At 33.9% G+C, this 62,407-nt stretch overlaps 4 protein-coding genes across 4 annotated transcripts; all 4 read right to left on the bottom strand.

The window, feature by feature from the left end:
• Nucleotides 1–4,079: 4,079 nt before the first annotated feature.
• On the bottom strand, nt 4,080–6,477 carry LOC18018092 (nucleotide-sugar uncharacterized transporter 1). Its single transcript, XM_006401182.2, has 7 exons — nt 6,061–6,477; nt 5,652–5,815; nt 5,345–5,553; nt 5,169–5,262; nt 4,898–5,064; nt 4,638–4,808; nt 4,080–4,508 (listed from the first exon to the last, which is right to left on the bottom strand). The coding sequence occupies exons 1-7, from the start codon at nt 6,149–6,151 to the stop codon at nt 4,241–4,243; spliced, it is 1,164 nt and encodes a 387-aa protein (XP_006401245.1). The 5' UTR covers nt 6,152–6,477; the 3' UTR covers nt 4,080–4,240.
• Nucleotides 6,478–8,608: 2,131 nt separating this feature from the next.
• LOC18018091 (calcium-transporting ATPase 8, plasma membrane-type) lies at nt 8,609–16,768 on the bottom strand. Its single transcript, XM_006401181.2, has 35 exons — nt 16,655–16,768; nt 15,837–16,044; nt 15,443–15,559; nt 15,319–15,355; nt 15,093–15,208; nt 14,842–14,973; nt 14,642–14,731; nt 14,466–14,535; nt 14,315–14,385; nt 14,141–14,224; nt 13,983–14,060; nt 13,818–13,892; nt 13,620–13,703; nt 13,461–13,543; nt 13,260–13,368; nt 13,108–13,163; nt 12,948–12,990; nt 12,758–12,841; nt 12,521–12,646; nt 12,369–12,434; nt 12,176–12,274; nt 11,826–11,936; nt 11,559–11,726; nt 11,292–11,351; nt 11,003–11,167; nt 10,673–10,789; nt 10,462–10,560; nt 10,196–10,333; nt 9,994–10,094; nt 9,848–9,893; nt 9,627–9,761; nt 9,421–9,528; nt 9,241–9,332; nt 9,021–9,127; nt 8,609–8,882 (listed from the first exon to the last, which is right to left on the bottom strand). The coding sequence occupies exons 2-35, from the start codon at nt 15,978–15,980 to the stop codon at nt 8,872–8,874; spliced, it is 3,222 nt and encodes a 1,073-aa protein (XP_006401244.1). The 5' UTR covers nt 15,981–16,044; nt 16,655–16,768; the 3' UTR covers nt 8,609–8,871.
• Nucleotides 16,769–25,793: 9,025 nt separating this feature from the next.
• LOC18018090 (nucleolar and coiled-body phosphoprotein 1) lies at nt 25,794–28,133 on the bottom strand. The gene is made up of 6 exons (XM_024156929.1): nt 27,883–28,133; nt 27,684–27,748; nt 26,939–27,506; nt 26,771–26,854; nt 26,623–26,684; nt 25,794–26,107 (listed from the first exon to the last, which is right to left on the bottom strand). The coding sequence occupies exons 1-6, from the start codon at nt 28,105–28,107 to the stop codon at nt 26,002–26,004; spliced, it is 1,110 nt and encodes a 369-aa protein (XP_024012697.1). The 5' UTR covers nt 28,108–28,133; the 3' UTR covers nt 25,794–26,001.
• Nucleotides 28,134–33,257: 5,124 nt separating this feature from the next.
• LOC18018089 lies at nt 33,258–33,995 on the bottom strand. The gene has a single exon (XM_006401178.2). The coding sequence runs from the start codon at nt 33,769–33,771 to the stop codon at nt 33,568–33,570; it is 204 nt and encodes a 67-aa protein (XP_006401241.1). The 5' UTR covers nt 33,772–33,995; the 3' UTR covers nt 33,258–33,567.
• Between the last annotated feature and the right edge of the window lie 28,412 nt (nt 33,996–62,407).

The raw sequence follows: 62,407 nt of genomic DNA, 5'->3' as shown, positions 1-62,407 counted from the left end.
GGGTTATTGGGAGTTAGATTTATGAAGATTTTAGTTGATTTTAAAAATCATGAGATTTGTCAAATTTTTAAGAGTTTTGTTGGATTTATAAAATTTAGAGAGAGTTCTATGGATTTAAACAATCTATTAAGAATTTTTTAATATGACAGATTTTGAGAATCCAAGGGATATATGTAGTATTTTGAGAATCATGATTTATGAATTAAATTATAAAGAATCATTATGCCAATAACACTAGATTATAACAGAATCATAGAATCATTAAAATGCAGACTTTTTGAATAACAATGGATTTTGATTAAGATTATAAAAATCATCATATCAATAACAACTGATTTTTATAATCTCTAAATGAATAACAGAGGAATCTATTAAGAATGTAAAAATCCACAAACCAATAACTATAGAATCTTAAACTCTAAATATCTTTATAAATCAACTCTCCAATAACACCCCCTAAAATCTTCATAAATCCAACTCCCAATAACCCTCCCTAAAATTAAAGATAAAATACTTTTTAAGAGGAGAGACGGTTCTCATGTAAGAGATTTAAGAGACTATAAGAGACGCTGATGTGTCACAATATGATTGGGTGAAACATAATTTTATTTTTTGTAATTATTTTTTGGATTTAGAATTCTTTCTCTCTTTGCATTCGAGAAACACTGTGAAAAAAAAAAACGATGTTTGGGTTCTGAAAAAAAGACGATGTTTACGAAGAAGACGATGTGAGGGAGCTCTGCAAATCGAATGGAGAAAAGGTTGTCTCCTGCATGCATGTTGAATCGAACTTCATCATCAGCGAGGAAGCTCTGCATATTTCTGGGTTTAGAAAATAGTTGGAGAGAAGGAAAGCTGGGTAATTTTCTTTGTATCTCTGCAATTTTTGTTTGGGTTCATCCGAATTAGATGATTTGGTTAGTTAGGAATCATCTTACACTAATCTAATAAGGGTTTTGATGCTGCAATTGTGACTTCCAACCAAACCACCGACCATCCTGAGGCTGACAAGTTCTGTTGTCTCCAACCACAAGCTCATGTTCGGTTTATAAATGTGGTGAATGAAGACGGCGGTGAAGAGGTCGTGACAGCCGCCACAGCAATCGAAGATGGAGGAGATAAGGCGGTTTACAGAAGTAATCGATGCTCAGGATAAATTGTGTGGAGAGGTATTTATTTTCTGCTTTGAAGTTTATGGTTTATCTTCTGCTATGATGTTTGCGATTGATGGTGTGTAGTTAGAGTTATGCAATGCTTTCAGTTAGAGTTAGTGTTAATGCTTGGTGGATGGTTTGAGTAAGAGTTATAGTTAATGCGTAGGTTTTAGTTAGACAATGAATCAATGCTTGGTGGATGCTTTGAGTTAGAGTTAGAGTGATGGTGTTTAATGCTTAGTAGTTAGGTGTAGTCACTTTGATCTGACTGGTAACAACACAAAGAAAAACTTGCAGCTCTAACTTAAAGCTAACAATATCTGCGTAAACACTAGCATCGATTGTTCATTAAGACACAATCTTTCTCTCTTTTATTAAGACACAAGCTTCTAGTTTCTTTATTCATCTCTTGCCTTCTCTTTTATTTATTTCTTTTCTTCTTCTTTTTTTCATCTCTTTCCTTCTCCTTTAAACAGTCATTTTCTTCTCCTTTAAACACTGTTTCCTTCTCCTTTAAACAGCCATCGCAGGAACATATGGATTTACTAATCCATATAGCGACCCTGGCTTCATGAACTTCCTAAATAGTCAACTAAACCCACAACCCCTTCAACCCACTCGGTATGAAAATGTTTCACCAAGTCTTGATCTTGTAAATTTTCTTTTTAAGAACCTCTGAGTTTAGAGACTTCCATTGAAAGCTTAAAAACTTAAAAACTCTTACAAATGTATATATAGCTGTAAGTAACACAAATAATATTAAAAATTTTGGTGAGAACCCCTATGGGTCTCTCACCATTGGAGATGGTCTAATCCTTCCAAATTCAGCCTTTTTATTTCATTTCTTTTATATTATTTCGTACGTACAAAAGTATGTGGAGTGGACTTATAAACGGAATATTCGGTCGAAGATAGTCGCATTTAATTCGTTGAGTAAAGAACAAGGAAAATTTAAATAATTGATTTCTGCTATATAATTAACATATATAAAGCTGTAAAAAACATATTTATATAAATTAGATATGAGGTGAAAGTTTTGTTTTGTTGGTTTTAGATATGAAGTGAAAGTTAATCTAATGTATCAATCATGTACGTATGTATGCAGGAGGTGAGAAATAAAATCATATACAACAACATAACCTTATTTGTCACCTGTAAGTCTGTAACTATTTATAAGATGTCACACTGAGTGTTCTTTGAATCCTCCAGGATTCAAATGGATATAAAGAGGGAAGGGATAAGTTTGAACGTAAAAGAGAAGCAAATTGTTCTTGGGCTTTTGGAATACACAACAACGCTTGCCTTTGGAGACGTTGACTGTATAACATGAAAATGATCACGTGGGATATCAAACCGAAGCGATAAACATTGAAACTCGCTCTCTCGCCGGAACGTACATTGAACGAACAACTACACATGTGATGAAATTCAATAACCATTCTTCTCTATATATAGTTGTCCTGACTTCTGACTTTATCTGACAGTAGATCTTTTATTTTTTACGCGTAAAAATATTAAATGCGAAAGGAATAACATACTTATACTAGGAGCAAAATAATATTCACCAAAAAAAAAGGAGCAAAATAATATATATATATATATATATAATGTTTTGAAGTTTACAGAAGTTTTTTTGTGCATTGAGTAGGAGACAACATCTGCTCAGTGACAGCTCTTGTCTCTCTAGGCACCTTATTATTATACTATAATGTTTCAATTTTTTTTTTTTTTGGATTTCTTGAATCTTATCTTGTATATTCATGCTGTTTCAATCTGATCGATATTATCAAGAACGAGCATTTATAATCACCAAATCTTTTTTTTTCTAAGAAAGCCGGCAGTAATTAATCTTTTTTTTTTTGAAGTAGAACATACTGTAAGAAGATTAATTACTGCCAAAAAGAAAAAAAAGATTAATTACTGCCGGAATAACTGTAGGACACTCGTTATCGTTCAACTGATGTGAGGTAAAGCTCGGCTGCTAAGTGATATTAGAAAAGCCCATACTGGCCCAATATCTATTATGGTCTTAATCATTTGTTCCCTAGTGCATGTACAGTTTAGTAGTACACTATCAAATGATTCAAATTGTCTTATAGCAAAAAAAAAAAAAAAACTAAACTTTTAAAGCCAAGTTAAACTCGTCCATACAACTTATTCTTCCTCATTATATCAAAATTTCCTGTCACAAAACTTGCTGCTCACATAGCAGATCGAAGAAAAAGAAAAAAGAAAAATTTGAGTTCGCAATTATTGTTGCTCTGATTGAACCTGAAAGATTTGGGTAAACACACTGCCTGAAAATTCAGGGTAACACCAAGATGATGAGTTTGAAACAAACATAATCAGTTCCACTATTTGGTAATTTGAAGATTAGGAGAGTCTTTTAAGAGGAGATAAATGTGAAGAGAGTACCTGAACTTAATAGAGAGGGAGAGGATAGTGAGTGAAACTAATTTCAGTTACTTTCTCCATTTTGCTAAAGTGTAAGCTTATCTCCAAGACTAAGAGCAATCCCTTGTGTCTTGCTTCGGATCCTTATGTAACCGCTAGGCTTTTCAGCGATCTGTTTCTCGATACTCACATTCACCAAAGCGCCTTCTCCAAACACACTCTTGACATATATATATATATATATATATATATATATATATGCAGAGTTAATGTTTCGTTTCCTAATTTATCTATACTCCCCTAATTATGGTCAATAGAATATACCTTTTCATTAAATTCATAAATTATGTTAATAAAAAGATGTTAGATTTGGTATGCAACTATTTTTATAAATTTGATTTAAAAAAAGTTTCATCAAATTTAAAAATATTTTAGCACAAATACATCTAAAAATTTGACAAAAACGTAACAATTCGAGGACAAAAGAAAAAGAGAAAATTTCAACTGAATCACTTAATAACAAAAGAAAACAATTGTTTATTTTCAGGGATATAAAAATTAGAAATTAGAATCGACACAGAAAAGGAAAACAAAAAGTTGAAACTAGAAATTCTAATAAGTAGTAGCGAACGTGGAATAAATTAACTAAAAACTATACTAAAAAATATTAGAAAATATGTTCAAGACTAAGACTAAACCGCTTCGGAGCCGTAAGGTTCAAGATCCTTGTCATCTTTAAGATCACTGAGTCTTGACTTCTTGTCTGAAGGAGAAGACGAAGCAATAAGAGATTGGCCTCTCGTGTTAAGGTAAGTATATAACGAAGTCCCCATAATCGCCACAATCGCACCGCAAACGCTAATCACACCACTATTCGATCCAAAAATGTAAAAGTTTCCAAGGAGGAGGACACAAGTCTTGAATTGTCCTAGAACCACGTGCGTAATTGCAGAAGTTGCTCTGAAACAAAAAAAAAAAAATGTACAAAACGGACTTAGAGCTCCAACATAAGTCTTCGGTACCGACTACAAACCAAACAACAACAAAAGAATCTGCTAATATGAAAGCTTCAAACAAAGGTTTACTTACCCGAGAGCTAAGGCTCCAGACCATTGAAGAAAAAATCCGAGAAAAGCGGAAAAAAAGATGGCTGATGTATTTGCAAGACTCCAATCAAACGATAAAGCGCCTGGTGGATCCAAGAACGGAATCATCGATACTAGAAACAACAGAGTAATTGGCGTCGTCTTCCACATCAACCTGTTTATCAAGAGAGACGGTGTTGAGAGATGTAGATACTGCGAGCAGAAATTGAAAAAAACAAAAGGTCAAGAATCTGATTCACATACGCTAAAGCGGTCCAGTTCTCTCGTTGTTGCATATTAGACCACAAGATTTTGTTGGTTGCGCTCGGTATGATCCAAGCTAATGCCACACAAGCACCAAACAGACTAAACTGTAGATCTGTTACAGTCGCAACCGCAACTCCCACAGATACAACTGTAAGTGCAACCACCTGAAAAAAAAACACCAAATTTTTAGTTTCTATAAACTCTAGTCTTGATGAATCCAATCTTGGATTTAATCATTACGAGACAGAGAAGGAAAATTTTCAGTTACCTTCATGAAAGAAACTCTCTTTCTATACCACAAGAACTCTGCAAACACGATAGAAGGCGTAACTGCGATTTTCGCCATCTGGTAGAATCCAACACTGAGAACAAAACCACGGGTGAGAAACGCAGCAAATATATGATAAGCCAGAGGAGATATAGAGAATTTTTTCACAAACCTACCTGTTATACTTGAGGCTAACATTAGCGAGTCCTGTAGAGAGTGACATTACAATGCCAAGAGTGTAGAGCGAGATAGACGATGATTTGGAGGAAGGTGGTGCAGCAGGAAGAAGGGAAAACGATTTGAGAAGAGCCATTAGTATAAAAGCTACAATGTAGTGGATGAATGTGAGGAACACTGGAAACTCAAAGCCTATGTTTTTAAGCACCTGAACAAAAAAGTAAAAGATGATTACTTTTGATGAAAATTTCACTAAGGAAGAAGATTATGAGCTTAATAAGAAAGAGTTAAAAGTTAAAAATTTACCCATTTGTTCATGAAGATAATGCTGATTGCAACGAAGAAATTGAAAGTGAGAGCAACGGTTGGACCACATATACGGTGTGTCTGTTGTTGCTGCTGTCTCTTTGGAGTTTCCGGTGAACGGAATTTGTTGAATAAGGATGCTCGCAAGTCCTCGAGAGCTTTTCCTGAATCCAAAATCATTGTTTACAAAATTAAGGTTATGCAATTTAAGTCTCAGATTCTTCTATCTCTTACAATGAAACCCTAATCTAAAAATTTGAGGGGAGGGTTGGGTTTTATAAGACAGGACTTGATAATCCTGAAAGGATTAGGAGATCTTTCGAAGAAAAAATTCTAATCCAACTTGAATAAGGAATTCGAAATTGAAATTGAAAGTAAAAATAGCTACTTTTTTTAATTATTCAGTTACCTTTTTCACCAGCATCACTGTCTTTGCGTTTGAGAATCTTCTTCACATCTCTTCCAAGCCAAGAACTAAACATCGTGGGTGTAAATAACATTGCTCCTTCTGGCCAAGCTTAGTTTTCAGATTCGAAAAGCAGCACTGACCCACATAGCGATGGGGGAAAATCGAAAGAATGGGTCTCTGTTTCGATTGTTGGGAGTTTATTGTTCGTTCGACTCTCAGATATTCAGATTTTTAGAGAGAAGACGAGAAGAGACAAAAGAAAAGGGAGACAGAAAGGGAGAAACACGTGGCGGTAATAACGGGAAGATTGAGATTGAAAATTGAGAGATTGAGGAGTGCTTCTTTTTGTTTGTCCTGATATGAGCAAATCACGGTTCTTCACCGACCATTAAAAATAAACAGAGAGACGACGATGTCTGGGACTAAAGAAGAAGAGGAGAGTAGTAATGAGTAAACACGCTCTAGTGTTTCTCTACAGTCTTTTGTTCTTCTTTCACGCGTCCATTTTTTAACCCTTTTTTTTTTCCTTCCTTTTCTCCGCGTTCCCTTTCTTTTCGAACAATTTTTTAATATGTCGACCGAATAAAAAAATTAAAGAAATGTAGTCGATCTAATAAAAACAAAAACAAAAAGAAACCAGTCGACAGAAAAACAAAGATCGAGTGGCTTCTCTGGTTAATCACTGAGTGATTTCCGTAGCCGAATATAACTGATAAATCTTCTTATTACGTGGCGAGAACTGATTACGATGTAAGACCTATTTTACGGTTTCTGTTGACGGTTCTTGATCGTCCGTTTTTGTGGAATAGCCAGCTCAGCTGATACTCATGTATTGTATGTAGTGTGGAATTAATTCGCTCCGTTAGGTTCAAATTAATATTTTTCAGTCTAATTCGTTCTACAACTACATACATACTATTAAATATCCAGTGAAAATCTGGATATTTAACTACATATCCACTTTGCGCTGTAGAAATTTTTTTTTTTTTTTTGCCGTCAAATTCGTTTTATAACGAAGCCCAAAAGGGCAAAGCATTGGTACAATCTGTTAAGCCCATAAAAACCCAAATTAAGACGATGATAGAAAAGTATAGACATGTATTAAACACGCAGAAGTACAAAATCAAAAAAATAACACATGTCGAGATTAAAACGCAGATCGTCATGCATGAGCTTGAAAGTTCTGGTCACCGGAAAATACCGCCAGCGACCATCACAAACGCTAGCCTTCATAACGTTGCTTTAGATTATGCACCGTTGCTTGATCTTCTACAAAGCTGTACCAAAGGTGATGATCAGAGCTTCAAGTTACATCAGAGTTAATCCCGAGAATTGCCGATCGTCGCTTAAACACACCAGACAAAATTCCTGTCGACTTGAAATCTCTCTCAATCAAAGGAGACTTCTTTCATATAACCCAAGATTTACATCGGAGAAGAGAAGATTGATTCCTAAGAAGATTGAGAAATCAAGGATGTTGGTGAACTGAAACCCGACCACTAACCTATGGAATTGAAATTAAAACATGTAGAAGATCTAGATCCGCATCATCCGATCTTAGTCGGAAAAGAAAATCCGATCATAGTCGGAAAAGGAAAACCGAACTTAGTCAGAGAACAAAAAACAAACAAAATATAGACATAAGAAATCTGGATTCACCAGAATTTATTATCCGAAGAATATTAACAGCACAGTGCCAGCATTGGAAAACACCGGACACCGCCCAAAGAAAAATGAAGAGTTTTGAAAAAGTTTTCTCTTACTAGATTTTTAGAGAGAGAAAAGTTGCGCGAAGTTTAAAAGTAATTATAACGACAAAAACAAAAAGTTTAAAAGTAATAATTATAAAAAAATCTAAAAGTTATAGATATGCGTATAACTTTTTTACATAGAGCAGAAGGAATGCATATCTCTTAAAAGTTCAATATTTGTGATTTATTTTAATTTTTAAATATTCGCTTAGATTACGAATATCTGAACTTTTAGATCAAATCAAAACAGATAAATGTATCGAACAAATTGATATTTTACCCAATGTTGACTATCCAGACTGAGAGAATATTGAAGCTTATCGGCCGCGTAGAGTCTCTATCCTAAATATAGGGCCTACCTAGAGGCCTCAATATCATTAATTCCGTTTCTTTTCTACGTAAAATGTGAAAATGATTAAGCAAATTTCAATCTCGAATTTTTAATTATGAGGACACAATACTAATAACTGTCGAGCTGAAAGTACGACGTTAACATCACACGCATTGCGCCTAGAGGCGGCCCCTCTTGGCTTCACCATCTCATCGAGTCTGAAGCTGCTAACTGTTAGTCTATATGAAGAGCAGCTTTAGCCATTCATCATATCTTATGTCGGCCTTTTCGGGTTTCCTTTGCTCAGTGTGTCCTCTGTTTTCTCCCTTTTTTCTTGGAAAATACCTTCTGGTTTCGTTCTTGTTTATGCATTTTGCTTTGAAACTCTTTTCATTTCGGTTATTAATGAATCAAATACAAGAGTTAAAATAAAAAGATCACGCATTTTGCATGTAACAGAAGTAACACAAACGCCTAAACAATTTTGATATTTCTTGATTAAAAAAAAAAAAATCATCACCAGTAAATATTCCAAAGGTAATGAATCATCCTTACAAAAAAAAAAGGAAAAAAGAAAAACCAGATATCCAAACTTGCCCGCCATCGACAAACCCCGAAAAACTGTACTTTCGGAAAATATCAAACTAATCCCATAAACAAACCAAACATTGTTTTCTGTTAGTCCTAAAGTAGCACTCACGGGTGTCTTGCGATTAACCGGCCTTCAAATCAGAGTGAACCTGCGGACAAAGAAAGAAAAAATTGTTAATACTTTAAAAAATACGAAAAATTGGCCCAAAGATAAGGGAACAAACAACCAAACCCAACTTTGCCTTTGTACAATGATTAAATCGCAAAAGGCTAGTGTAAGTTGTTACCTTCTCCAGATGATTTGTTCTTGCCCCAGCATTTTAGTGCTGAGAGTTTGTTGCTGAGAGGAGTTTTTGGCACCGGAATGAATTTCCCGACGAGAGCAAGAGGCCAACTGGTCAAATTATAAAGGTTCGACTACAACGTTAGCTATGATTCAACATGCATATACTATATAAATACGTATCAACATGTATAACTGTAAAACAGTATAATAATAAGACTAACCCGATCACACCGATGGCAGCGCATATGAGCCACTGTTTCCAGTTAAGTTTCGTTGTGGACGCAAATTTGCCGAGGAACTCAACAATGATAACCTGACAAACAAAAATAATACATTTTGATTTAGTAAGGTTAATATGATGCAAATTATTATTTGTTTTTGTGATGGACCAATTTCTTTACCTGGAGGACGAGAGTTATGACTATTATTCCCATGAAGAGACGATTCTTGATAACGCCTTTGAAGATGTTCTTCTCGTCTGGTTTTCGAGCATTGAACTCGTTGAAAGCCTGTTAACCCAAGAAAAGAAGAAAAAAATGATAAACATATGCGATTTACACACTCGTTTTATACGGTAAAAGAAGAAACTCGATTTAAATTAACTCACTTGGCAGAGAACAAAGGCGTTGAAGATAATTGTGTTCTTCACTCTGGTGGCGTGTTCAGGAACTTCATGCTCAAGGCCAAGTATGCTTACGCCTCGGAAATTGAGAACTAACAAAACACTCACTTGATAGGTAGCCTACAAAATTTATACAGTTTCAACTTTTTATTACTAAGGGTTAAATTCCATACATGCAGAGAGTTTATTCATCGATTTTTTTTTACCTGAATCAGCAAGTTTCTCCACATGATGTTCGTAATAAGAGGTTCTCTGCAAAAGGTAAGTCAGAGCAAATTAACACATCGAACAATAACCAAATGTCTTATTTAATTTGATTGTGAGAAACCAAACAAAAGCTGAAGAACAATACTTTCTGCCAACGGGAGGCCTCCCCATGAGGTGATCAGTGGGTGGTTCAGTAGCCAAAGCCAAAGCTCCAAGAGTGTCCATAATCAGATTAACCCAGAGAAGCTGTATGTTAAAGAAAACACCAAATGTATGAGCAAAACATTATACATATAGTTTGAGAGATGAACTCTTAGAAAAGAGCCAAATGCAACAGAAACTCAAACCTGCACAGCGGTAAGTGGAACGTCGCCACTTGATATAGCAGCTACAACATTAATGACGAGAGCGGCGACATTGACTGTGAGCTGAAACTGGATGAATTTCTGAATGTTGGCGTAGACTGACCGTCCCCAGCGAACAACCTGTATATATCAGAAGCCACCCCAAGTTTAAAGGTTGGAACAGCGAATAATCAGACTATGTGTTTTGCAGAACTTGAGACAACTAAGTGAGTCTATGATGAAGAAAAAATGAGTGAATTTGAACAAACCTTGACAACGGAAGCAAAGTTGTCATCCAAGATGATGATGTCCGAACTTTCTTTAGCCACTTCTGTTCCTGCTATTCCCATAGCAAGACCAATATCTGCCTGTAAATCCACTCAAAAAGTCCAACACCAAATCAGAAAAAAAGGCTTTCTGAATAAGCATAGACTTCAACATAATCAGTTAAATTTTAGTAAACTTCTTCCAATTGTTTACCTCATGCAATGCAGGAGCATCATTTGTACCATCTCCGGTGACAGCAACAACATGCCCACGTCTTCTTAGAGATTGTACCAGCAGAAGCTTGTCATTAGGCGACGATCGGCCCATAACCTTCACAAGTGAAACAACCAAGTAAATTTCAGTTTAGGCTGTTACTACTATATCATATTACAATAAGCAATGCATCCGCTGTTCAAAGAGAATATCTGTATTGGGTCAGGCCTAAAGACAGGCCAAACCTCTACATAGAACGAGATTAAGAGATTCAAAAACCTACCAACACATTCAAACTTAAGAATTAGAAAAAAGTGTTGTGAACAGTACCGATATTTTGTCGCTAATTTTGTCTCTTTCTGCATCGGTCATGGCGCGGAATGATTTTCCTTCAATGAGATTAGGCTCGGAGTCTTCTGCATCTGAAGTTAATATTCCACACTCCAAGGCAATAGCCCTGGCAGTTTGGACGTTGTCACCAGTAACCATACGGACCTGAACATCGACAAATATTAAGAAGTTATCATGCAGCGTTATTAGTAGGCTAGCAAGGAAAAAATATATCGGAATGGGCTTTTCTGGCTTTTTTTGTTATATTCAAATCGAACAGAAGAAGCACCTTGACACCAGCATTCTGACACAACTGAACTGAATCTTTGACTCCTGGTCTACATGGATCCTGTGCAGATTTCAAACATTTCCATCAGAAACACTACCAAAAATTATTTGAGGAAATGACATGCGAGTTGATGTCTGAAGTGCAAAAATATATATGGAATACTACGTAATGTGAAGTGCCAGTAAAAGCGATCTCTAAGTAAGAGAGCCACCACAATACCACAAGTTAAAAGTAAAATGTACATAAATAAACCAAATTAATACTCACCTTTATGCCTACTATAGCCAGTAAAATAAGGTCATCCTCTGGAAGTACCCACTTTTCTACTTCTTCGCCAGTTGGGACCTTTTCAGCCTCAAAGGTTCTAAAGGCCAGTGCGACACATCGTAAGGTTCTTTTAGCCATCTCTTCAATACCTTTCTTGAAATACAATTCCTGGAAACATTGGGCAAGTGTCATGACAACCCAAAGGGTAATCGCAGAATCATACAGATAACGCCCAATATTAGAGGGTTGGTAAAACTTTTCACAAACCTTGTCTTCAGTCATTGGTGCCACATTACCATCCTCATCGATGTAGCTTCTGCATGATGCCAGGACGATTTCAGAAGCTCCTTTCCAGTGAACATGAACTTCGCCATCAGCCTGAAAAGTAATCAGAAGAAGAAAAAGTCAAATAAAAAAACTGAATTGTGCTTATAGAGAACTGAGAGAGCCTAATCACTTTTAACTGCATCGATATTATTTTGACTATCTAGTAATAGTAGATTCGCAGGTTATTATTAGCACGGAACCTTACGTAAATAGAGTACAAAAATCCCAAGACAAGAGAGGTGGTATTATTCCCCATAATAGTATATATATTATAGCAGCAGAGATGTTACCGTTTTTACTGCGACACCACCACGTTTCTTCTCCGAGTTAAACGGAAAAGCATGAAGAATAGAAGACTGCGACCTGGCTGTGTCGAAATTCATTCCCAGCTGAAAGAGAGAGAGCACACAAATCAATCGTCATCATATATTCATATAGGTATGATAAAACTGTGTTCGAAACTAGAAAACAATAAAAACAAACCTTAATTCCCCAGCCAAGAATGGCTTTTTCGGTTGGTGAACCAGAGAACTCTAAATCACCACCGCCCTGCATGAGCCTTGTCTTCTTTAACAAAAAGAATGCTAAGGAAATTATCTAGAAAGTCTGATTCTTAACGTATTAAAACTACTTACCTCTGGGACGAAAATACTACCAGTCGTGTTTTGAGCTATTCCTTCAACGCATAACGAAGTGATAGTGGCTGGCAATTGTTCAGTATCTGTTTTCTTGCCCCCGGCATAAGACTCAACCACTGTCATCTAGTTTTTAGGTAAAGAAAAACATTTAGAAACATCACGTGGTGAACTGTTCACTCGAGTCTATTACTCTAACATAGAACAAGAACAAAGATTTGTAAACACGAAACACACCTGATTCAAAGTTAGTGTTCCAGTTTTATCGCTGCAAATAGTGGTGGCAGAACCCATTGTCTCACAAGCAGATAGCCTCCGCACCTGCACATGACCTTTTTGTCAGGCTATATAATCGAATGGCTAAAAGAATTATGTATCGTTCCCTGCCATCACACAGGAGAGATAGAAGACGGTAAAATAATCATACCAAAGCCTTGTCTGCCATCATTTTCCTCATTGAGTAGGCAAGGCTGAAACGAAACAAAATAGGAGAAAAGCAGATATAATCAGCAGAGAGAAATGAACTCTCTAAACTATGAAACTAGACAAAAAAAAGTAGTTGAAAATAGAAAATAGAAAATATATACGTTAAAGTAACAGCCAATGGAAGACCCTCAGGCACTGCCACTACGACAATTGTAACCTGCACGAATAGCAGAGTATTAGGAGTTTTAAAGACTATTAAAGACTTTTAGTGCAAGCTCCCTATTAGACTAAAATGGATAACTAGGAAACATACCGCTACAGTAATAACTTTGATCACATCATCAACTACATGGCCGATTTTTGTCTTTCCTTTAACAAATTGAGGACCCCCACGAATGTCTCTGGTGTGACCGGTAAAATATCTGTAAAACAAAGAGGCAACATTTAGAATTGTTCGCATGCAGTGATGATGATATGGATTTCCAAAATAATAACAAGCAAAGACTATCCATACCGAACCAGAAGAATCACTAGCACAGCAGCAGCAACCGCTAAGCCAATGGAACCAATAAAAGTAGCCACCCCATTTAAGCGCACCTGGTTCAAGCCCGTCAAAGATTAGCTCGATTTGTAAAACTGAAAAGATCGATTAACAGTGATTTAAGAAATCTACCTGCAAGGGAGTTTCTTCACCATTGTCTTCAGAAATACTGGCCATCAGCAATCCCCATTCAGTGTTGACTCCAACACCAGTAACCTTGCAAAAAGAAAAGAGCACACTTATCATAAGAAATGGAGGAGTGTTTTAACTTTATATTTTTTCTATTAGCATTTTCTGCTATAGAACAAGAAAATTAGGGAGGAATCCTACCAGCATAACACCATTTCCATCTGCCACTTTACAGCCAGACATTAGAAACGGGTCCTTGTTAGCGTCTTTGTTAACCTAAAGAAAAGAGGGGAATATACTGTTAAGAGTTATACCAAAAAGAAACGAGAAAATCAAAACTTAGAATCATAGGAAACAAAGACATACGATTTTACTCTCTCCAGTCATGCTAGACTCATCAAGGGCAAGAGAGTGGCCAGCTATCAGCACTCCATCTGCAGGAACCTAAAGATGATTTCAAAATTTAGTTAGATACATGGTAATATAGAAGAAAACAAAATTGAAAGGAGGACTAGATCACTTACCTGATTGCCAATGTTTAAGGGTATGACATCACCAACCACAAGGTCGTAGATTGAAACGTCCACACGTCTTCCACCTCTTATCACCTGTGCAGCAATTAACAGAACTTGTAGAGTAAGAAAGGAAACAAGAAAGGGAAAGTATGAGACAAAATTTACACTAGTGCAAATTCATACCTCCAGATGTATGTTTCTCTTTTCATCATTCAAGTTCTGAAACTGGAGCGACTGTTTGTAGTCACTGACAGCTGCGAAGGAGGAGAAAGCATCAGAAAAAAAACTACGAAAGTCATTCCCTAAGTAATTCAGAGGTACAGGTTAGAATTACCTGTCACGACAACCACAAGTATCACTGCAAATGCAATGCTTCCTCCATCATACCATCCTTCTTTGATACCCTGTAGATGATTGTTATCCAAAATAAACAAGATTATGTAAGACAGTTGACATTACACTTTTAAAAGAAGGAAGAGCCGATTTAGTTGATTAATTTTATCAACAAACCTCTGTTTTTATCCCAAGCGCTAAAGACGCTACTGCAGCCACCATCAAAATGATCAAAGTGAGATCATGGCAAGCATCCCAGAGAAACCTCTGTGATGAAAAACAAGAAACCAGCAGGCTTTATGAGAAAGTGAACAGGGAAAAACTAACTTGAAGCAACACAAAACTAAATAACTAATAATACATATGTAACTTCGTACCAGAAACCCTTTCCCTTTCTTGCGAGGATAGGTGTTTGAACCGAAAGTGGTCTTGCGCTTTAGCAAGTCATCATCATCCCCACTGATACCTTTCTCAGTATTTGTCTTGAGCAAATCTGACAATCCTTGAGCCTGATGCAATTTCCCACCAGCATTTCGAGCATAACAATAAGATAAAGTACAAACCAGCAAGAAAGAGAGTAGAGATAAGCACCGTAGTTATAAGAACCGGTTCAAGACTGAGATCTTACCCCTCCATATTGCTGCAGGGAAGCAACGTTATGATCCTTCGACATCAACACAAGCTGTTCAGGTCCAATTCCAAATTCACCAGCTGGAGTTGCAGCAGCTGTTGGTTTTTCAGCACCTGAAGAGAAAGAAAACCACACCAATTAAGGTTAAGTATAAAGACGTTATTTTCCACAATTCAGAACCAGATTATGCACAGCACAAAAGCATACAGTTTGCCCAAATTACCTTGCTCACGCCCCATATCCAAGAAACGATTCGCAGCCTAACAATGAAACAAAAGAGACTAATGAGTTAAAAAAGCTCAAAATCACACTAAAACCATGATTCAACAGCCGCAAAGTAAATTTACCAAGAGAGCATGAGCGTGACTTCTGATCTTGTGTCTCATTTCTCTCGTTTCTTGCTCCTTCTTCAAGTCCAAGGTGTAACGGAATCTCCGTGAGGCATTGAGCACAAGCGCAGCTTTCTGCGATTAACATCATTCATTGTTGGCGCAAACATAAACAACAATCAAATTAAGAAACATATCACAACATCAACGACAATACTGATTGCAGATAAACAAGCATTATCATCGCACTTAATCCAAAAGCCCTATCACAACTGAGCCAAAAAAGCCAAAAAAAATAAAAATGGCATCTATAGATTCAGTGTAAATTCTGCAGTACAAAGTAGACGCAGAGCCACAAAGAAGAAACAAGCAATAGTTTACAAGAGGAATGGAAATAAGGACTAGCTCTTACTCTCCACTGTTGAAGTCGCTCGATGGAAGCATTCTTGGAAGGGATGTAGAAAGTGTCGGAGTCGGAGTCGGCGTTGTCACTCTTGCCGGACTCCAAATCGCTTCCCCGGCGCCTTCCCGGCGATGACTTGAAGAGACTCGTCATCGTAGTCGCAGGAGAGAAAACGCCACAAAGTGAAGAAACCACTCAATCCCTAAAACGAAACCCACTGAGAAAAAAAAAAAAAAAAAAAAAAGATAAGCAAGTTTGCTGTTTAAAGGTTGCTTCTGCTTTCGACAACCACGTGAAATAGCAAGCAGGAAAAAGGCAATTTCTCCCGGAAAAAAAAAAGTAAAATATCTCTTCGAAACAAAGTATCTTCAGGAAAATACTGAGAAATAGAAATCCAAACAAAAAGGGGAATAGAAATTTGTGCGACGAAACCAAACCTTCTTCGCTGAGAGAACAAAATTAACCAAAGAAATTTTCTCAGATTTCTTCCAAACTCGTAGACATTAGCTTTGATTCACAACAATATCATGAAAAATCGAACATATATAAAAATCAAAAACCGATGAAAGCGAGGTCTCTCTCACCCACCACGAGAAAAAAACGCTCAAAGCGGTTACTCGATTAGTCAACAAAAATTCAAAACAAGTAAGACTAAAGAAGACGAAGAAGAAGAACAAAGGAGACAAAGCGACCAACACTGCAAATCTTAATTTTAAACAAAATAATAATTAAAATAATTTACTTAATATAGCTTTTTAGTCGAAATACGAAACTCGGTTCCCAAGTCGGTTAAACGAATACCGAGAACGAGAACAACTCGTTTATACCTAGAGAGAAAATGCCTGTTAGTTCGCCGGAAAACGCTACTTGTTCTCGCCGTATTCAACTTTCTCGGTGGAGAGAAGAAGAAGTTGGGGAAAATAAAGTTGGGGAAAATAAAGAATAAAAATTGGATTAATAGAACAGTAGCAAATATATATATATATATCTATACACATATATGTATAGATAGATCTAGGTTTAATGGGTAAAATCCTAATATTACACTAAATAGAAGAATAGCCCTTGGGCCGTTATCTGGGTATTTCCTTTTTCTTTTTCTTGACAACTACGCAACGTGGCACGCGCAAAATAAATGCTCGTAGTGGTATAAATTTATTACCGTACTCATTATTTTTATTAATATAAAAATATCTCCGTATTAATCCTTTAATTAATTAAATCTATTCTATCTGATAATAGATAAAGTTAACCAAGAATATAATTCCTCTGAAATCTTTACCGATTGTTGACCACTTGCCGGTTTAAACCATGTGTTTGTCTAAATTTGATTAATAGATTTTAAAAACTAAAAAATCTAGAATGTCTGTCACCCAATAATCAATTAAGTGTAAAATAAATCTTTTTTAATCTTACATAAGAAAATTTTAAATCAATTTGAATAAACAAAATTATTCAATATTTCAAAATGCTACAAAATATATTTTCTGTATAACAAAAACACTAATGAAAAGAAAGGATGTTGAACAAAACAATTCTTTTGACAAAAAAAAGTAAAAGTTTCTCCAAAATCATTAAACAATTAGATTTAAAATTTTTGGTTAGATTTCAATTAGTCAATATATTTGATTGATCATACTGTATTATGTTACTCTGAATAAATTAAAAAAAGGTTAAAATATAATCAACCACCACTGATCTATATAAATTATAATATACATAATTTCTATATTTTAAATCAATTTTATTTTCAAAATTTTCTTATAATAAGTATAATTTTTAGAGGATAAAAAGTATGATTTCTAAATCAATCAACAGAATAAATGTGACGAAAAATAAAAACGTTTGTCAACAAAGAAACTTTATAGATGTTACCATTACAAAGATTTAACATATTTGTACTCTTCAATATGCATATATATAAACTAAATTTACATAGAAATTATTCAAAGACAATGAAATAACCATTTACATTATCAGTGTGTACGAGAACCAATAAGAAATGTCGAAAAGAAAATAATTCAAATGAAATTTACATAGAAATTATTCAAAGACAATGAAATAATCACTTACATTATCAGTGTGTACAAGAACCGATAAGAAATGTCGAAGAGAAAATAATTTAGGTGAAACTATCTTCTTAACATGAAACATATATATATATTTATACTACTGACAAGCTTATCTCGATATGAATATAAATGAATTTTAACCACTTAAAAATTATCTTCAATCTTTCTCCGTAAATCTAAACCACAGATGATAAGATTATCTCGATGCGAATATAAATTAATTCCAACCACTTAAAAATTATCTTTAATCTTTTTCGTAAATTTGATTCACAAAAATCTTATCATCAATAAAATTCTATAATAATATTTTTAGTTCAGTTTTTACAAATTTATTTTAAGATTGGACTTTGACGGCCCATAATATTGAATCCGTAAAACACACATTTCGTTTTCAAAATTACTGGACTTTACGAAAATTATATTTTAGTTAAATTAATAGCCCATAATACTGAATCTGTAAATAATATTTTATTTCTAAAATATATTTAATAAGGAATGTTATTTTGTATAGAACCTTCATTCTCTAATGGTTAATTCTCCAATGGTTAATGTAATCTGACCTTTTATTTTTGGTTAATCTACTTTAATGCTTTTTTCGATCAAACCTTTGAAAAATCACGTCGAAATTGTTTCTTTATTTCTTTTAACTTGACCTCAGATATAACTTTAGTCCCTTTCGCAGTGTTTGATCCTTATTGTTGACCCAAAAAGAATAGTGTCTTTTAACAAATATATAAATTACGTGGTCGGACAATTATCAAATTCTGCCATGACTCCAATCGAAATCCGAAGTATCTGTAATGGAAATGACTCTCTGGTCAAAACATTATTTATATATACATGATACATCTTAGAATGTAGTCGTTTTTGTATGGAGTCTTGGTATCAAGTGACAACAAACTCTTTGTCGCCATGCACCGACTTACTTGAGTATAGAGCAAATCATTTTTAAAAAAATTCACGTTCTATTCTCAAGATTCATGACACGATCGGAAAATAGATTAATCACTATATTAGTCACCCATTGATATTAATTAATTTATTTATCTCATAAATTGTCCAGATATTAGCAGGCGACAAAAGATAAATTTTATTTCCAAAAAAAACGCGGTAACACGGCCAATAAACGAAACTTACAAGAAATTTCGTCTGAGTGTCGATTAGAATAACTGTTGTATATTGAGCGATTCGTACTCAACATTGTCTCCAATGCCACGTATGCGGAACAATTTTTGTAAAAGCATAATTGTTAATTTAGCTGTTCTTCTATTCAAAATAATCATAACGAAAATATCTTACGGGGTCCCTTTTTTTAATACGCGTAGAGAGTTCTGTAAAGCTCTGAGACCCACTAGGAGCACCTGTAAAGTATAGATTAGATTTGTGATGGAATTTCTCATATTTTTAATTCGAATAGTAGTCGATATTATTCGTTAACCAACCATAATAATTAAGTGTGTGATAGTATATTAATAATACCTATGTACAGTACAGTACAGACTACAGACAGGCAAGCTTTGTTTCATTGTTTGTAAGTTTGTAACCACTATACAGTATATTTTTTTTTTTTAAAACTGACGTGTCATGCTCTTTGTCCTTATTGATGATGTGTCGATTTATAGGAAAACGATTATCTTACGTGTCAGTTGAATAGCTGACTGAGAATTACGACCTTTATTAAAACCTTTACTTTTCTTTTGTGGTCCCAAGAGAGGACTAATTTTGTTGTATCAGTTTATTTATTAAACTTTTCCTATCTACTGAACACACACAAAAAAAATTAATATCTGTTTCTAGATTGTATCTTAGCTGTGAGACGACAAAAAAAATGAAAATTTGTATTCTAATTTTATTAAAAGACTATCGATTGTGTCAGTAATGAAGAGTATTTACTATAAGGACATATACCATGCAGTCTAAATAAACCTACCAAGGTAAATCGTAATTCTCTTAAAAATGAGATAACCCCATCGAGATACATACTTTACTTTCAGTAGTTAAGTCCATTTTTTTTAACTTCATTAGTTAAATACATGTCTTAAGAGTTTATTGCCCCATTAGTAATCTCTAAAAGGTCATCACGGGCTAAACCTGGTTCAAATTTGAAATTCCAATACGAAGGTGAAAAGTGGTCAATGTACAAGGCAATATTAAAAAGTCTAAAATGACAAAATAAAATAAAAGTTGAGTACATTTGTAGATTAATTTCTAGTTTAATTTTTCGCATTATTTTTATTTATTTACGGAGAAGTCATATTTAAATACTGTCTATAATCCAGATGAATGTATTTAAATCTATGCAAACTTTTTTTTGGAACATTATTAAATATATGCATATTTACAAGAGAAAATAACTTCGAAAGAATTTAACACGATGAAATTACACTTCACTGCCTAGAAGGCTTTCTACATTTTCAGTTTATCATAATTGTTCTCTCAATTGGTTAAAGCTAATTGTTGGAATGGATAAATGCAACTGTTGTATTCGATAATTAATTTATAAACGGTATGTTTGAGTAAAGGTAAAAAAAGTTGGGCTTGTATATGTTTGGGAGCGGATACTTTATGTATACTTTTTGATAGTTAACTGAATTTGCATTTCTGTTTCTTACGAGCTCAAGAAGAAGAATTAAACTGTAGTTAGTGTAAGAGTTTGGGTCATCCACAACGAACTTGTACCACTAAAAGTCATTTGAAATTAAAAAATAATAATAATGATAACCTCAGTATAATGTTTTCGATGAACCTCCAATGTTCAAGTAAAAAGTTATTTGATTTGAGCATAAGGGAAAAGTAATCAAGTTATCTTTGTTTTGTGTAATTTAGTGAGTTCTTATAATTTGGGTATTAATTTATTCATGTAAGTTTACTGAATTCTGTGTTTTTTGTATGAAGTGTAAAAATTAATTTGTAGTGCCTTAACTTTACTGGATCTGAATAGGGGGTTTTAAGGATCAGATATATTTCTTTCTTCCTAAATATTGTATTTTCACTTCTTGATGCCCCCTTTTTTTGGTCGTCACTTCTTGATGCCCCTCTAGTGGGACATCCTTATGACTTTTGAGAAAACAGTAATATTTTAATCACTGGAGAGATAAGAAATTAAAACAAGAACACAAATATTTGTTTACAAACTGTAAATCTGTAAGCCAAACGCTACGTTTCGTAATACTTATTCGTAACATACTAACATAATAGATCACGATTGTATTAATAATCTGTGTTTGGTGATAAACTGGGAACGTTTATTCTCTACATATGTAAATATTATCTAAAAAACAAATAGAAGGAATCCCAAAATTTGTTTTTTTTTTTAATTTCAAACTCCAAAAAATGTGTTCACAAGAGGATGCTGCTAAGGGAAAATTGAGACAGAGTTTAAGTTAAATGATTATTTTTTTGGACAAAAAGTTAAATGTGTATTGGTTATGTGTTTTCTTTAAATGTCTTTATCATGTTACTATTGTAGTATTGTTGTTCACTTCTTAATTCTCGGCGTTCTTTCTTCTTGTTAACGACAATGTTCTTTTCTAACTGGTCATCATAAAAGAAAAAAAAAAGTAATTAAAGGTTTATCTTTTTTTTTAAAAAAAAAAGGGCGCCATTAGTGTCAGCATAATTCTACGAGAGAGAGAGAATCAATATTAGTTGCCATACGAAGTAAACCTCAGACGTTAAACACTTAAACCATATGTAGGAGACATTTTTTTTGTTGAACATTATATGTAGCTGTAGGAAACATTAATGAACCAAAATATGATAATAAGAAAATTTCTTACGCATAAAAATGATAAAGTTTGATTCAGGGCGCATTAGTCTAAGACATTTCGCGTGATTTGTTCAAATCAAAGGGGAAATATTCATATATTATTATCCGTCGTTAGTAGTATTTAATTCTCTTGTTTTGTTTTCATCTGTGTCTCACGATATTCCGTACTGGTTGTGTTCCACATCACCACCTATTGGCATAATTTTTTTGTTTATTATTTATTTTCGACAAAAATAGATATATGAATATTTAGATATTAAAATCACGATACATACACCTGATTTCTCTAGTCCTAACAACCTTTTCTTTTTCGAGATGTTTCTTCATCGAGCATCTAATCTCTAATATGAATCACGCGTCGTTGTCATTTATAATAATACTACTTTGATCGAAAGAGAAAAAGTGGGGGTTCATTTCGTAATCTGGAAAAAAATTATAGGTGGGATGTGATATTATTACTAAACACATCCACCCAAAAATATAGATTTTTTTGGGGACCATATACTCAAAAATTACTTTGAAAACAAAAATTTGCATGTCGACCATATTTTTCTTAACATTTTAAATCTGTGTATGTTACCAAAATTTTGTTTAGTCTGAGTTTTATAAAATATCTGATTTTTCACCTACTTAGTTGATCGTGACTATGAAAAAAAACTGGAAAATCTCAACCTCCATCGTTCATGTAAGCCACACTTCTCTTCGGAGTTCGGACCCACTTTCATCTAAACGATTCGTGCGCTTCTTTCGGAAAAACGTCAAAAAAAATTGTTTAGTAACTCTGGATAGCACCACGAAACATTTCTTCGTGCTTTATTCATATCTACAAGACACAATGATAGGTCAACAGTTTTAATTTGCTCTCATTCAAATTTATGAATTCTTGAATTTTACTGGTATAAGTTACGAAATATAAATATATTTTAATAATATAGGTAACCAAATCAATTAGATTTAAAAATCTTTTCATGCAATAGTACATTACCAATAGGAGTATTGCGATTTGCAATTATCCCAATCACATAGCACAAGTGCACAACGTCTTCATTGCATACCAAAACCATAATCTCCGACGGAGTAAGTCTATATAACTTTACATTCGAATCATCAATTCAGTTTTGATATAACTTGTAATATCTCGACCGCCATACTTCCACGTCTTCTCTGCGTGTAGATACTAACCCTGCACTCTGCAGATCACAACGATCTTTTTTTAAATCTTTCCGCTACCCATCTTTGGATTGATCGTGTTAAAGGACGTTTATTTGAATTTCGTTGAGATAAATTACAAAAAAAAAATATAAATGCACCACCATATTCCATAAATAGAACCATTACAATTGTGATATGATGGTACTAGAGCCGAATTTAGACAAGTGTGGCCAGAACATGAAAGAATATATAACTGTGATTTTTATATGGTTAATAAACAATTTTTTTGAAACTTTCCAAAATAATACACCGGCAATGGAACAAAAGTGAACCTATACTGACCGAAAGAAAACGTGTGGTTTATCGATAATGGCAGTTGGAACGTCACAAAACTAAGTATCCCTTTTAATAGGATAAAAACAACATTAAAATTCATCACACAAATGGTTTAAAAAAAGAAGCTATTTTATAATTCTTAAATTATTGTAAATCTTATGTTCAAGACTTAAAGTGCATTGATCTAATGCATATATTTCGGTTAGACAATATATAACATGATCCAAAATTCAGTTGTCCTTTTCCAAAGAAATAAAAGTCAATTGTCGTCTGTCTAATTTATAATTCTGATCTGAAAGACACTATTTTCTACAATTACTTCTACTTTTTAAATTCCAACGATATCAGCTTCCTTTTGTTTTCAGACCGTACGTTATAAGATTGTAATGATTTGTCCGAGGTGCTAATCGGATTATGGCCAACGTCACTTTATACTTAGATGTAAACATTGTCACAATTTTGGAATTAAGTTTGAGATACAGAAAAAGATAGCCTTGCCTGAGGCTCAACAAGGACAGGCAAAAAAAAACTAATTTTCGACCTTCATAAATGGCATTTACCAAATAATGCAAGAGAAAATACAGTTTATGATATAGTGGGAGTTTGAGGAACATATTAACTAATCACAACTAATAAATATTAAAAAATAACACAACTTCACGCAATGGTTGCTTATTTTCTGTAAATCAAAACATCACTAGTTAACTTTCTCATACCTTGCGCGGACTAATATAATTTCTATTTGATTGTTTGAAAATCTGATAATAGGTTGCATTCATTTGTTTTTTTATTCTTAAGTATGTTTGTTTATTAGATTCCTTACATTTTAATGTTATAAAACATGATCGTGAAAACAATATAAAATAGAAAAGAGTAAATAAAAACATAATAGTATCCAAATAATTTAGTTTAAATAGTTTTGAGATCTTTTGATCACTGTTTTATGTATTTTAGACATAATTTTTTAAGTACGGTATGAATTTATTCTATTTTGATCATTTTTATATGTTTTAAACATCACAAATATCGTCATTCCATTAGTTATATATATATATATATATATTTTTCAACTTTTTTGTTAAAGTTTTTTTTTCTAAATTTCAGTTTTATTTTATTTTTGTTTTGAAACAACATTTTACTTTTTAAATAGATTTCACTTTTTTTATATATTTTTGTTAATTTTTCTAAATTTTGGAAACATAAGAAATGGTAAACACTAAGAGATATAGTAGATTTTTTTTTCTTAAAAAAAACATTTTTGTTTATTTTTTTAATTTTGGTTTTATAAAATTTTAGAATCGGTTTAATTTGACAGCGAAATTAAACATTAAACCATAATAATTTAGACCGGTTTGTTTTAAGTTATTTTTTACACATCATCAGTTAAGAACCAATTAAAAAATGACATGTAATTGCAAAATGAGGCTAATCGGTCTTTTTACGATTAAAACTCATTCTAGAGCTGACACGTAAGCGAAAAGTTGTGAAACTCGCTGTGAGCACGACACGTAAGAAAATCACTACACAATTAAGTATATAGATTTTATTTTTTATTTATTTTTTACATTTTTGTTAATTTTTCTAAATTTTGGAAACATAAGAAATGGTAAACACTAAAAGATATAATATTTTTTTTTCTTAAAAAAAAGTGTTTGTTTATTTTTTTGAAATTTTTGTTTTATAAAATTTTAGATTCGGTTTAATTTGACAGCGAAATTAAACATTAAATCATAATAATTTAGACCGGTTTGTTTTAAGTTATTTTTTATACATCATCAGTTAAGAACCAATTAAAAAATGACATGTAATTGCAAAATGAGACTAATCGATTTTTTTACGATTGAAACTCATTCTAGAGTTGACACGTAAGCAAAAAGTTGTGAAACTCGCTGTGAACACGACAAATCACTACACAAATAAATATATAGATATTAAAAATATTACAAATACTTGCTAAGAAAAAGAACCAGCCGACACATAAATAATAATTTCTAAAGTAGTATTTTTTTAATGACTCGAATAACAACTTTGAGTGATTAATTTAATGAGATCAAGATAAAGAAGAAACTCACACTTTGCCTAACCAAAACGCAAGACACCATAAACAAAGATACTCTTCTTTACTTTATTTTCCCCCATTACTTTCTACTAAATTTGATTAGAAAGTATAGAATCAAGCACCATTGACAAATCAAATCATTATCAATAAGATATTAAATGTGTCACAGAAAAACAGATGCTTTTAATATGAGGAAACTATTTGAATGAAATATCAAAGTAAATTGATTAGAAAGCAAAGAGGAACAAATATCTCAATACATTTGCGAAGTACAACAAACATACAGTACATATATATATATATATATGTCGGCTAAATAGATTCCTTTGGTGACTAAATTCTTTGTGAGAAAAAAGAAAAATTCTCCGAACAGGGAAATAATTGCCTCGAGGATTTGTCTGAAACTCTTATAAGAAACTACTATTATTTTCGAGTCGCAACTCATGGACTTTATTAAAGTTGAAAACCGGGCCAAAATGCGCCCCAGTCCAAAAACATATAGGCCCAAAGCCAAGCACCTGCAGCAAGTTATGTGCTCACTCAGAGACTCATAGTGTTAATTAAGTGAACAAAGAAACTGAAACTGAATCTGAATCATGTTCTCACTAAGTTTCAAATGAAACCATTAACAAAGACAAAACTTGAACCCTTCTTCGGGTATTTAGATTCGATGGTTTTACATATTGAAATAAGCAAAGCAAAGCAAAGCAAAAGAAAAAGATGATAATTGAAGAAGATAGGTCAAAAGGGGAAAGGTAGTGTAGTGTTTATCAATCAAGAGTATCATCATTCTTCGTCTGAATAATCAAACTTAACCGAATGTGACTGAAGATCGATCTCTCCTCCTCTGTAGCTTCCTCGTTTCTTCTTCGTCTTCTCATGTCGGAAACCCCTACAACATAATTACATAAAGACCAACACAAAGAAGCAAAATTTCAGAGATCAAGACATGAACCTAAATCCATTTCTTCATTTTCGTACCAAACCTAAACCAATTCTAGTGCAATCAAACCAAATAAACCAAAATAAAATAAATATTCATTGTTGTTGAAAATCATCTATTCTTTATACATGAAGTTACTTATTACGCTAAACCTAACCAACGAAACCGAAAATTTGCCAAAACCATATCAGAACGAACCAGAAATATTTTGATTATACTTAGGTTATGTATTTTCAAACCCCAAATAAGCAATCCGAACCAAACATAGTAACCAAATCAACACCCCTAATTGCTAATTGCCTAACTCAGATTTAGAAAGTCCAAAGTGACTCTGGTTATAAATCTTCAAACCCGAAATAACCGAACCAAACCAAATATAACAACCGAATCAACACCCCCAAAGTCCCCCGTTGTCAATGCGTAGCTCCTATATAAAACAAAGTCCAAAGGCTGAGGAGCTTTACCTTCCTCTGACTTGCCCTAGAACCTCTTGAGCTCTAGCACCATATCCCGAATCAGCACCGTCCTAGAAGACACAAAGATGTAAACTTCAATAAAAGTATTGGTAAAACAAAGATTGCTATAGAAGGAGAAATAGAGATTATATAGAACCTTTGCCCAATAAGAGTTGTCTTTAAGCCTTTCGTCAGTGAACACAACTTCTTCAACGTTCACTCTCTGAAACGGTTTTTTGGGCTGTAAATCAATGTTTAAAAAACGCATCAGTTACACAATCACTTAACCCAAACAAATCAATTGATGCAAAACTCGGTTACCTACCTCTTTTGAGTTAGAAAGTCCTTTTCCTGACTTCTTATTTGTTGATTTTGTTTCGCTTTTCTCAACATTACCGTTTTCCTGAACGTCAGTTTGCTTAACAGGTGTTTCTTGAACACCCTCGTCGGCTTCTACTGCATTCTCTTCCTTCTTCATACGTTTTGATTCTTCATCATCCTCAGCCTGCTCTTTTGTCTCTTCGGGCTCTGATCTTTTCCTTTTCTTGGAGGCTTTCTCCTTATCATCATCACCCAAAGACTCAGCCTCACTAGATTTCGACTTGTTCTTCTTCTTCTTTTTCTCTTTCAGTCCGTCTTTGATCCCAGCATCAGTCTCTTTGACCTTCTCCTCCTCGGAGACCTCCAACTTTGTTTCCTTCCTTTTCTTCTTTTTATCCTTCTTTACTTTCTCTACGCCTTCCATTGCATCCGCCTTGGGAATTCCATTCACCGCAACTTCTTTCTTCTTGTCCTTCTTATCAGTTTCGTGATCTACACTTCCTGCTTTCTTCTTCCCATTTGCGATCTCATCATCACCGGATTCATCTTTCAGCTCCACAGCTTCGAGATGGCTACATGATACAGAACAAGAAAAAGGGAAAATCCAGATTGATCACGGTTTCAACACGAATCAACCAGTAAACCCTTCAATTTATATCTTCCGAGCATGACAACAACAAAAAAAAATGTAATGTAACTAAAAAGGAAACAGCTTGTTGTTATATATGAAATAAGCGACATAAGCTTACCTCTTCTTCAAAAAATCGCAATAAATTTCCTCTATGTCTGGTAAAGTACTGTTCAGTTCCTTCTTCTGAAACAATAACCAAAGAACACACTCAACATTGAGCAGCTAGTCCGTCGAAAAATTGAACAAGTTTTAGTCTTTATCTCCAAACAGCAACAGAGGAGTCTCTTAAAAATCGAAAATTGATTGAATGTACACACCTCGATTTCGGCTTCGGAGAGCAATTTCTTGAAGCATTTAGAAAAGCCACATCGCTCCAAGTACTGAGCTATTGAGCGAAGAAGAAGAACCTTCTGCTCCGATTTCAAGGTTTTGCTCTCTTTCCCCATAACTGGTCTGCAGATCAACACTTGGCGAGGCTTGAGAGCTAAGAGGGCTGGGTTTAAGGTGTTTGAAGAAGGTTCCGCTGCTAGGGTTTTGGGCATATGTATGAAGCTTGTGTCGACAATCTGAGCTTAGGACAAGTTCCTTGTAACCGAGGCGCATAAATGGCAAAACCCGATGAAGACCCGACCCGATTTAGGAAGAAATTAGGGCTTTACTCGGCCCGTTTTAAACCCGACTCGATTGTGTAATTAGGCCCGTTTCATACTATAGACTATTCCAAAAATTATAAAATGATCATCATTCACGAAATTTGTTTATTAAGAGATGCTTGGTTGGTCACGGTTTAATTTTGAACAAAAAAAAAAAAAAAGATGCTTGATCACGGTATGTAGGATAACGTTTTGTGGTAGTGTTATCTTTGTATTTTATCATTGGAATGCATGTTGTTGAAAAAGAAAAATAATGATTAACACTTGAATGAATATACATCTAACTACTTTCTAGTACAAATATTTGAAAACAATTCAATCCTTTGTTTAAAAAACATTAACCAAACGTTTTAGTACTGCGTTTGGGCCGAGATTTGTTGGGTTTAGGCAGAGACAACTTTTTGTATTTGGATATCTGCTTCTAAACTTTTGGGCCGATACGATGATCGTGTCTTTTTTATTTTTTCGGGTCGTTCAATGAAAAACCTTTTGCGGATTTGAAGTAACTTGTATGTATAGTTTTATTAATTAAATGGTAGACGATAACACTAACACCCTTTCTCTTTCATAGAGAGAACGTTAATATTTCGAGAGGCTCGCATTTGGCAAGCACCACAAGTAGCTTTCGCTCGGTTTCCCAAATTCAGATTAGATTCTGTCAAACCAAAGACAAGAAACATTAGCAAGAAACTCTCAGGAAGGATAACAAGTAATGGAAATGTTAGGTCGCAAAAAGAAAATGATCAATTATATAATTGAAATGGCAATAGAGTTTTTTTTTTTAAACGGTATACTGATAAGTTTACCGGGAATATGAAATTGGCATTTTTATGATATTTGTTCCGAAAAAAACCAATTGTATAAAGATTTCAAATTGATGGACAAGTCACTACAAAAAAACACAAGATTAACAACAAATTTTTACAACGATTTATTTTCGTTGCAATTTTACTACGAATTAACAACGAATTCGTCGTTAATTCGTTGTAAAACGATTCGTTGTAAAATCGTTGTAAATTTACGACGAATTTACGACGAATATCAGCTTCGTCATAAATTTACGATGATTTTACAACGAATAATAATTTTATTTAATTAAAAAAATAATAATTGTAAAATCGTTGCACATTTACAATGAATTAACAACGAATAATTTTTTTATTAAAATAAAATCAAATATTCATTGTAAATTTGTTGTAAATTTACAATAGTTTTACAACAAACTCTTATTTTTTAAGTAAAGAAACATTTTACAAAATTATTGCAAGTTTTCTATTATTGAAAAATATCTTTTCTCCTAAATACTATAATTGTAAGTTCTAAAATCTTATTATTTCATGTTTACTTTATATAAATTTTATGTTGATTTATTAAATTTGTTGTAAATTTACACATAAGGAGTGTATATATAATTTATTACAATATGATCATATATAATTTATTCAAAGTTAACAACGAATTACCGACGATTTGATGTAAATTTGTTGTAAATCTATTTTTTTGTTTTTTTTTAAATTAACAACGAAATTTCAATGATTTATCTTAAAATCGATGTAAATTCGTCGTTAATCAAAATTAGAAAAGTCCCACATCGATGGTTTGACAAAATTTCTTATAGTATATATATAACAAACTTAACACTAATATATAACAAGTTCAGTAATCTATCTTCATCGCCGGAGTCATCACCACCACCGCCGGAGGAGCCACCACTACCGGAGCCACCACTGCCGCTGGAGGAGCCACCACTGCCGGAGGAGCCACCACCGCCGGAGGAGCCACCACCGCCGGAGGAGCTATCACCACCGGAGCCACTATCGCCGGAAAAATAATAAAATCGTTGTAAATTCGTTGTAAAAATTAAAAAAAATTTTTAAAAAATCGTTGTAAAATCGTCGTAAAATAAATAATTAAAAATAATAATAATAATAAAAATTGTTATAAAAATAAAAAAAATAATAAAAATCGTTGTAAAATCGTTGTAAAAATAAAAAAAAATAAAAAATATTAAAAATCGTTGTAAAATCGTTATAAATTAGCGACGAATATAAATCGTCGCTAATTACAACGAATTTACGACGAAATTTGATTTACGACGATCGATTCACGACGATTTGATTTTCGTCGTAAAATCGATACAAACACTCATTTACAACGAATTTACAACGAATATGGTCGTTGTAAATGAGGTGTTTTCTTGTAGTGAGTACTCTGATCGTCAATGTCAAGTCTTCTTATTCTTCTTTGTTTATCGTATTTATATAATATACATTTTGTTTATATACCTTTCTCACATGTGAATTAGATAATGTATACATTCTAAAAGCATAATAGCATCTTAACGCCTTTTTATCAGAGATCCTTCACAAATTTTCCAACTTCCTATATCAAGAAATTATCTTCTAGAAGTATACTTTGAAAGACTATATGAACATTGGAACTGTGGTTGTAAAAGAAAGAATGTGTATATATATATATAATTATTTCTTGTGAAGCTAACGATGACATTAGTTTTAGACTGATTAAGAAAATTAATTTAAAAAGTGATGGAAATAAGAGTTTTTTTTTTAAGAATACCAAATTTATTCATCCGAAAACACGTTTTTACATAAAGTGTGGCATTGAATTTAGCGTTTAAGCGTGTTTTGAGAAAAAATTAAATATGATACAAAGCTTTTATCGTGAGCCAAACTACCGTACTAATCCATCCTCCAAATTGCGTTGGCCTTGGCTTGGTATTTTTATTTTTAATAAAATAAAAGAATTGATATAAGGTATCATTTACATAATCTATAATCTATATTCTATGGTCTATAGATAAGAGGAAAAATGCTAAAAAATATCTCATTTATTTAATTTTTGAAAGAATCACACACAAATTTTTAGCGTTGCCAGAAACCCACATAAATTATTTTTTTTATGCATAAAAGTACATAAATTTTTTTAAAGTTTTATTTTCCTTTCTCTGATTTCACGGTCATTAACATACATAACAAAATCAATAAACAACGTTAATTTTTTGTAGAAAAAAATGCTAAAAAAATACATCAACTATCTAATTTTGCCAGAAACCCACACAAACTTTTTACATTGCTAGAAATCCATATAGACTATTTTTCTAATCGATAAAAACACACAAACTTTTTAAAATTCCATTTTCCCTCCTCAAGTTTCACGGTCATTATAAACATAACAGAATCGAAAAACTGAGTTAATTTTCCATAACACATGTTAATTACTGTTAAATTAATACCATTATTACCTTTAAAAAGAAAAACCTAAATTTTAATGTTTTTTTCTCTCACTATTTCAAAAATTGAATGAAATCGGTTGAAAATATGGTTAATAGAGCAATAAATCATGTTTAGAACATATACATCTACTCCTCGAATTGCTCTTATTAGTCTTATATATCACAACACACACTGTTTCTGACTTGATTTATACTACCAACCATATTTTTCAACCGATTTCACTCAATTTCTAAAAAAGAGAGAAAAATTAGGATATAAATTTTTCTTCCCCAAATCGATTTGAAGATTTTTAAGGGTAACAATAATATCAATCCTAGAATAGTTAGCACGTGTTACAAAAAACTAACATAACGACCGTGAAATTTGAGGAGGGAAAATGAAATTTTAAAAAGTTTGAATTTTTTTATAGATTAAAAAATAGTTTGGATAGATTTCTGGCAATGCAAAAAAATTTGTGTGGGTTTCTGGCATAATTAAATAGTTGGGGTATTTTTTATCATTACTTTCTACAAAAAATTAACATTGTTTATTGATTCCGTTATATCCGTTAACGACCATGATATTAGATGGGGAAAATGAAATTTTAAAAAATTTATATATTTTATGCATCGAAAAAATAGTATGTGTGAATTTATGATAACGCTAAAAGTTCGTATGTGATTCTTTTAAAAATTAAATAAATAAAGTATTTTTTGGTATTTTTCCATATAGATAATAACTGTTTCTTTTTTGTTTTTTCCACTAGATAAGAGCTGTTTATAACCCAAAAAAAACAAGAGCTGTTCTTTCATTTTCCCTATATTTATTTTATTTTGAAATGTTCGAAAATACAGTTTCAGTTCTGACTAAAAAACAACATAAATCGCTGACCACTGCACTGATGTCACATTGCATGTGACCGAATCAGTTGCGATCTTTTTCTCTCTGCGGCTCATAAATAAGTCACGAGCAAGTATTACATAAGCATCACAAGTGAATCTTATTTTGTTTGTTTTTAAGATTATTTTTTATATTGAATTATCAGATTAGTACCGAGATCGTTAAATAGAGACCAACTTTAGTGTTTTCAACCTAAAAACGCAATTATCGTATTTTCAACCTAAAAACGCAATGATGTTTAGAATTGCCCATGATCTTTCTTTTTTTATTCCCCCCTCATGAGGATTGCCCATAATCTTAAATTTAATGACCTCGAAACAACGTTCAAAGATTTAATTAATTGTTGATCAGTATATAGTATTGTTAAGGGATAAAATATATTAAAATTTGCTTGACCAACACATTTAGGCTTTTTTGCTATGAACCACTAAATTGAGAAAAAAGGATTCGAGTAGACAAAAACATTGTTATGTTCGATATTGGACTGGACTACTTCGAAAATCTTTGAATGATAAAACATTAGCTTATAGGTGAGAATAGAGTAGTAATTTGCTGTAAAGCAGTAAAAATATTTAAGCTACTTAATATTAATTTGGCTCCATTCCAATATTGCGGACCCCCAAATTAAGCCTCCATATTTATTTCTGTCATCAGTACGTAAGCTTATATTTTGCAATCTTTTTTTTGTTTTCCTTTCTTATCGTGATTTTTACTTTCCACGCTACAAAAACCAATTGGACCGGAACAAAAAACCTTATCGAATTGAGATCAGGCTCGATTGACACCCGTACTTGCATGCAAAATTATTTAGTTTTTTTCTTTATCTTGAGTGTATATCAAATTACAGAACCGAAAATAAAATGCATTTGCAAGATCGTCGAGACTTTAGAGATATACATTGCAGGCTCGAACATTTTGCAAACTTCATTACATCATTATACATTTAAAACTTCATTACATATATTAATTTTAGACCGACTTAAGAAGACACTCGAAGACAAAAGAAAAGTACATCATACTTGACCATATTGAACAAGATAGTTCTAACTTCTAAAGATCAATGTCTGTTTACACGACGACATAGATAAACTAAAAACGTACCAAAAACCACCGACTAAAATTATTTTCCTTGATAAAAAACGCTAATTAATCTACTTTATCATCATTAAGAAAAAAAGAAGGAAATCAAGAAAGAAATTTCGAATATATTATTATTTTAATGATACAAAACGAGACGGCGATCGCAAGAAGAGCACAGATACTTCCTCTTGATCTTGAAACAGAGAGGAACGAAACAAAACATCCATTTTCTTTCGACATCAAGCATTTGCACTTTACCTCCACAGTATGGACATGATCCAGGCGCCTGTTGTCTCCCTAACTCTGTCTCTTCCTCATCGCATAAACACACAAAACACATTGTTTTTTTCTCAGATCTGATTCTTCTCTCTTTCTTGTTTTTTTTTTTTTTCCTGGGGAAGTTTTAGTTTTTGCACAATTTTTTGGGTTGGTCAGAGAAACTACTGGGCTTTTGGGGGAAATTCAATAATTTATCGGGGATAAAACTGTTTGTGAGAAACTTCTGGAGGGTTTTATCGAAGAGAAATTTTGAAGTGTTTTTTTTTGTTTGTTTTTAATGTCTCAAGTATTGGAATTTTGGTTTGTGCATGAACGACAATTTATAGAGAAACGAGGAAAAAAACGGCTTCGCTTTTTTAGCCGTTTTATTACTTTACTCGTTTTACTGTTTTACAATGACACATTTGGTGACTCAGTGACAGATTTGGTCATTTACTTTTAAAGCAAAGTAATAATAAAAAATTGAGTATAATAAGCTGGAATATGCTTTATTCTTTACTTCGAGAAACTTTGCATTAATCGAACGCATACAATAGTTATTTCAAGAAAACTCTAATCCTCTTTTTTTCTTCTTTCAATCAAGTCTAATGTGGAGAATAAAGAATTGTAAGTAAATGGTAACAATGTTTTCACGTTGGCTAACGTGCTGTTTTTCTCCAACATTTCATTAGATTCGAAATACTTTTTTTTTCCATTTAGCTGCATTTTTGATAAACTGGCTAATTTGATGGTTTTTGTGTGAACTCATAACTTTTATACCTTTTTAGCTGATTTTTTAAACTGATTAGCTAAAAATTAAAAGTAACTTTTTGATAATAAATAATAAATTTTTATTTTCAAAGTATATATATTATAGATGTTCACACACATATCTACATATATATAGTTATCATATCTAAACACTAAGAAAACAACGAATATCCACCGATCTGCACCCGAATAGCGTACTATGCTTGTTTCTAAAGAGAACTTCTCTTTGATCTGTACAATGGAAACTTCAGCTACTAAAGGTTTACAGTTCATCTTGACAATCAATAAAGAACAAAACGAAACATTAAGCGAAACCATACAAATAAAAACATTCAATGTTAGCCATACAAGACATGCATGCTCTTGATATATGTGACATGCGCATGCCACATAAGCTCTTCAAGTAATTCAACCATGCCAAGATTATTAACATATCATATCCCCTCTTTCAAAAGCACACTGTTACAAATTGTATATTCAACTTTAATTCTAAAATTTCAGATTTTCTCCATTTTTTTTTAAATGGAACATATTCAGAAACGACAAGTTATATGTTTTTCTGCAACATCTTTACAAATAAAACAGTCAAAATTAATACATAGTTGCAATTTTTAAATGTGGAAATCACACATGTGTTGGATAAGCTTCAACATTACTTCTTCAGGCCCAAGACATCCTTAATCAAGTTGGATTAAGATAAGAAGGGTTTAGTCGGTTTCCTAGTGTTTCTAGCTGCTTTAGGAGTTATCTAATACAATTAGGAAAAGGAAATTATGTTAACTATATATAGATGTCGAGCTGTGGCATTCATATAGTAGTTTTGGGTGTTTAAGTTTTTGAGATATTTTTCTTAAGCATTAATATAAGAGAGTTATTCTTATTCACAAAGCTAAGCACATTAACGCCTTTTATTTGGTATCAGAGCTTTAGGGTTTTCGATCAAAGTTTTGAGCTTTGAAACACGAAGACAACGTGATACGAAACAATGGGAGACGTAGTTCCGGCGACGCAAGCAAAAGAGAAGATCCCATCATCTATGCAATGCCCACTATTAACCTCCACAAACTACACCGTATGGGCGATGCGGATGCGAGTGTTGCTACGAATCCACAAAGTCTGGGAAACCATTGATCCCGGCTCAACAGACTCTACCAAGAACGACGTTGCAATCGGCCTACTCGTTCAGTCCATCCCGGAGAATTTAATCTTACAAGTCGGTGAGCAAAATTCTCCAAAGGCAATTTGGGAAGCGATTAAAACTCGCAACCTAGGTGCCGATCGAGTTAGAGAAGCCAGACTCCAAACTCTGATGTCTGAATTCGAGAGAATGAAGATGAAAGACACAGACACCATCAACGACTTTGCTGGAAAGTTATCAGAATTTGCTTCAAAATCAGCTGCCCTTGGAGAAACGATGGATGAATCAAAACTTGTTAAAAAGTTTCTTAACACTTTGCCGAGAAACAAATATATACACATCATCGCTTCTCTTGAACAGGTTTTAGACCTAAAGACAACTAGTTTTGAAGACATCATTGGCCGGTTAAAAGCCTATGAAGAACGGATTCTCGGCGAGGAGAATCAAGAGGATACACAAGGAAAATTGCTGTATACGAATTCAGACCAACAGGTCTCATACGGAAGAGGACGAGGACGTGGAAACAGAGGACGCGGCAGAGGAGGTCGGTTTAATTCTCAAGACAGGTCGATGAATCAAAACGATTCAAATCAGACACGGGAGAAAAAGGATCTTTCTAGAGTCATCTGCTATCGCTGTGACAAACCAGGTCATTTCGCCTCCAAATGTCCTGATAGAACTCGAAAGTACCAAGAGACAAATATGCACGAAGTTGAAACAGAGGAAGCAGACGAAGACGAAGCCCTCTACATGCATGAGGTCGTGTTTTTAAATGAAGACAAACTTATACCCAAGAACTATGAGGGAGAAGAAGATATATGGTACCTTGATAATGGGGCGAGTAACCACATGACAGGCAACAAGGCGTATTTTTCAGAGCTCAACAAGAACATTACAGGCAAAGTAAAATTTGGAGATGGGTCTTGTGTGAAGATAGAAGGAAAAGGATCCATTCTATTTCAAAGTAGAACCGATGAACAGATCCTTGTAAAAGAAGTTTACTATAGTCCTGATCTCCGAAGCAATATTCTGAGCCTAGGTCAAGCAACTGAAGTCGGATGTGACGTTCGAATGAAGCAAGATTATTTAACGGTTCATGATCCAAACAACAGGCTATTGGTGAAAGTAATCAGATCACCAAATCGCCTCTACAAGATCAAGCTTCAAATCGGAAAACCAGTATGTCTTCATTCGAACATTGAGGATAACACCTGGAAGTGGCACGCAAGAATGGGGCACATAAGTTTTAAAACGATCAAAGATATGGCTCAACACGAGATGGTTCGTGGTCTTCCCTCAATACGAAACGAAACAAAGATCTGTGAGTCATGCCTAGTTGGAAAAAAAAATCGACAGAGTTTTCCAAAGGCTAGTAAGTTTCGAGCATTAAGACCCTTGGAGCTCCTTCATGCAGATCTATGTGGGCCAATAACGCCTCCTACCCTTGCTCGCAACAGATACGTGTTCGTTATCATAGATGATTTCTCACGATATATGTGGACAATCCTCCTCAAAGAGAAAAGCGATGCACTTGATAAATTCAAAGCATTTAAAAGACTGGTTGAGAAGGATTTCAAAGAAGATATTATCACCCTCAGGACAGACAGGGGAGGAGAATTCACTTCTAAGGACTTTCATGAATTCTGCAAAGCAAGTGGAATGAAAAGACAGTTGACGGCTCCGTATACGCCCCAACAAAATGGCGTTGTTGAAAGAAGGAATAGAACATTAATGGGGATGACCAGAAGCATGCTTAAAGAGAAGAAAGTGCCTAACTATCTATGGGGTGAAGCAACAAGACACGCCACCTACATCATTAACAGAGTTCCAACAAAAGCTTTGGACAATATGACTCCGTATGAAGCTTTGCGCAAGAAGAAACCCAATGTGGAGCACCTAAGAGTTTTCGGATGTCTAGTCTACTCGAAGTTGGACTCTGCAAGTCTCAGAAAACTCGATGACAGATCAATACCACTTGTTCATCTTGGGATTGAACCAGGTTCAAAAGCTTACAGGTTGTACAATCCATCAAATCGCAGGATAGTAGTAAGCCAAGACGTGGTGTTCGATGAAAGAACAAGTTGGAACTGGAAAGAAGCATCGAATGGACTAAACAGAGAACCAGGGATGTTTCATATGACCTGGGGGGATGTAGAAGATACTGGAGAAGGTCCCGTAATTGTTGATGCTCATAATCAAGATGGAACCGAGGATGAAGATTCCCATGATTACGAAAATAATGAAGAAGAGAGCAGTGATGTTACGGATCATCAAGGAGATAATCATGGAGATGAGGGAAACGGCATAACACAAGAAACAGCACCAGCACTAAGACGATCAACCCGTCAAGTTAAACGACCAGGACATCTCAATGATTTCGTCTTACAGGCCTCTGTGGAATGCGAGAGAATGCTACTTGCAATAAACTATGAACCAAGAAGCTATAAAGAAGCAAAGGGTTTACTGGAATGGAGGAAAGCCTGCGAAGAAGAGATTCATTCGATTAACAAGAATAAGACATGGTCTCTTGTTGATCGACCAAGTAACATAAAAGTGATTGGCCTAAAGTGGATTTTTAAGATTAAGAAGAATGCAGATGGCTCCATTAACAAATACAAAGCAAGACTAGTAGCTAAAGGTTATATACAAGAATCAGGTATAGACTTTGACGAGGTCTTCGCACCGGTTGCGCGAATTGAAACCATTCGATTGTTAATGGCACTAGCTGCTTCACATGGTTGGGAAATTCACCATTTGGATGTAAAAACGGCTTTCTTGCACGGAGAACTAAAGGAAGACGTGTTCGTAGAACAACCAGAAGGTTTCGAAAAAGAAGGAGAAGAACACAAAGTATACAAACTCTCGAAAGCCTTGTATGGTCTACGACAAGCACCGCGAGCCTGGAATACCAAACTTGACCAGATTCTAAAAGGTATGAAGTTCATAAGGTGCATGAAAGAGACCTCAGTATATCGCAAAGAAGAAAAGGGAAGTCTACTCATAGTCGCTGTATATGTGGACGACCTGTTCATCACGGGAAATAATACCAAAGCACTGAATGAGTTCAAGATCGGTATGTCTTCAAAGTTTGAAATGTCAGATCTTGGAAAACTCACATATTATCTTGGTATTGAGGTTCACCAAGGAGAAGACGGTATTGAAATCAAGCAAGAAGCTTACGCAAACAGAATCTTGAAAGAAGCCGGTCTTGAAAGCTGTAATTCAACTACGATTCCGATGGACTTCGGACTTAAAGTCTCAAAAGCAGAAGAAGAACCACAGATAGATGCGACGAGCTACAGAAGAAATGTCGGATGTCTAAGGTATCTACTTCACACTCGTCCTGATCTAGCTTTCTCAGTCAGCATTGCTAGTAGATACATGCAAAGTCCACGAAAATCCCATGGAGAGATGATGAAACAGATACTACGGTACCTTAAAGGAACAGTCTCTTTCGGTTTGAAGTTCAAACAAGATACATCAAAAACGCTTGTCGGATATAGTGTCAGCAGCCATAACATTGATTTCGATGATGGAAGAAGTACCACAGGTCATATTTTTTATCTTGGATCAGCTCCAATTACATGGTGCTCGCAAAAACAAGACACAGTAGCTCTTTCATCATGTGAAGCTGAATTTATGGCGGCAACAGAGACGACAAGACAAGCTATATGGCTTCGAGATATACTAAGTGAAGTAACAGGTTGGAAACCAGAGCAAGTGATCATCAAACTTGACAACAAGTCTGCAATAGAACTGACAAAGAACCCAGTGTTTCACGGTAAAAGCAAGCACATTCACAAACGGTATCACTTTGTGCGAGAATGTGTTGAGAGGGAGCTGGTTGGAGTCGAACATGTACCAGGAACAGAGCAAAAGGCTGATATGTTAACTAAAGCATTGGCACGGATCAAGTTTGCAGAGATGAGGAACTTAATTGGTCTCCAAGATATGGCTAAAGATAGGTTGAAGCTTAAGAGGGAGAATGTTGGATAAGCTTCAACATTACTTCAGGCCCAAGACATCCTTAATCAAGTTGGATTAAGATAAGAAGGGCTTAGTCGGTTTCCTAGTGTTTCTAGCTGCTTTAGGAGTTATCTAATACAATTAGGAAAAGGAAATTATGTTAACTATATATAAATGTCGAGCTGTGGCATTCATATAGTAGTTTTGGGTGTTTAAGTTTTTGAGATATTTTTCTTAAGCATTAATATAAGAGAGTTATTTTTATTCACAAAGCTAAGCACATTAACGCCTTTTAACATGCGTGTTGGATTGAAAATAGAGTACAAGTGAGATCAAAAGGGGAAAAAGTGTAAGCTTCTACATTTAAGATCAAACAAAAAGTGGAGACAAAAATGATTATATGTTAATGGCGGGGCTCGTGCGTTCGTAATGTAAATGTAATAACGTTTAAAGAGGTTAGAAAAATACTACAATTCATAGATTGTTGTCTTACTGTCTACAGCCCCACAAGTTTACAAGACGACAATGTTATGCGTTAGCTTTTACTTTGATTTCATCGCCTATTGTTACCTTCTTATATAGGTTGAATTATGAATACTAATACAAAAAAACAAGGAAGTATCAACAGAGTTTAACATAGTAAGCAATTAGGAGTGGAAAAATTTTTTCCCCTACCTTAGTTTTTTTTTTTTGAACTATCCTACCTTTGTTGTTGCGAGAGTGGCTACCTTCTTTAAAACTTCGAAAATCTTTCACATCATCACAATTGTAAATGTCCATGACGGAAACTCCAATTCTTCTTTCAAATCGTCACTATCTTATTTTAATATATGTGAAATGAATTATGAGTTACAAGTGGTGAGTGATACTTACAAAAACGTGCTAATGAAACATTTGAGATCTCAAAATTAAAAGCCGAAGGTGGTAAGCTAAGTTCGAAGGACATGAATTATGACCGTTAGATCAGCATCTATACACGTGAATCTCGGGGATAGAACATGAAAATCATTCACTATGGACACATTTGCCATTAAAATTAGTAACGTACCCTCTCTTCTTTTTTTTTTTTTTTTAATTTTTTTGAATATTCGTACCCTCTCTTATGGTATTTTTACAAGCCAACAGAATCTATGGCCCAAGGTTTTACGACCAACCAGAAGTTTTCTTTGGTTAGATGTTTTTTTTTTTAAGTTTTGCTTTGCTTACGAAAACGTAAAAATCACTACCTTTAAACTATGTACACCCTTTTAAAACTTCAAGCAAATTTTAAAAATCTCATGTGACAAAAAACCTACAAAACAATATCTCGTGCGCTAAGAAAGTTTCACTAAAGAGAAAGAGTACAGCCAAAGTAACTTTTTGTTTTTTTTTTTTTTTTTGTCAACAGTCTCTTCTCCTAAACCAAAGGTGTTTAACTTTTTGTTTAAAATGTTTTATTCAGAACTTGTTATTTTTGCCCTTGATCCGTACTTGCAAAAGTACGTAGGGAGTGTTTTAATAGTTAGTGAGTCAGCCAATAGATTGGCTTCTCTTAGTAGATAAACGAAAGTTACATCTAGGAACTGAAAAGAAAAGTGAGAAATATCCTGCAAAAATTGAGAAGCAAAGTGGAAAGTATCCTGCGGCCGGATCCTATAAATCTCCCAAAATAACTTATATTGGCTATTTAGTTTGGCGTGATAGAATGGTTCAGCCTAATGCTATAAAGAGAAGCTGACCCTTAAGTTTTCTTTATTTTTGTGACTGAAATCGTGTTCGGAGAATATCACAATGGCGCGTGAAAATTATGGAATTGCAATTCTCCAATATTCCATATGAATGATAATCCTAAGTATGATCAGCTTAAAAAAATATGCCCAAGTTTTGTGATTCTGAGAGTACATATTTTGCAGAGAAGAGTGATTTAAGATAAAAAAAAAATACATTTACTTTTAGTTCTAACATTTGACAATCAGTTTTCTAACATTCTACTCTCTTTTTTTCTCTTATCATATCTCAATTTTTACCCTCTCGCTTGATTTGTGTCCCCATATGTTGTTTACGATTTGGACTTATTGACGAAGTACGAAATCATAATGTCGTCAAGTAAAAATCAAATAATGGACAGTGTCAAGGACAAAAATTAACACATGGCTAGTAAGCTTAGTAATATACCTATATATATATATATATATATTCGTGTTTTTTTTTTCTCTAGGGTTTGTACATTTGAAGTCTTAGCTAAACGACAAACAATAAAAAATTATTGCATGGAAATTAATATTTTGTGACCAATAACAAAGCATACTCATGTATCATACGGTCATACGGGTGATGTATGAGAATGACCGATTTCATGATCTTCAAGTCGAGTTTCGATTATGCCAATAAAAGATTTGGGCTTGATCACTGTTTTTCGACCCATATATATGACCAATCCATTATTGAAGGTCTTTGGACAGTCGGACCTGGCTTTGAAGTTTAAACCAACATACAGTAACTCATTTCCTATGTGCTATTTTAGTCATCCAGTGACCTAGTCATCGAGTTTTGGATGATTAGATAACTTGTTTCATTGAAAATGGTTTAGGGAATCGAAAACTTTTGGGAATCGAAATAGAAAATGTTGTTAGAATTAGGTAAATACAAAATTTTACGAAAATATTCTGCACGTAGAACGAATAATCATGTAGATATACAGGCTACATATATACTTAACTGGTAAAACGAAAAATGTAAAATAACGTTATTTCTTGAGCTAACTGTTTTATTATTTAATTAACCTGTAGATTATATCTATAGCTAATTCGTTGATCTTTTTTTCCAAATCATTTAGCATTTTTGAATGATTATCTAAGTTTTTTTCTTGGGGCAACGAAGTGATTATCTATTAATCAGTTAAATTCGAATACAGCCAAAATCTACCAAAATTCATTAACTTGCAAATTCCCGTCTAACAATTTTTCTTTTTGTCGACAATTCCACTATAATAGCCGAGAGCGGAGATATATTTTAGCTTTTTTATTAGTCTTTTGGATTTACAAAAAAAGTAAACAAACAAAAAAGAACTTAATAAAAGGACCAGGCCGGTTAACTGATCATGTAGGTATCATTAAAATGGGCCTTAAACGCACTCTATAAAAATGGACTTAACCCAGCCAAACTGCTAATACTTCATATCATTCAAACGACAGTTTTTTTTTTCTTGGGATCATCTTAGATTGACTCTGATAGAGCTAAGGATAGTAACCGATAGAATTTGTGATTTCGATTGTTTAGTCTGCGAATGCCCAAACAAAATACACGATCTTGAGTTCGTTGAGAATCGATGTTCTAGCCGAAAGCAAGAGGTTAAGAGAGCAAGTGCTTTTTAGATTAATAATTCAATAAGTCGTATTCTCACAGGTTGAGATATCGACAATATATATAGGTAAGTAAAACCCTAAACCAACTTAGAAAAGGAAATCATAAGTTTATCTCAAGAAAAGGAAAAGATTAAAGAAAAGGAAAGATAACTAAAAACCAAAACAGAAAAGAATAATCAAGACACGCTGCATCAGGTCGCCCGGGGTAGAAGAAGATTCGTCCCTGAATCTTGAACTTCATCCTGGTCCACATAAGGCACCAAATGCTTGACATTAAAGACGTCGGACGAACGAATAGTAGGAGGAAGGCGTAGACGATACGCGTTAGCATTAATCTTTTCCAAGACTTCCAATGGTCCAATCGTTCGTGCCTTAAGCTTGTTGTAATCACCAGCTGAGAAGCGATCTTTAGTTAAAACAGCCCAAACACGATCACCCACTTTAAATTGTACATCACGACGGTGGCGATCCGTATCCAACTTGTAACGTGCTGACGAGACCTGCAAATTGTCATGAACTTGTTGATGAATGAACGTGACGTCAGAGACAAAGTCGATGGCATGACCATGATCCCTCGTCTCATCTGGGGCAACACCAAGATCGAGTGGTCCACGAGGAACAAGCCCATAAACAACACGAAATGGACTGAATTTGGTACTCCGATTAACTGCGTGATTGTGTGCGAACTCAGCCTTTAATACGGAATCCCAAGATTTGATGTTATCACCAACTAAACAGCGTAACATATTGCCCAAAGAACGATTCGTAACCTCCGTTTATCCATCAGATTGAGGGTGATAAGCAGAACTCATGTCCAAACTTGTACGAAGTAACGCCATAATGAATGCCAAAAATGACTCAAGAACCGAGAGTCGCGGTCATACACAATGGACAAAGGCAACCCATGTAATCGATATACCTCCCGAAAAAAAAGAATGGCAACTTGAACCGCATCTGTCGTCTTCTTGCAAGGGATAAAATGTACGGAGAAACGATCAACTATAACAAAGATGGAGTCATTCCCACGTTGAGTGCGAGGCAATCCCAATACAAAGTCCATACTTATATCCGTCCAATGTTAAGTAGGAATCGGAAGAGGCATATATAACCCATTATTAGACGCATGACCTTTAGCGCGCTGACAAACCACACAACGTTCCACATAGCGGGCAACGTCTCGACGCAACGACGGCCAGAAGTAAGAATCGGTTACCAATTGTAAAGTTCGATCACGCCCAACATGACCTTCTTCATGAAGTTCCTTAATAATTTGCAGCCGCCAACTACACTCAGGAACACACAAACGATGATCACGAAAGATAAATCCATCATGGAGAACATAATCTGATCTGCCACCTGCTGCGAGATCCTGACCATATACGCCCAAAAAACTGATCATTAGGATACATCTCTGTAAATGCTGCAAACCCAACCACCGAAACCTGTAATGTCGCGAGAAGCGAATGTCTTCTACTCAGAGCATCAGCAACTTTGTTGATACGACCAGATTGATGCTTGATGACAAATGTGAATTGCTGAAGAAAAACAATCCAGGAAGCATGCCTAGCCGAAATCTTGTCTTGACTCCCAAGATGTTTCAAAGCATCATGGTCGGTGTAAAGAATAAACTCTTGGTGAAAGAGATAATGACGCCAATGACGAACGGCCTGAACAATAGCGTAGAACTCGACATCATAGGTGCGGTAACGAGCTCGAGAACCTGCAATTTTCTCGCTAAAAATGCTACAGGCCGACCTTGCTGACTCAGGACTGCTCCAATCCCCAAATTGCAAGCATCACAATGTAATTCAAAAGTTACTGAAAAATCGGGTAAAGCTAAAACCTGAGTGGATGTGAGCTTATCCTTAATAGTTTCAAATGCCGTATTCGCTTCAGGGGTCCATACGAAGGAAGATCCTTTGATGACATCGGTAAGGGGAGCTGTAATGTTGCTGAAGTGATGTACGAAACGCCGGTAGAAGGTCGCAAGACCATGGAAACTACGGACCTCTGTTATGGACTTCGGAGTAGGCCATGATCTAATAGCTTCCACTTTACTAGGGTCAACTTCCAACCCACGATCAGAAGCTATATAACCCAAGAAGAGGACTTGTGCGGCCCCAAAAATGCACTTTTGTCGAGCTGCATAAAGTTGTTCACGTCGCAAAACCGAGAGGACAGCTTCGAGATGCTCCAAATGACTAGGCAAGTTGTGACTGAATATCAAAATATTGTCAAAGTACACCACCACAAACTTTCCAATAAAAGGACGTAGTGCCTGATTCATCACACGCATAAAGGTACTAGGAGCATTGGAGAGACCAAAAGGCATCACTGTCCACTCGAAAAGACCCTCACGCGTTTTAAATGCTGTCTTCCACTCATCACCAGGTCTGATCCGGATTTGATGATAGCCACTTTTTAAATCCAGCTTTGTAAAGATAGAAGCACGACCGATCTGATCAAGGAGATCATCCAAACGGGGTATAGGAAACCGGTATCTGACAGTGATTTTGTTGATTGCGCGACTATCTACGCACATACGCCAGCTGCCATCTTTCTTTGGAATAAGCAAAGCAGGAACAGCGGTGGGGCTTAAACTTTCATGAACATGACCTTTTTTGAGAAGCTCATATACTTGACGACGTAGTTCGTCATGCTCCTGGGGACTCATGCGGTAATGTGGCCTGTTGGGTAAGACTGCATTAGGCAAAAGATCAATGTGATGTTGGATATCTCGTAAAGGCGGTAAGCTCGAGGGGAATTCGTCTGGGAAGACGTCAGCAAAGGCAGCGATTAGGGTACTAAACGCCGGAGGAACAGTCATAGGAGATGTTTTTGGCGAAGGAGAAGTGACCAACGCCCAAGAAACATCGGATCCTTCCAACTGTTCTTCGAAAGCAGCTTTGGGTAGAATCATCACCGATTGTGATGGTTTTGCTGGTGTAGGATCGCACGGCAGCGATGAAGAAGACGAAACAGCTTCAGGTAGCTCCATCGATGGCACTAATGTTACCATGCGATTGTCAAAACGAAAACTGTAGGTGTTACTCTTTCCATGATGAACAACATCGCGATCGTATTCCCACGGGCGTCCTAACAAAAGGTGACAAGCGTCAATGGGGACAACATCACAACTGACCGAATCTGAATAAGCACCAATGGAGAAGGGCACCACCACTTGTCGAGACACCCAAATCTCAGAACCTGTGTTAAGCCACGCTAATTGATAAGGAGCAGGGTGTGCGGTTGTGGTCATGTTCAGCTTGCGGACTGCATCTTCAGCAATAGCGTTGGTGCAACTCCCTGAATCAATAATTAATTTGCAGATTTTCCCCCCAATCGTACAGGTTGAGCGAAACAAAGTGGTTCGCAACCAGGATTCCTTAGGAGCACGCGGCACCAGACAGTTCCGGCGAAGTACTAACGTCTGAGAAGCAGGACCTGTGTCACCTGCAATAACATCACCATCGGCCTCTTGATCTAACTGATAATCATCATAACGCGGCTCTTCAGAGTGTTCTGGTTCAAATGCCACCAATCCCCGACGAGTTTGGTTAGGACAGGCGGTTTGACGATGACCTGGTTCGCCACATGCGAAGCAGCGTAATGCGCCCGTTCGAAGTTGTCGGGAAGTTGCGATCGAGTCTGCCGGACCACTAGCTTTGGCGAGGTTCCCGCGTGTGGACGACGAGTCTGGCCCTGAAGAAGTGGTTGCCTCATTAGTAGCTTGTGATGGAAATCGAGCTCTCGTATTGCTCGAACCCCAATTGGATTTGTACTGTAACTCCATACCAAGGGCATGTTGATGAGCTTCCGAAACAGACACTGGATTAAATTGTTGTAGGGGAAGCTGAAGTTGAGCGCGTAAGCCACCAATAAATCTGGAAACAAGCTGATCCTCTGTTTCCGCTAGAGTGGTGCGAGCAATTATGTTGAAAAAATCAGCTGCGTACTCATCTACCGAACGAGAACCTTGTCGTAAGTTCTGGAGTTTATTGTACAAGGTTCGTTCATAGTTATACGGTAAAAATCCTCGCCGCATATGCTTCTTCATCCGCTCCCATGATTCAATGCGTTCTTTACCGGTACGACGATGCGTTTCTTTGAGTTGAGTCCACCATGCCATGGCACAACCCTTGAAACGAGTAGCTACTAGCGGAACATGCATGTCATCCGGAACTCCTTTAAACTCCAAGACTTCCTCCACTGCGTTTAACCAATCGAGAAAGTCCTCAGGATTTAGAGTTCCTGCAAATTCTGGGATGTCAACTTTGAAGCCTGATTCCCATCGAGATGGAGTAGGTGGACGTGCAACTTCAAGTCGGTCATCATGTCGAGCCGCACGACGCCCTTCGGGTATCTCCTCTCCACGATCATGGTTATCTGGACGACAACGATTCTCATGAATTGGAGCTGCGAACAGATTTTCAAACGGGCCGTCGTCTTCAGCATCATCGTATCTTTGGTCTTGGCGAGGAGCGCGACGACCCTGAAATCGTTCCTGTTGGTCTTGTAACACTGTTGTTAAAGCATTCTCCACTGCTGCTCTCAGAGCATCATGAAGTCCAATAGTGAAATTCTCCAACGTTTGACGGAACTCTTCTTGTTGTTCTTCAATTGTTGGTCTGCGAGGAGCCATGATATCGAAAAGGACCGAGCTTCAATTGAGAAATTAAAGCTGCTGGATTCTGATACCAACTGATAGAGCTAAGGATAGTAACCGATAGGATTTGTGATTTCGATTGTTTAGTCTGCGAATGCCCAAACGAAATACACGATCTTGAGTTCATTGAGAACCGATGTTCTAGCCGAAAGCAAGAGGTTAAGAGAGCAAGTGCTTCTTAGATTAATAATTCAATAAGTCGTATTCTCACAGGTTGAAATATCGACAATATATATAGGTAAGTAAAACTCTAAACCAACTTAGAAAAAGAAATCATAAGTTTATCTCAAAAAAAGGAAAAGATTAAAGAAAAGGAAAGATAACTAAAAACCAAAACAAAAAAGAATAATCACGACACGCTGCATCAGACTCTCACTCATATCTATCACAATTTGAGTAACTTTGCCACTTAAAACATTATGGATGGCCAAACGGTAGAAGTTGGTCTACAGTACACTTTCGAAGATATAATTCATAATTACACTTTCGAAGGAATTCGTTTCCTAGAATAACACATAATAAATTTTCAACAAAAGGAAATCACTCGTCGTTTATATGTTTATATATTCAATTTGCCACATGGTGTTTTTAGATAATTTTTTGAAGGGATTCGTTTTTTTTGACATGGACACATAATAAATTTCGAGCAAAACGAAACCAATCGTCCACTTAATGGATTAATGTTATATATTAAATAAACATAGTTTAGCGATTTGTATTAATGTTGTCGATGATACAGTTAACATTTAAATTTGCATTATGGATGTTATATATTCCAATAAAACAAATTATCAGCATCAACAGAAATAAATTGAAAGCCTGGTCAAGAATTTCATTTGCAAAAGAAAAAAGTTACAAAAGAAAACTATGATTTTATAAAGTGTCTTAAGTTGAACTGGAAAAGTATTTAAAACGAAACCTAGATGACGGAGTGATACTTGAGATAAGATTATGTAACATGCTCTGATTCGAATCTAGAACGAGACTTGATCCAAAATCTTCTAATCATTCCAAAAAAGAGTTGCGATTTTGCATTAGCCATTTAGATCAAATGGATATAGTGATAAACTGATAATAGATACATAAATGATTGTGACAAAAAAAAAATACATAAATGTTTTAATTAAAATATTCATAGGAACAAAAATAAAGAGACATTCCTACTACAAACCCTACACAAAAAAGGGAATGGAACAAAAGTTGACTGTGTGGCCCATTCACACCTCATCTGCAATGATGACGAAACAGAGTGGGAAACTCAAAAAGTTGGCTTTTTAAAAACTATTTTATATTTTCGCTAATTAATAATTACTAAAAGGTGATTATTCACTCGTCCCCCATGCAATACATTCCAAAAGACTCGATAGATAGATAGATCGTTCGTACCTCCAACAAAAAATAATAATCAACATAAAGACACATCGATGTACATTAAAGTTTTTATTCTATGGTTTTGCATATCATGTCATTAACCCCACTTATCGAATTTCCGTATATTATCCACCGAAAATACAAATCATTTACAAAACTGGCTATACTTTTCGTTGGCTTTAAATTTCTCTCCATTTTCGTCTTAATATTTTGTTTGACATCCATTGTCGTTTGAATTAGTATTATTCTTTGTTATTGAAAACGTTTTATTTACATATCTGACATGAAAAAACTATGAAAATAACTATATATAATGTCCTTAAGGCATGATTAGACTAGTCATGACCAACCAATTATGAAAATGATTAGTTTCGCTATTATAAACTTGGATAATATCTTCACGATTAATATATTAAAACGCATACACCACTCGAAGTAGTGAGAGAAAAACCATGTTGAAGATAATGAATGATATGAAAACAGAATCTACTATCTTTTCCCATTTTTGTGTTGAATTTTTGTAGGTGTGATACAAAGTGATGGGGTTTAGACTAGCAAAGAGAATCCATGTTGGGTGCTTCAAAAGGCGAGCCATAAAAAAAAGAGAGAGAGAGAGAGAGAGAGAGAGAGAGAGAGAGAGAGAGAGAGAGAGAGAGAGAGAGAATATTTCACTAAGTGTAGGCTTTGGTGTATGTGAAGTGTCTTTGTGTTTTTTGGTGAATTTTGTTGTGTCAGCTTGATAGGGCACGCGTTTGTTCAAACTCCCAAGAAATGTAAAAGAAAAAGAAGAAGAGGACATTTGTCACATTGTTCTCTCTTTCTCTCCCTATTACACACTGATCACGAGAGCTGAAACCCTTCTGTCTGGAACAGAAGGTTTGATTCCCCATGCGATTGAATATATCCCTTCTATCTAATTACGCGAGAGAGTTTGATTCTCACGTTTCCTCTTGGCCTCTTCCTACGTTTATTTCTCCTTCCTAAAAAATATTTATACTGCGGAATCCTATAGTGTCATTATCCAAATGAATTTTATGCTATCTATTAAATATTCTAAATATATAGATTCAACTGGAACTAAGACGTTGAGTCTCTTTCGTAAGTGGGAGTATAGATTCATGTAGTATATTAAGTTTTCATAGATTCTTCAGATTAGTTAAGTGAAAAATCATATAAACTTGCTTCAAAAAAAAATAACACAATAAACTCATAAGTTTTTTTTTAATAAATTTCTCGTGTGAATTTGAGCTCATGATGGCTCACACTTATTATTAAAACATTAGAGATATTAATTAGTGTTAGTGCCTATAAGTCTATGTTTGTGCTGGTTGGCTTTGGGTTATATAGTACACCTCAAAAGAAACCAAAAGCGAAGATACGTATTTTTTTCTCGATACGATGCAAAATCCAATAATTTATATAAATAAATAAAATGGATAAACGGTTTTTTTATACTCCAGTTCTTTATAAAACCAATGACGCAAAAGATGACGAGTAGAAAAAAAAAAACCTTGTTGACTATAGTGGAATGTCTACACAATACAATAGTCACTTTTTACACTTAATAAAATGGCATGTAAAAGCCTTTTTTTTCTTGCCTCAAAGTTACAGCCCAGATTTTTTTTTTACCAGAACCTAGTAACCAAATAAGATTCAGGTCTATGTAGCCGTTGTCTTGTCTTACTATCCAATCTGTTTATATCAAATTGTTTTTATTTTATTTTCATTTTTCAGTCTTTTTACTTAAAATAACACCTCAAAAGTAATAGAAAAACTGCGTTTGAAACAAAACGTTTTCTCTGTTCGGTTCCCAGAAATTAAACTGGTTGAGCTTGGGTCAAAATATTTTAGTAACTTTTTAAATGAAGATTGTTAGTCTTTACATAGAGTTTACTTGTCTAGTATAAGTTACTTATTGACATCTGAAAATAACACTAACGAAAAATAGGACACGTCATACGTAAAACTTATAAACATTTGATTTCGTGAACAAATAATGCCTTTGTAAAGACTTGATGTCTTTATAGTGAAAAGACATAAACGTATTAGCAAAACAAAAAAAGACATAAAATCTACTAATTTGGGATTTCATTTTTGTAATTCTTTGGCTTCGTTTTGTCTATGGTGTCATTTATTTAGTTATGTCGGGCATTCCTTATGTTTTCACCAATAAACATATAAATACAACTTTCAATTTTTGTTTTCCGCAAATACGACTTTGGAATAAATACATAAATATGTATATATTATGTATAGTATGTGGTGTTTGGAAAGTTTCTACCTATGCACTCACTATTTACGTAGGGCATGCTTTTTTGAGTCACGTCAATCATTTACAAACTTTAGCATCCGAATACGATTAATGTTTGAGTAAATAAAGTTATCTGAACATATGAATCAGAGCTTCTGCAATACATGAATAATCTTTAACATCACGAATATTAATGAAAACAGTCTCAATCAAATAAATTACATCTTGAAGTTTAGTTTAGAAGAAATAATCCATCAAGGCGTTGTTTGAAATATTGTCCCATAAAATAGCATTCGTCGTTGATGACCAATACAATTTGGTTAAGAACTAAGAATCAAACGAAAACTAGAATATATTATCTCAACTGAAATTAATAGATTTCAACTTACACTAGTACACTATATATGGTCTAAAGGTTTTTTTTAGTTCATAAAATATAATATATATAATTTGAACACTATAATATTAATCTGAAAATTAATTGTAAATTTACGATTGGTTTGAGATTTGATAAGAAAAGAAAGCTTTAGTTTACTTAGCAAAATAAAATCATTATTTTAATTTTGTTTTTAGCTTCCACTGTTTCACTCATATATAATAATTTTCTTCTCAGACAAACAAGAATCTCAGACTACAGAATATTGGCTTTGATATGAGGTTTATAAAATATAAATTTAAAAGAGAAGAGAGACACAAACAAATGGTGAAATCTTCATTCCTCGAATCTGTCACTATTTGAGATTAGAAGCGTCATATATATCATACACGAGTATGTTTAATTCAACTGTCTCCATGTACGTAAGTTTTCGTCCATCAAATCAATTTTAAAAGCCACTGCATAAAACCTGACAATGCGCTCAGAAAATATATTTTATTATATCCTTGTTGTACAAATTTGTTTGGAATAGGGATGACGATCTATTTCTCCACGAAAACTATCATATAGCATCAGATCCCCTTCAAACTATGACCTCGTTTCAGATCCACAAGAATTTAAAGTTTAAGATCTAAATCCTCCGATTTAAAACTTCGAAACTTATTTCCCCACAAATTCAAAGTTCGAAACTTCAAACCCCACAAAAAATGGTTTTAGTTGGTTTACTATTTCTAACCAAACTAAAATCATGTATAACCTATTGTAAACCGATTTATGACCCGATTACTAAAATAATCTAAAAAATTTCCAAACCTAAACCAACTTCTTCTTCTTCCCGTCAATTTCTCCATCCTCTTCTACTTCCACATCTCTCACTGTAACACAAGATTCAAACTGATTTCTCCATCCTCTTTTACGATTTGGTTTTGTTGGGTTTGTTGTTAGAAAAAAGACAAGGCTTGCGAATCAGAGTGGTGATGTGACATTAGACAAACGACAACAAAGAAACTTCGGTTCCTTCAATCTAATTAACTATATGCTGTTTCTGCAAATTTCATATGTTGTTTCTGCAAATATCTCAATTTTCAAGAATTAGTGGATGCTTAATTTAATTATGTACTATCTAATTTTTAGTAAAACATGTGAATCACCATTGACGGACTTCAAAGGAGACATATTAGGCTTCATTCTTTCTAGTCATCGTTGATTTCAATATCTAAGCTGATAATTTTTCGTTATCATCATGTTCATTTAGTTTGTTTAAATTCAAATTATCGAAAACCATGTTATGATTCAGCAATTTTGAAATTGAGATTTTAAAATGATAAAATATGAGCTGGGCAAAGCAGGGGTTTCAATTCTCAAAGCAGCTTCTAATAGTAACACTAGATTGTTCAACATCGACTTTGATTTCGAGAATTGGATTCCTTTACCCTTCCATTATAAGAATTATAGATTATAATAATTGAAAATCGATTTTAGGGTTCATACTCAAATTTTTGATTTGGAATTTTCAGACTAATTTGGGGATTTTAAAATGATGATATATGAGTAAGGTTCAGATTAAGTTTTTTTTTTGGTTTGGTTTTATGGTTTAACGGTTAGCTCTCGGATTTAGATCACAAACCGTAGAAATCCACATTTGTGGGGAAATAAGTTTCAAAGTTTTAAATTGAGGGGATTTAGATCTAAAACTTTGATTTTATGTGGACTTGAAACGAGGTCATAGTTTGATGAGGATTTGATACTATATGATAGTTCTTGTGGGGAAATAGATCGTCAACCCTTTGGAATATTACAGTGTCTTAATTGATCAGTTATAACTTATAACTATAAAGAAAGTGTAGACTAAACAGCTCTGCATTGGACCTTGGCTCGAAGATAATCAAGGAAGGGAGGAAGGTTTCAAGAATGAAATTAAAGAAGCTAGAAAACAGAAGTCCGAAGAAAAGAAGAACTGAGTAATTAAGCAGTTGGGCTTAGCAGAAGTATGTTTAAGAAAGGCCATAGTGATCACACATCATCATCATTATCGGTACACACGCTTGAGATATAGAACAGTTTTCGGGACATATATATCATGACCAGTGCTGGACTAATCAATTTGGATGCCCGCGTCTAACTTTTTTAAATATGCCCTTTATATATTTTTTTCAAAATTAAAATAATAAAAAAATGAAACAAAAACTTCATAAAACAATCAAACTCCATAAACGGTTTATAAGAAAAAAATCCAATAAAACATATAGTTTTTTTGCTGAAATATAGTTTTGCTGAAATATAGATCTTCTTGCATTTTTTCCATGTAAAATCATTCATTAAACTGTCGTAGTCGAGTTTTTCAACTATAACTGTCTCAATTGATAATAAAGCTAACCCATTTGTTGTTTCAGTGATAAAGATAACTAAAGATACCCAGCTAGAGGAGAACTGAGGAATGTAACGGACCATAGGTGGACGTGGATTTACTTGGAGGGTGTGGGAGGCGAAGCTCCCACGGTACGGTTTCCTTATTGGACTAGATTTAGGTTTTTAAAAGGGTTTGAGAGTTGGGTTTAGGGCTATAAAATATGGATCAAAAGTTTGTTTATAAATGGGCATAAATAAAAAATATGCCCATTTATAGTAGATGCCGCAAAAAATATGCCCCTTTTAGAGTGGATGCCCGCGGCGGTCGCCTCCCTCGCCTGCTCTCAAGGCCGGGCCTGATCATGACATCGTAAAGACTTGTTGCGCCTACAAAATCATTACTCGATTCTTTGCCAATGGTTAGAGAGGTTCGAATTCACTTTAAGAATCAATGTTATATTTAAAAATAATGTAATAAAGTTCGTAAATCTGCAAATGCCAAATCGGAAAACAATCAGGCTCTGAAAATTTTTATCACTGTTTCTTTTGTGTTGCGTTTGCGATTGCATGTTATTGATTAGGATAGGACAACATGAAAACGTAAACTTAAAGAAACATCATAGTCTTAGGTGTTGATTGGTTCACCCGCTATCACCCGCAAACGCTGCGTTTGCGGGTGATAGCGGTTAGTGGCGTTTTATCACAATCATAAAAATCGCTGCAAACTCTCCGTATCGTTTTATACTGCTGAAATCCAAAAGCTACTTCCCGTCAGCGTTTGCGGTTGCGGGCGGTAGCGGTTGGGTAAAAAAATAAAAATAAATAAAATCATGCTAGAAAAAAAAAGATCACGTAAAAAACAATTATAAAACCCTAACCCTACTAATCTTCTTTTATATATATAAACTCTAACCTCTCACTTTTTTTATCAAGTTCTAGTCTCTAATCATGGCTTTCATATCAGTTGAAGAAAATTAAAATATAAGCATAAGTGTCATAATACTTTAGTTTAATTTATTTATATTAATTGTTCTATTTCCACTTTTAAATTTAAAGTAAGAAATTATAAATATGTATCTTATTAATTACAAAATTAGTTTGTTATAATTCTTTTTTTTTGTTCTTCAGAAAATTACAAGATCAAACAAGATGACATGTGCGTTAATTCAACGGATCTTTGTGGAAAAACAAAATCAAGATAAATATCCTAGATTTTTGAGTGCACTCCGGAAAGAACGTATTTTGAAGAATATTAATGAGCAATTTGGAGTTGATTTGAGTTGGGATCGTGTAAAAAATCGATTAGATCAATTGAAAAAATTTTACATCATGCATAAGACAAATTCAGAAGATCCACGTATTGGAGCAAATTTTTTCAGTTTATTACATTACTAGACACAACTTTGTGTGATGTTCCCAATAATTGAAATAAAACATATTATTATAAAATTTCTTAATTTTTAAAATAATTATTTAGTATTTATTTATAATTTATTAATTAATTTAAATTATTGATTTTGATATTAATCATAATAATATAGTTTTCTGTTTTTTTTATAATTATATATGATGTTTATTTTGGTAATTTTATATTTAACCGCTAAAACAATCGCTGGTTTGTCAGTCAAAATTGTCCCGCAAACAGATCCGCTTAAAAATTTTAACCAGTCGTGCAAACCGCTGAATAATGCTCAAAACCGCAATCGTCCGTTTCCGCAAACTTCCGCACTCGCAACCGCAACCGTTGCGTTTAAACCAGTCCAGCCCTTAATCAACGCATATTTTCACATTATGTATGTGTCGTTTTAAATTAAACTTGTTTCATGCTAAGAATTCATATTAAAATGATTATTTTCAATATGCTTCACTTATTAGATTACAATGTCAATTACTTAAACTTAGTAAATTAATTAATATTGAAAGATCATTTGTTTATCAAACTGATAGGTCATCAAGAACACGTTTTCTTCTTGCGCATTTAGTTTTACTTTTAATTAATTCTCTCTTTATATCCTTTTACGTTCTATTTTGGAGTTTCTCAGCTATTCAACAAAAGATCAAACCCTCTTTTTGATCCGGTGGGTTCCTTTGTAGACTCAATTCTTATAAAAGGTTGATCGATCAAGATTCAAGCTTCATTGGGATTAGAGGAGAAAGAGAGAGTAATGATGGATAATTTCTTTATCTTTTCCATGCAAAAGAAGAAAAGCATTAACATTTGAAAGGAAAGGCAAAGAAAAATAATTAACACACTTTATTTTTGCCTTTTTTTATCCCTTCGATTTAACCTTCTCTCTTTACTTTTCTTCCCCTTCGCCTTTAATACTTTAATGATCACTCCTCTCTCCTTTAGATCCGATCAACACCAAAATGCCCTTTTCATATAAAATTAACATGCGTTTTTTCCTTTCTCATATTATATCTAGACAATCTCATACCTAATCTCTATTTGGATATTTATTTATTATGAACACATACTAATCTCGACATTTATATACTTAGATATTCTGTTCACTGTGGTACGTAGCAAAGTATAAATACTGTGAATTTTTCTACTATTGAATGCGTAATGTTATATAAGCACGTGCGTTCTATCATATTGAAAATAACCGGTTAGTCTACTACCTTGCGAGACAGTTATTCACATCCAATTTCTTAGATACCACCATAGTTCTATCTTTTACATTGATATACGCGGTAACCTTTTTCTAGATACAAAAGAATATTACAAAGTGATGTGTTAAATCGACATTTAAAGTTCATTTATGCACTAATGTGTCCATAATATTATTGAAGTTAGTTTTTACTGCAACCATAAGCTGGTAAATATGTTCATATAAAAAAGATAATTATAGAGATACAATATTTTTTTTCATGACATACCAATATCTATATATATATACTTTATTTTTATTATTGTACCTTTGACAAAAAATAATTTATTTTTATTTAATTTTACAGAGTATAAAATATTGTTTTACGAACATTCTTCTAAATTATTTATACAAAAAAAACACATGTCGTCGACACAATTTTGTGAACGTTTTTTTTGAGTGAAATGTTAATTTTACTATAAAATCGAACTTTACGGAATCAACTACTTTAGTAGTGATGAAACTGAAGGAGAGAAGAAAACGATTTTCTCAGGTTTAAATTGGTTTTGTTTTCGTGGTAAGGAGAGAAATGTATGTTGGAGGTTAGGAATCTTCGTAAGTCTTATCCACTCCACCTTAAACTAGAATTATCAATATAGATCATAACGTGCATGGGTCTTAAAATCAATTGTTCGTAAAGATGACGTATTTTTCTACTAACTGTTTTGTTTTTATAACACACACATATATATTATTATATATATATATACATAAATATTATATTTGTGAAAATTAAAATGATTTCTTTTTTTATTCCTGTATTTTTATTTTTAATATAGACTGTTCTAGCCTGCAGCGGAACAATTATAATATAAATGCGCTTCCAAACATTTGTGGTTTTAATTTATAGTGCAGATGCTTTGTGAAAATCAACATTCGAATGAGGAAGAAGTTGATGAATATCTACTTAACATATATATGTATTTTTTTTTGTAAAAAGGGCCGAGACAGAATTTTTTTTTTCCGCCTGAGACCGAAAATTTTAACATGAGTAATTACTATCTAGCTAACAGATTGATTAAGACGAATTACATTTCATATCTGTTATGTATATGTATGTTGTTCTGATAAAAAGTAAGTAGTAATAATATATTTCAGAAACCAGAAAAGGTGCGCCTTTTATTCGTTAATGCAATAAAAAATTAGTGGAAACCGTATAAAATGAAACTAAAGTTATGTGCTTTCATTTTCACTCCCATGCATTTTTACCCCTTTTTTAAAAAAAAAGGAAGCTCTTTCTCGTTATCATTTTCTTCACCAATCCAACCCAAACCAAACAATACACCGTGTTTTAATTCAACATTATTGGTTTGATCATTAAGCTAGCTAGCTAACCTAAACGTGTTTTTAACTTTCATACTCTTTCTTAATGAATAATAATTATAAGTTTATAATATATATATATATATCTATATATGTAACATATATTTTGCAATGTTCGATGTAAGTTTCAATCTCAAAGTTTGTTAAATGTTGGTTTTCTTAAAACATTCGCAAGAAAAAAATGTATATTTTTTCATTTAAATACAAACTATCAAAACTAACTCCATCTAAATATATACAAACATGGGTTCTTAGTTTAACGATTGTATATAGCGATTGATCTTCGAATTTGGTATAATTTCGGTTGTGGATGAAGTTGCTGATATAGCTTAAATTATACACTCAGTTTTTAAGATGCATTTGCAGTGACAGGGTCATCTTTATCTATATATATTCCAACTATTGTTGGAAATATGTAAGGCAAAATGCAAACCAAATCATTCGAACTCCAAAAGTTGCCACTTTAGCTCCATATCGGTGTTAAAGAATACTTCATTTGCATTTTTTTCGATCAATATCTATCTCTAACAGTATATACTTTCCTTGCAAATAGAGTAGCCTTAATTAATTAATGTTTAAATTGATCTTTTTTTCACTATATGGGTCCTGTGGGAATATTATTCCCCAATGATTTGGACTCTCTCCACCATAACTAGACCCTTATTGGCTTCTTGATGACACAAAAGTTAGAAGTTATGATCATTACACTAAACAAATAGAAAAGTAGTGCCCCAATATTCATCAGCTATATCATGTAAAACCAAAATCTTTAGCTTTCTCTTTGCCTTTTTTTTCTTAATTATTTTCTTTTGTGTTTGCTATTAATCATGAGGTATTCCACATATTAAATATTTTACCATAAAGCAACACTTAATTGGTTATTGGTTTTGGTATGAATTAATTTCAACTCTAGACGAAATTTTTGACTTAAGGTTAGAAAATGAGAACGAGTATGATATCATAAAACATATCTCGATTATCTGCATTTGTTATGAAGTTAATTTTTTTTTATGCCCTGGTTAGCATTTTGTACTATGGTTTTTTAATTATTATTAGAATCGTGAGGTAAAACTCACATATATCCCCAAAACTTCAAATAAATCAGATATTGTTGCTAATATTTTTTTTTTAAAATGTTAATTATATAATATAAAAATAAAATAAACAGAGTTGTCTTAATATAAAAATAAAATAAACAGAGTTGTCTTTTGGGCTTGCAAGAGAGAGAAAAGATAGAAGAAATAAAGGAAATAGTGGTACTGATAAGATTTTCAAGAAGCTTGCACAAGAAATCGTTGTGGTGTTCTTGTATAGTAGAGGTGAAACTAGGATGTAAGTATCAGAGGTTGTTTGATAATATTTCACGAGTCCTAGTACCTTTGATGTCTTGTGCGATCGGGGCTGGAGATCATTTTCATTAATCTCACCTCTGCTTTTATCATTTTCACATCCTACTACAGATATTTTGATTGAGCTTCGACCTCAAAAGATCTAACTATCACAATACAAATATTTTGTGCCGTTTAAGTTGAATATGGCGAGAAATTGTAGGTTTAGCTTTAGAGTTATGTTTTTAGATCCACCAGCCCAAATTATATATGCATTACTAAACTAATCAATTGATCTTGAAAGAACTCGATGAGTACGTATATACCTGGCACCTGCCTGCGAAGGTTGGCGCTGGAGCTGAAGCAATATTACTCAGAAATGCTGGCACGTCATTATGGAAATGATCTGTTGATGGTGTTGATGGTAAATCATCATATAAAACATTATGGTGCATATTTTTTTTCTCTTTTTTATTTTTGTTGCAACCATATGGTAGAGTTAAGATCTAAGCAAAGAAACAAAAACCTAGGAGCGAAGGCGTTGAGGGACTCATTCATAAACAAATGTGAAGATAGTGCATGCCTGCATGGTGGTACGATGAATATGGAGAAGCTTCTAACAAAGGTCTTGGTTGTTCTTGTGCTTAGAAAACGATAGACGATAGTTTGTGAAATTCTTAGTGCTACAAGATTAAAGATGATTTTAGGATTTTTTTTGGGTGTTAGAGTAGAAATTGGTCGGTCGCAAACTTAACTATGTCTTAGTGCTGCTTAACATCTGATTGAATGTAGTAGGAACCTTGAGTGTTTCCTAATCGTTTGATAATTTCTGTGATTTGGGTTCTCTATACTACTTGAATGTCGCAACAACAAAAAAAATCCTAAAGACCAAGCATTATATAGAAAAAAAAACAGTAGATCCTTTCAAGCATATTAAAATTCTTTTTACTTAGCGTTTCGAAGAACCATCAGTCCATCACTCCATCACATATGGTACATGCAGCAAATCCTCGCCGTTTTTCCTTGTAATCAAAGAGTTTTGAACCTTCGACCTATAGTTTGGTAGGTTCGGACTTGAACCGAGGACCTTGTCAAGAAAGCCCTAGTTTGTAAAGACTTAATCTAAATTTAACACAAATGTTAAACTCTTGTTATCCTCTTTGGTTAATTTTATGAGTCTTCTTTATCGGTCAAACAACATATGCATGGTGGGGTTAAGCACAAAGTCCTTTTACCACGTGGTTTTAAACTAAATTACATAATTATGCACATAGACGAAGACTATATATATATTGAAGTAGAGAATATAATAAAGCCCTTTTACCATGAGGTTTCTTTTTCAAATTTTGACCAAAAAGAGATTCAATAAGATCCGTTACATAGTTGAGATATGTATATTATGAAATAAAGCAAGAGTAGCTAGTGGAAGATAGTGTGCTTGCACAATAGTCGAGAGAAAAAACACATTATATTCATTTGAGGAGTCTATTAACAGTTTAATACCATGATCAAACCAATTACTAATCATTTTAAGTATAATCATTCAAATTTAAAATTGCTCACTAATTTGCTAGCTTTTATAGTAATCACATTTGTGTTCGAATGTTGTCCTTCAACGAACTCAAAATTTTTATCGGTATTCCGTATTAAAACCTATACGAATAATAACAAATACGACATGGAAACTGCTATCTAGAAATTGTAGTATTAGATTGATGGTTTAAAAACCGATTTTTAATTTCTAAATCACCCGACTATAAATAATTATCTAACAATTTAGAATAAAACTTCCATGGAGTTCTTGTAATGTTTGGTGGGAGATTTTTCTCATGATCTAATGTGGGCAAGCAAGAGATTGCTTGAAACAGACCAATCCTCGAGCGATCTGCGGGCAACCATTTGATTTTAACCTTGGTCCCCTTAGCCGCTTTTTCAATCAAAACCCTTTAGTTTACTTTATTTTAAGAAATGAATAATTAGTAAGAATTTTTTTGGAAAACTACAAAATATTTATATATTATAGTAGTTACTTCGTCATTACCAATATGCAAAGTTCGAAACATATACTTAACAAAAGATTTATTCTAAAGCCATTTTTGGGCGGCATTCTTAGTTTTCCTTCTTTTTAGCTCTTTTTAGTTAGTGGGAAAAGAAGAATTAAAGTGGGTTGTTGGGTTTTTTAAGGTAAAATATTGTTGGGATTTTGTATCAAACAACTCTAAATATATACTTCCTCCATTTCTTTACACTAATAAACTGTATATATAGTTTGTGATTTTCACACATTTTGAAAAAGTTGTGTTGAAATTTTAAATTTATTAATTAACAAAATTAAATGTTACATAAATTTACAAAAATATTTGCAATACCAATCTAAATTTACTTTATTAATTACGATTTATATTAAATAGACCTCTAATACCCAAATATCCGAAACTGAAAGAACTGAACCCAAACTCGAATGGGTACGAGTACCCATATTTACTTAGAGTATTCACAGATTCATTTGTACCGATTTATTTTTTACTTAGAAAAGAAAATGCGGTTGATTTATTGAAACTCGCTAAAATACTAAACAGCTTTCACTTAAGACCAAGCTTGATTGAAGTTTAGATAAAATAAATGACTTTATGATATAAACAAAAGAGAAAGAGAGATGAGACAGAAGGTTGCTTTTGCAGTATTCCGGGAATGAAATGCTGTCTCTCTCCTAGGATTGGCGTGAGAGAGAGAGAGAGAGAGTCCATTCCTCTCTTTTGTCCTTCTTGTAATTAATTGATTTTCACTATTACAATAAAATGATACATTCTCAATAAATATTTTATCATTTTAATATGCCTTTATTGGAGATTAAACAAATGAGACTCTAAATAACCTTTTTAGGGCCAACCTAAGATATTCATAAAAAGATCGAGAAGATCTTTGTTGGTCACTCCTACGCACATCAATGCAAAAAAGAGACTAACGTCTTAACTATGAAATAAATAAAACTTATCTTTTTCTATTACTCCTTTTAGAACAAATATAAAATTTATCTTACAATGTTAATAATATACAGACCCATGCATCCATTTAATTAATTTATTTTAGCATGCGTTATATAAATTAATTACGTTTTGTTTTCTCATATCTCTGAAAAAATCCTAAGTAATTGTTAACTTTGGTTTTTAATAATAATAAC

Source organism: Eutrema salsugineum, unplaced genomic scaffold (genome assembly GCF_000478725.1).
Source record: "Eutrema salsugineum unplaced genomic scaffold, Eutsalg1_0 scaffold_2, whole genome shotgun sequence".
NCBI classification, from domain to species: domain Eukaryota; kingdom Viridiplantae; phylum Streptophyta; class Magnoliopsida; order Brassicales; family Brassicaceae; genus Eutrema; species Eutrema salsugineum.
The sequence above is the reverse complement of the archived record's forward strand: the minus strand, read 5'-3'. Positions and strand labels throughout refer to the sequence as shown.

Coding starts and splice junctions, on each gene's coding strand:
- LOC18018091 (XM_006401181.2), bottom strand. CDS start 15,980: ATGACGAGTCTCTTCAAGTCATCGCCGGGAAGGCGCCGGGGAAGCGAT. Junction 13,369..13,460: donor CTAGTGATTCTTCTGGTTCG/GTATGGATAGTC, acceptor TTTGTTTTACAG/ATATTTTACCGGTCACACCA. Junction 9,894..9,993: donor AGGCCTCCCGTTGGCAGAAA/GTATTGTTCTTC, acceptor TACCTTTTGCAG/AGAACCTCTTATTACGAACA.
- LOC18018090 (XM_024156929.1), bottom strand. CDS start 28,107: ATGCCCAAAACCCTAGCAGCGGAACCTTCTTCAAACACCTTAAACCCA. Junction 26,685..26,770: donor ACAACTCTTATTGGGCAAAG/GTTCTATATAAT, acceptor TGTGTCTTCTAG/GACGGTGCTGATTCGGGATA. Junction 26,108..26,622: donor CTAGGGCAAGTCAGAGGAAG/GTAAAGCTCCTC, acceptor ATTATGTTGTAG/GGGTTTCCGACATGAGAAGA.
- LOC18018089 (XM_006401178.2), bottom strand. CDS start 33,771: ATGTGTTTTGTGTGTTTATGCGATGAGGAAGAGACAGAGTTAGGGAGA.
- LOC18018092 (XM_006401182.2), bottom strand. CDS start 6,151: ATGTTATTTACACCCACGATGTTTAGTTCTTGGCTTGGAAGAGATGTG. Junction 5,816..6,060: donor CAGTGATGCTGGTGAAAAAG/GTAACTGAATAA, acceptor TTTTGGATTCAG/GAAAAGCTCTCGAGGACTTG. Junction 4,509..4,637: donor TCTGGAGCCTTAGCTCTCGG/GTAAGTAAACCT, acceptor TTTTTGTTTCAG/AGCAACTTCTGCAATTACGC.